General features: G+C 43.9%; 3 protein-coding genes across 6 annotated transcripts in view; 2 read left to right on the forward strand and 1 right to left on the reverse strand.

Moving 5' to 3' along the window:
• Window positions 1-2,120: 2,120 nt before the first annotated feature.
• ZFAND6 (zinc finger AN1-type containing 6) lies at window positions 2,121-40,139 on the forward strand. 4 transcript variants are annotated; one of them, XM_086620640.1, is made up of 7 exons: window positions 2,121-2,142; window positions 4,979-5,071; window positions 27,607-27,776; window positions 28,989-29,100; window positions 31,239-31,339; window positions 38,475-38,588; window positions 39,189-40,139. In XM_086620640.1, exons 3-7 carry the CDS (start codon window positions 27,626-27,628, stop codon window positions 39,335-39,337), a joined length of 627 nt encoding a protein of 208 aa, XP_086476766.1. In that variant the 5' UTR covers window positions 2,121-2,142; window positions 4,979-5,071; window positions 27,607-27,625; the 3' UTR covers window positions 39,338-40,139. The 4 variants fall into 4 exon arrangements, with proteins under 4 accessions (XP_086476766.1, XP_086476765.1, XP_009976936.1 ...); XM_086620639.1 differs by lacking the exon at window positions 4,979-5,071; XM_009978634.2 differs by lacking the exons at window positions 2,121-2,142; window positions 4,979-5,071 and adding an exon at window positions 9,257-9,312.
• Window positions 40,140-43,373: 3,234 nt separating this feature from the next.
• Window positions 43,374-60,081, forward strand: FAH (fumarylacetoacetate hydrolase). Its single transcript, XM_086620484.1, has 14 exons — window positions 43,374-43,454; window positions 45,851-45,961; window positions 46,588-46,709; window positions 47,804-47,853; window positions 49,385-49,475; window positions 49,998-50,095; window positions 50,358-50,410; window positions 51,813-51,912; window positions 52,609-52,739; window positions 53,493-53,568; window positions 54,126-54,172; window positions 55,058-55,159; window positions 56,114-56,231; window positions 59,955-60,081. The coding sequence occupies exons 1-14, from the start codon at window positions 43,374-43,376 to the stop codon at window positions 60,032-60,034; spliced, it is 1,260 nt and encodes a 419-aa protein (XP_086476610.1). The 3' UTR covers window positions 60,035-60,081.
• Window positions 60,082-70,101: 10,020 nt separating this feature from the next.
• Window positions 70,102-70,186, reverse strand: part of CTXND1 (cortexin domain containing 1) — a 180-nt gene continuing 95 nt past the window's right edge. Inside the window, exon 1 of the mRNA XM_086620534.1 lies at window positions 70,102-70,186. This exon is cut by the window's right edge and continues 95 nt beyond it. Coding sequence (XP_086476660.1) covers window positions 70,102-70,186 — 85 coding nt within the window.

Consider the following 70,186-nt stretch of genomic DNA (forward strand, 5'->3'; position numbering starts at 1 on the left):
TACCAAACACACTGATCGTGAATGCTTCAAGAAATCTACTTACTCCAGCATTACTGTAACTGAGTTTTCTCATGTTGGCATGTCAGAAAAGAGACGAGTTTCATACACAACTTGAGGAAGATCGCATCTGAACATTCTGCTGCACCCCTTTGACATTTGATGCCATAACTTAACAGTTGTTCCACCATGTGTTGCGGGTCAATAACTCCTGGCAGGAGGTGTCCGTCTTGTTCACTGTCCACATTTCCCTTTTATTCCCACTGCCGTACTGCCAGCTGTTGTGCTGATTGCTCACAACTGCAAAAGAACCAGTTGGCCTTTTTCTAAACAGACACTATCAATGTTCCACCATACTATTCTGCATCTATATTTCTAATGATGAGATGAAACCTGGCACAAAGAAAGCAGTCCAAGACGAACCAAAGGGAATTTGAGGTTTAAAAAAACAATCATATAAAAAAAAGATGATCATGGAGAGGCTTGGAGGAATGTGATCATCACTCCCCACAGCTCCTCATGATTGCTGCCAATACCATGAAAGCGCTCCAAATAATGTTGTGGGGAATGCTGTGATACCCACATACAATGCAGGTCATCTTCTGCTCATGCAACCTGGCATTTGGAAGACTTATTGCATCAGCGAAGACAGCCAAGAGTGAATAATCTCTACCAAAATAGCTGTAAAGCTATGTTAGCACTTCCATGCTGGTTGCACCAGTATTTTCTGGTGTCAATCCAAGCTCAGATATTCAAAACAAACAAACAAAAAGGGGGCCTTCTTCCCATTAAGAGCTTTTGCCAGGTTTATGGATCTACCTACTAGGCTTACAACATTGGTGATAGTGAGCTCTTACCAATGGAAGATCCCAGCTCAGACTTTATCTTTGCTGAAATCTTTATGTGTCCTCTTGCAATGCCTTCCTTAGGCTAGTCTCGAGTTCCTCTGCTCAAAACAGACCAAAAATTTTAAAATCTGTTCACTGTTCCCCTAGGAAACGGAGACATGTTTTACCCATCCTCAGCTCCTCTGGCTTCCCTTGAGCTTCACAACTGCTCACTTTTTTTCCCTCCTCCAAAACTCCCTGCAAACTCAGCTCACCTGGCAGCTCCTCCAGTCTTGGCCTGCTCCTCTCTGATATTCACAGATAAAATTCCTCTTTTATTTGGCTTGTTTCATCTCTCTGGAATCCTGTCCTCCCTTCCTATCTGCTCTGAGCCACCAAGTCACTCATCATCCTTAAATCTCAGCTTTAGAACCTTCCTTCATGACACAGTTTGCAGCAGCCTGTGAGATGAGGTGAGGCCACGTATAGCAGGTGCAACGAGAAAATGTTCTGTATAAAAATAAGCTGTGGTGTATTGTGTCAGCCCCACCATGGAAAAAAAAGAAAAAGGAGCGTAAACAAGTCATGTGACATCCTGCAGATAACAAGAGATTCAAAACCTGCCGCTGCCTTTCACGGAGGATGTAAAGCGGGTGACGAACAGACCTCCGCAGAGCCGCCCGGAGCCCACCCGAGCGAAACCCGAAATCCTTCATGGATTTGAAACATCCCCCTGGGCAGAGGGGGTGGCAGTGGGCAGCTGCACGGGGTTTTCACAGCAGAATTAATTTATTTGAGGAGGAGGAGAAGGAGGGCAGATGACGACGTGCTGAGAGACCGCGCGGTGCGAGGGGGCGATCTCCTCGGGGTTTGCCCCTCAGCGGCCGCCGCAGGCCGCGGCTCCCAGCCGGAGGGAAACAGTCCCCTAGCGCCGGCCGGGCCCTCCGCCCACCTCAGGGCTCGCCCGCTCAAGCTGCTCGCTTGCCCCCCGCGCTGCCAACCCGCTCCCCGCCCTGCGTTTGCCTCAGGTCATCGTGAGGGGGGAAGCACGGGGCGGGCTGCTGTCCCTTTAAATAGCATTCCGTGGTTCACGTCGCCGCCGTCTCCTTGCGGTAATTAGTCGCGGGTCGTAGCGCCGCCTTCTCCTCCTTGCGGCCTCCCCCCCTCGGATCCGCCAATCAGCGCCCGCCCGCGTCACTCTGAGGGCAACGAAACACGGAGAAAGGGGAAAAAAAAGTTTGGTGAGGAGCGAGCGGGGCCAGGCAGGGCCGGGCGGGCGGCGGCGGGACGCGGCAGGACGCGGCGGGCCCGGAGGCAGGTGAGGAGAGCGCGGCCGGGGTGGGGGCCGGCGGGCGTGCGGGAGGCCCGCGGCCCCTCTGCCCTGCGGGGCGGGCGAGGCGGCGGCCGCCCTCTCGCCCGCGGGGAGCGGCAAGGGGGCTGAGGGGAGGGCTCCCCCCGCCCCGACCCCCGCACCCAGCGGGCCCGGGGCGGCGGCCGGGCCGGGCGGGCCCAGCGCCCCGGCGGTCTTTTTCTCCCTTTTTTGGTCGTTCCTTCCTCCTCCTCCCTCCCCCCCCCCTCCGCCCCCCCGGCGGGCAGCTCCTCGCTGCGTGCGCAGGAGCCATCCCGGGGCAGAGGTGTTTGTACTCGTGTCCTTGGGTGGAAGGGGAGAGGCGGCGTGCCGGCCCGCGGCGGGCCGCCAGCCCTCCGCCGGAGTTATTTTAGTTCGGCCGGGAGAGGCCGGGGACAGAGCCGGCGGGGTTGGCCTCTCCGGCCGGCAGGTCTCCTGGCTGCTGGGGGGATTGGACTGGAACTGGTGGCGGTGCCCGGGGAGGGGGAGGGCTTCCCCGCCGCCTCCGTGCCGGCGCCTGCCCCGGGCCGGGGCTGTTGGTGGCTGCTGCAGTCACTGTGCGAGTGCAGTGTAGCGGTTCTGGCTGGTTTGGGGACAGGAGCACTCGGGAAGCAACATGCAGTTTGTGTTGTGGCACCCTTGCAATTAAACCAAGGGTTTAAGCCTGCACAGTCTGTCATCCTTTTATGGTTTATTGTACGAAAAGTTCTTTTTGTTGTTGCTTTTGTGCTCACTGAGGAACCCTGGGAAATTTAGCAAAACTTACCTCTTTCTAAGCTCTGCAGAAAGCCTGGAGTGATAGATAAGGGGTGTGAACATCCACTTTTCTTTCCACAGGATGTTAGGATAGGGGAATCTCCAAAAATATAAAGCACTCATTATCTTACTGCTAATAAGAACGACAACAACAAAATACAGAACCTTCCACCAAATGTGCTGATGTAATGTGGAGGCATTCGGCAAAGCCGACGGTAGTTACTTCTTCCCCCTGAGTGGACTGACTTAAAGTGCACCGTTGTGTTCTGAAGTCCATTCCCTGGATGTTTGTCCAGACTTGTCCTATAGTAGATGTCCTTGCATAAGAGTTCAGGGGAGTAAAGAGTGTGCTGAGTTTCTTTCATTCTTCTAAGGATCTATGCTCGCATCTTAACTGTGCCAGGCTCTGTACACTGAAGAGAGAATACTGCAGCTTGGTAAGCTGCCCTGTGAACTTAAGGGGAAAAAAATTAGGAAGAAACTGTTCTTTTCCTCCTCCTGCTTCCGAGCAAATGATTTTGTTTATCTGATGTAATCTTAAATTCTGTCATGGAGTGCTAATCCTCTTCTGAACTGTGGATGATGGTAACTCAACAATTGAGGAAGCAAATATGTCAAGTCCTTCCTTAGTCTCTTTCCTGTCTCTCCTTTTAACTTTTATAGCTTTGCTCTTTGAATTCTGCCTGATTTGTTTATCTAGTGCTGAGGTACCTACACCTGTTCTTTATATTAATTATTGCCTAACCTAGAACAAGGGGACTGGCTCTTTTCTGATCTGTCATGTGTTTGTTCAGGCCAAAATAACAGTGTGTTTTGGGAGGATTTTTTTCCTTCTGATAGTGAATATCAAAGTTGATGACATATCAGTGGCATAATTTCTTGGGTTTACTACTTTCCAGATGGAGGAGAGGAAATTCTTCACTAGTGAAGAAGCTATCTCCTGTATTTATTTCATAGGATACCTATTAAAATATTTTTTTCTTACAAAACTGTGAGTCGTGTTAAAATAATAGACGAAAATAAATTTACTTTCAACTAATCATGAATTTATGGCAAAAATTAACTTTATATGTTACATAATACACTTTTAAGAGTGTGATCTAAGAAAGTAAGTTTACATTTCAATTTCTTCTTACTTTATGGTCTCAGATGGCATATTCAAAACCTTATACAAATAGCTTGAAAGAGATAGTGGCAAGTTATCAGAAGAAGAGTAGCATTAACACAAACTACTGAAGAGTTGCTATGGTTACAGATAAAGGTAATCCTGTTTCTGTGAAAGTGTGTCCTTTTGTAACAGCTATATTAATCAGTCTGATTTCTGAGAGAATTGTAAGTATACAAACTTCTGGCTCCATTTTCTTGGCAGCTAATAGCTATGCAGCTATTTATTTATTTATTTTAAAATACTGAATGGGCTATGGCTTGCATTCAAGATACTTGATTTAAGCTACAAAGGGTATTATAGATTACATATAAATGTACTTGGAGCATGCTGAATTCAATGGAAACTAGTGTACTTTTTTTTGCCCAAGAGATATCTGATGTCAAGGAAAAGTCTTTCAAAATGTCTAGGTCCTTTCTCAAGGACTCTGACTGGAGTGAGTTAGGTGGCCATCTATTGCTGGAGTCCTCAGTGGTGCAGCTGTGCAAGATATAATTCCATGTCCTGATTAAAAAAAACACCACACATCAACCAAAACAACAAAAAAAAAACCCTGAAACCAAACCAACCTGTCAACTGCTGAGAGTGTTTGAGACCTGTTAAGGCTGTGCGGCTTTATAGGCTAGGAGATAATGGGGAGGGGGGAGAAGGGTGATTCTCTTAATGGCTTATTCCCTACATAGAAGGGAGCAGTTGGAGTTTAACATGTGGATGAACTTTAATAAGTTCTCAGGGTAGCTAAGCTTTGGGTGGTTTGAGATAACTGCTAAACCTTCCAGGGGAATGTGTTTCTGTCTAGTGATCTGTACTGCTGTCCAGGCAACTAGCCAGTCCTCTCCGATGAGGACCCAGTATTTACCACATGCACTCTCTTGTTGTTTCCAGATTTGATTATTGCAGGGCAGCAGTACATCTTGGATTGAAAGCAGCAACAGAAATCTCAAAGTTCTTCAAGATTACCGAAATCTCATCAGTCTGGTATGTTGCTCTCTCTAGACTCCTGGAATAGCAAGTTAAATTCTTTGCTTGTGAGGGCCTCCTTAGTTACTTCTAAGGATACTGAAATTTCTAGGACCTTGGCTTTTCATCAGCAACTTCATTCTTGGGAAGTAAGATGCTACTGAGAACTATGGAACTATGTATTACTGAGGCTGTGTAGAAGATTGATTTTCATAGTGGTGGTTGTAGCAGGACAAGGAACTTGTGCTCCAGAACCTTCAGACAACATACACTCTGAACATGTTTTCATCTTGCCTATTCAGCCTGGAAATTCCAGGTACTTTTGCAGACTTTTAAAACTAAAGTCAGGTTGGAAAGGAGCTGTTGCTGATTGACTTTCTAGAGACTGCACACTGATGTATTGAAGAACGTATAAGAATGTGAAAAGGAATGTTTCTTTCATCGCCCAAGGATTTTTTTTCCCCGTCCTTACATAGACATGGCCCTCGTGAAGCTTATGTTGTTTAGGTTTGATGAAAAAACGATTAGTAATGTATCAAAATAATTTCTCAAGTGCCAAAGTTCTTAAATTCCTATACTAATGTGCTTTTAAAATTGATATATTTCAAAAAATATCTTATACAGCAAGTTTGAGAAATACTGTTTATAATAAACAGGACTGTAGCATCTGAGGGTGTCAAAGGAATGGGAAGCTAAATACTACTTTTAAAACTGTCTCTAATAATAAAAAAGCTAAAAGTCAGAGCTATAATTGTTTAAAAATAATAAATAAAGAATTCAACACATGCTGAAGTGCTGACATAATTGGCAACCAGAGAGTAAAGTCCTTTTCTACAACGCAGGTTCAGTATGTGTTTGCAGCAGGTCAGTTGCTTTGCTACTTATTAACGTGTACAGAATCCAGGAGGTGTAACGTCTCTTCAAGACTGTGGAAAACAGGTGCAAAGTTGTGAAGAAAGCTCTTGTGAGTCGCACAGATCAGTTGGGAGCTGGGCAGCGAGTAACCATCTCTTCATCTAATCCCTGAACAGCCATCACATGTAGCTTTTTATCGCTACTATTCTGGTCTCTGTTTGAACTGGTGACTTAAAGATGAAAGGCTCTGTTCTTGATCTCTTGAGCTGTCAAGTCCTCCAAACTCACTGTCTTCTTTATGTGTAAGATTACAGAACAAATGGCCTTTTAGCTGTTCCATGATTACAATAGTCAAATGAGAGTCAGGTGCTTTCTCTTGTTACTGTCCTCAGTGCAAAGTTCAGCGGCAGCAAACTGAATCTTTTTTACACTGCTGTCAAAGCTTCCCTGCTTAATGTACTTGCAGCTGCAATCTGCTATTTTAGTATTTTTTTTTCTGCATTGCCACAGATTTTGTGAGAGTAGCAAAGGCCGGAGCCTGGACCTTAAAATGGTGCCTCTGCATTTTCTGTGATATGTGTGTGTGTTTACAGGGAAAGTAGGTGGCTTATGTGCAGAAACTGAGTTTATAAATTAGGCTTTTTTTAATGCCTAGTTTTACTAGGTCTGCTTCAGCATGATATAATACCTGGAATAGCAATTTTTTTTTTAATGTCTGGATTCCCAACATCCACATAGAGATGTCTTTACCCATTGTTTCTAGTCCAGTGAGGTAGGGTCAGCTGTGAACTTGGTTTCGATACCCCACTTCACAGACTTTTTGGGGATCTTTTACTTCTGTGATGATAGCAAATTACTCTTGGGGCATTCTTAGTATGATGGTTTGTTGTTGTGTGGTTTTTTTTTTGTTTTAAATGAGATAAGGTAAGCAAATCTAGAAGGCCACAGTGCTGAATGGCAGAGAATCTGCTTTGCCATTCCCCTTATGCTCTGGGTAAGCCATGCTCTGGCTTATCAGAAGCTGCCAAGCTTCTGCCACATCAGTGACTCAGAGGCAGATGGAAGGGGCTGATGAGCACCAGAGCTGGGCTAAGGGAGTGGGCCAGACTGCACGACTGGGAGGGGAAAGGTGGGGGGGGGGGGGAGGAAAGGGAGTAACCTTCTCCCTTGTAGTGATAAGGAGCTGCTAGTTGCCCGTGTAACAGCAGCATAAGCTGAAGTGTGGGATGTTTGATGATAATTATTTTTCATTGCTGTTGCAGTTACGAGGTAGCTAGACTTCTGTAGCACCTAGAGCTGGAGAGTTTTGGGGTTATGTGCTTGGTTTTATTTCCTCCCCTTTTGAAAGTACCCAAACAATACCTCCGACTTTGGGGTTGTCATGTCCTCTCCTAGCACTGGGCAGTTTGGTTGATAAGATTTGTGACTTTTGCTGCTGTTTTTATGGGCCTAAAGTTAATGTGCTCTAAATTGAAGCTTCCCAGGATTGATTAGTGAGATACTTAAAGGACACTTTACTGGTATGTTTTATTTGCATGAACTCTGTTCTTAGTTTTGATTGCTAAGATAACATTTGATCGAGAAAGTATCATGTAAGTATAGCCTCACAGTTATCCTCAGGGGACCCTATTTACTTCTAGCAGTACTGACTCTTGCAGGGCGCTGAATTCGGGTGTGAGGGTTAAGGTCTGATTCTTTCAGCTTGTATTTTAGGTTCTGTGGGGGAAGTTAAGTAAATCTTGTGAATTTCGTCCTTGTAGTGGTTCATACTTACTAACTTACAACTACACAAATTGCTCCTTTTTAGTCCTGTTTGCATTTGTGGTGCGATAAATTGCTTTAAAATAGAAGGTAACACAAAATGTGCTATTTGACTGTTTTAGAGGAATTAAATGTCCTTCCTGAAGGTGTTTTTTTATGCTCTTTTTGGTTTACATATCACAGCTCAAGGGAGTGCTTAGCTGTAAATATTTTCCTGATGTAGGGTGGTATTTGCAGTAAAGCAGTATGCTAAACTGCCTTGGACTTGATTAATCTGCGTTAGGAAAGTTAAACAGATACCCATTTTGAGGTATGGGTGGTAGGTAAAGAGTGCTGGCTAGAGAAAAGGTGGTAAGAACCAAGGAGAATTTTTCTTCTCTTCCCCTGCACAGTACAAAAACAACCCGAATGTACTTACGCTGACAAGTGCTAAATCTTCCTCTAGCTTAATATTTTTAGTTATTTTACACTAAACACAAGAAAACGTTTCATGTAAGGCAGCCTTGCTAACCAGATAAGTCTTGTGTAACTGATGATACTTGGTGGGTGCAGGACTGACTGTCCTGGCTCTTCCCCGCGTTGCGTGTTTGGAATGGGGCAAGGTTTTTCTCAAACGAGGTGTCGTATCTGCAGTTGTGAAATATTTATTAAGCCTTCTTTTGGTTTTACTCTTCTTGCGCGTTCCAGGCTTTTCACTTGATAGATGGGTAGAGAACTGCATCAGTGTTTACATCGAGGAGAAAAAAAACAACTTTTAATGTAGACGGCAGGTTTTTGCCTAGTGTGAAGAGGAAGCTGTGCTGTGAGAAACGCTGTTGCTTGTCAGAACGCGAACAGGATCTTGCAAATTTGTTCGGTCAAGTGAAGCCTGAATAAGCACAAAAAGTTTGTGGCAGAAGCCATGGTACCTTGTGAGATGGAGACAGCCACTTCCTGCGGAGCTCCTCTTCTGCTGACTCACGCTTTGAATCGGTAGAAGAGTCCGGGACCGGCAACCCCACGCGTTTTTCGGCGGGATTACTAATTTATATGGTGTGCCCGGCCTCCCAGGGTAACTCCGGTCACTCTTACAGCGTGGATGGGCCCCAAACCCCCAGCTAGTTTTACCCCGTAAGCAGAGCGGGCGGCAGTTGTGTAACTGCGGCGGGAGAAGCGTTTCCAGCCCGCTCGGCGCTCTCCTCTCCTCCGCCCTCAACCCGTCCGGCGGGAGCGCGGCGTGCTGCGTAGGGCTGCGCGCCCCTCGGGGGGGGGGCCGGTGCTGCCGGGAGGCTCGGCGGAGGGCGCAGGGGGCGGCCGGAGGGGCTGGCCGCCCGCCCGCCGGAGCTCGCTCGGGGCGACGCGTCGCCAAAGGGTGTCGTTTGTCACGGCCGGGAGCGGGGTCCTGTCCCTTTAAGAACGAGCTCGCCTAGGGTGTTCTAATCTGCTCAACCTAACCTGCTAGCAAGGAAAAGTTCTTTAAATAATGGATACGCCGCTCCGCCAATGGGAGAGCGGAGTCTGGCGGGCGGGGCGGGGCACTCTCTCATCCACCAATAGGAGCGGGGGAGGCGGGGCTCCGCGTCCAGGCTAGGTTGCGCCGAAGTACAGCTTCAAGTGAAGTTAATCTGGGGTGAAGCAAACAGAAAATTGAGGAGATTTTGTTGGTAGGAATTTTCCGGTTCTAATCGCGTCGTGTGGCGTTATTTCACCCTGCGGGGCAGTGGAGTTCATGTGCGTGGGGCTTTTCTTCATTGTTCCGTTTCCTAATGGTGGCAGAATATTCACGTTTATGCAGGGAAGCAGAACAAAAGGGCTCTTCAGGCAGGAAATAAGGTGTTGAGAGGCTCAAACTTGACCGAGTTTCTTTTGTCATCTGGCGGCTTGCACCGGGTGCTTTCGCTTGAGAGGATCGAGTCGTTCCACCTTATTTTACGGAGAAATGTTAATTCTGAAATAGCGAGGATAATGCTGCTGGTTTGGAGTTACACAATGTTACAGGAAGAGAGCTCGATTTTAACTCTAACTTCTCTGATTCTGCTGAGGTTTGAGCTAACTAATTATGACAGCTGCTATGGGATTATTCAGTGATAGCATTTGCTCTAAGTCGTTTGTCTTAAATTGTCTTTTGTTATGTCACTGAAGACTGCTGTGCTGTTGTCTGTATATTCTTGATGAGACGAATGTCTCACAGGGCTCTGGTGTTTAGAACAAAGATATGTAAAAATTATGTAAAACACTGCAATTTTTCTATTTTTTTAAAATCAGTTTTGCAGAGTGTCTGTGTCTGTCAGAGCTCTGATTACAAACAGAGGGGAATTAAGCGTTATTGCCCTGTGTTGCAGCTACTACCCTTCCTGCCAGAAAGAAAAAAAAAAAAGGGGGGGGGAGGATTTTTTCTTTGGAATTGGTCAGAATGTCTTTTGCATCCTGTATTCCCCAATGATAGCAGGCGTATTCTTTGAGGGAAGATTATTTTCAGCTTCTGTACCAGGTTTATCATATATGGTATTTTTAGTGACACTTTCTGCATCTGAAATTTTTTCAGGAACAGGAAAAGTAGGATTTACCATGGGTGGCATGGGATAGGGTGAGAGGGAGGAGAGCAGGAAGTGGTGAGTCAGGAAGCAGGGGGTTTCTAATGAGAATGAAGACTTTCTTTTCATTGCCATCCTTTCTATACCTTTGACAAGCGTGTTAGATGAGGCCACATACAGAACAATGCTTTCAAAACGGTGAATATATTTTCTTACTTTTCTAAATATTTCCTGTTTTTTTTTTTTTTTTTTAAAAACACTTGTGACTGTATGCAGCAGCTCCTGGGAATTGGAAAGAAACACTCACAGCCCTAATACTTGTTGAGTCTAATGAGTTTGATGGGAGATTAGTCAAGATGATAGAAGAATGGATGTGAAAATTGAGCAACAATCTTCCAAATGACAGTGGAAAGCGATTGCTTAGACCTTTACTGAACATAAACAAGTGTGGTTCTTAAAACTGAAACAATGAGGTATATACTTTACATTGAGCCATTTTGTTTTCTCCCCAAATGCTGGATATGGATTACTTTTATATATGTCAGAGTGTCTTGACACACTGGCATCTTGCCATGCTACAGTGGCTTATAGATCTAAATTACTAATTCACTCTTGCTATCTGTTTTTAGCTGTTTATAGCTTTTTAAAAAATATTCTAGAGTGTATTTAAACTCTGAAAATATGCTTTAGAATGAGTAGTGACTATATATGGTCTTTTAGCTGAGAGGTGGGCCAAATCTCATGTGTCAGGGGAGATGTTTAAGACTGGGATATGTAAGTGTTTAAATACTTGGATTTTGATTCATTTCTGAACTTGCAAGTGATGCTAGACCTAGACCGAGTGGCCAGATCAGATGTCTGAGGTGAGGGCATGAAGAATAGTATAGTTTAATGTAATTTCTATAAACTTATATATGATTATGTGTAATAGACTTGCTTAAACAAAAGGAAGCAAACTCAAGTATTTGTGTGCTATTAAATACTATGTTTAGCCAAAAGCTGGTTTTGCTTAGAACAGGAAAAAAGTTGAACACAGGAGGCAACTTGGGTCATAGTGCTTGATGACTGGGTAGCCATTCTTCTCGGGTCCCCTCTGCCCCCTGACTTAGTTAGGAAAGATGTATTATTTGGGAGCAATTTTCCTGTTCTATTCAACACAGAAGTGAAATGCTCAACTCTCTCAGCACATGTATACAGTTCTAATGCAGGCTGTTTGTAGAAAGCAGATCTGCCCTAAAGGATAAACATACCACTTTGCTGGCACAGCTGTACAACTTCTGTATTCAGGCTACAGCAAATGTTTCTTGCTTGCATTCAAAGCCGTCGCTGGCAGGACCCGTGTTGTCCCCACACGACGATTGGTTGTTCCAGCACTACTTGTTCACAAAACCTTCTCCTGCACATGCTCCATCTGTAGATCTTCAACACTGTGAGTGTTTTGTGTGCTGAGGGATTTGTGTGTCTGCTGCTTGTGCCAGGATGGAATCTACGTCTCTGATGAGAATAAGAGATTCTGAAAATGATTGTAGACCTGTGTACGAAACGCAGGGCTGGATTTTATCGCCCCTGTTTGAGGCAAAGGAGATCTGTGCTCTACGGTCCACTGACTGCGTGTGGTATTTCCCAGTGCTGTGAAGGAGGTGATGGGCCCACCATGTGCTGGGATGGTAGCCCCATGCTCTGTTTCTGTTTGATACTACTTAGAGAAGTCTGCGTGCCTCCCATGGGATGATCTTTGTAAAACATGCCCAGAGACATAGTGAGGGCAGTCATCTGTCCTGCAAACAGTGACGTGGGCTTCAGATCCCTGCTTGAGTGCCCTCTGCTACACGCAGGGGTCTTGCCAGCAGAGTGGGCTGTGTGCGCGCTGAAGGCAAAGTCAGCTAGGCTGGCTTAAATTGTTGTAAATTAGTGGCTCCAGCCAACCCAACTGGCTCTTTTCCTCTCCTCTTCTCCTTATTTCCCAAGTGGTTTAGCGATCATTTTTGCTAATTGCTGTGTGCCCAAGGCAGAAGGGAGTAAGGGAGAGGAATAATGTCGCCTTAGAGAGTTTCAGCTATATCCAAAAAGGGCCATCTGCCCATAGTTTGAGGCATGAGGTTAGACCTGTTCACGCGTTTGCTTGCAGTTTCTAGGAAGGACGTGGTGAAGGGGTGAGCTCAGGAGCTGTGGATCGTTTCGGCCGTGCTCTCGTCATGCAGATACGCAAGGACTCCTCACCGAGATAGTTGGCCTCCTGTGGTGTGGAGCTCAGTCTGGGTGGGGCAGATGATCTGGCCAGTGATGTTTACGCTGTAATAAGGTTTTGTGAAAATAAGCAGTTAATTACACATGACCTATAAAGGAATAAAAATAGCTTGGATCTGTTCTTGCTTTAAAAGCCTTTTAACAGAGGCATGAAACGTTTGGGATTTTTAAACCTGCTTATTTTTTTTACCTTTAGAAATATCAGGAACATTAAGTCCTTCTTCCCTGTTCTTGTTGGATGTCTCAGATGTGTCATAAGCTTCTCAGCCCTTAATTGAAGGGGTGGGGTGATATATTTTTAACAGATCCCTTCTTCCAACTGTGTTTATAGGGCTTTTGAGCTAAATAGAGATTAGCAAAAACAAAGCTTTGACAGTGTAAAAATCCTTTTTCCTTGATCAAGTTGTGACTTTTTGCTTGTTTTCCAGTTGTTGACAGAGGTGGTTTTCGTTTGAAAAGTAACTTTTTTAGCTATTAAATTATACATTAAGAGATAAACTGAGTTAAATCCTAACTTGATCCATCTTCTGCTCCATTTAGATCAACTTAAGACAATCTTTTGAGTATTACTTAGACAAGTGAACTCTCACATTTGAGTGTTTCCTAAAAATAGCTCCTTTTTAAGCAGCAGTTTTATTAAATACACAGTTCTTTGTTTAACTGAACGGTTCAGCAGCCTTGAAGAAGCTGAAACTGTCTCTACGCTGAAGACCACCCCTGCTCAGCCATTCTACCCTGTCAGGATGCATTTGTATCACAGCACTCCAACCTTCAGGATATGGTATTTGTCAGTCTGAAACATAATAATCCTGTATCTGGAGAACGAAACTATAAACACTGTGGCTGACTTGGCAGGCCCCAGCAACCACCTGAACAGTTCAACCAGTGCAGGGTTTAAGACAACACTGTGCTGGAATGTCCTGTGATTCATGATGCTAATGCATTTTTATCTATGTGAAGGATTAGGGAAACAAATACAAACTTAATAATCAAATTGGAGTGGGAGCGTGATAGCAGTGTATTTGGGGACTGAAGTGAGGTGCTTTCAGCTTTTCAAAATGTTTTCCATTGGATGTGGGTTTGTTTTTAACAGGGACTTAAGTTTTCACCGTTAGCTTGAACAAAGAAGGGGGCTAGACAGTGTTTGTGTGTGCCATTGAATATAATTGGGCTGATGAAAGCAGAATCTTGCATGTTGAAGGCAGATATTTTCCACTTAAGGTTTTAAATTATATTTGGAGGTGAGAGGCAGGAGAGAACCACTGATAGTACAGGCAAAAATATAGAATTTCTGTACCTAAATTGGACGTACGCCTTTTTTATACAAAAGACTATCTTTGAGTTAGATTGTCAGAAGAAAACATGTTAACAAGTTGTTGATCATACAGGTTTGAGGATGAGGTGGCAGGGGAGATAAGAGGCTGCAGAGAAGAATAAAATTGTTTCTCTGCTACCTCCTATATGAGTTTAAGATGTTTTTCTAGAACAATCATATAGAATCAAGGCCTTTAATGCATTGTAATGTTATCATGTAGCAGAATGTCATTCTGTTGCACAGAAAACCTGGCGTTGGAATCTGCACCCTTATGAAGGTAGGGGTGAAGAAGTGACTGTGTTTTGAGTGTTAAACTGGAATGTTTGGAGAGTGTTCTTCCTGCTCAGTTCCTCCAGAGTCAGGTAAGAAACTTACAAGGTAGCTTTTGTTGCTGATACAGCAGAGTTTTTTTTAAGTGAACTTCATCAGACTACTTATGTAGGGATTATGCTATCCAAATATCCTGCTAGTATGATGTACTGTTGGATATTGGTGTTAAGTCCTTGAGTAAAGTAAGTTTGTAGGTATTAGAGTTAGTTATCAAACAAATGTTATTGTCCTGGTGAAAAGTAACTAGAAAAGTAATTATTTTAGTGTTTTATGATATCAAAACCACTTGATTATTAACTTGCAATAAAGAAAAAAATAAATAAATTGTGGCAATATGGAAGGACTTACCTGAAACGCTTTTTAGGGAAGAGACTTTAGAATTGCTCAATAGGACTGTTTTGAATAGCAGTATATTTTCATGGGATTTGTTTAGAGTAACCTGGGAGAGGAGGAAGGCAGCATTTGTAACAATGTCAAGGTAAGTGTGTGTTGTTAGTTAAATAACAAACAAATTTTCAGTGGAGTGTGACAGACCATGCATGGGCTGAGACTAGTGCTGAGATCAAGGAGTATTTGACTTGTGGACTGGTCTGGCAACTGTGCATGAATTTTTTGGCTTCCTAATAAGTCTAGTGGAACTTGACATAGTGCTTTGATTGTGATTTAAAACTCCTGTGCATAGCAGTGGAGTAATTGACTGGCTTTAATTTTTTTTATTAAACAACAACAAAAAAAATCTAATTTCACACTCTGGTCACTTAGTTGATTGTGTTGCCTTCCTGCGTTTGCTTTTCTCTAACTTCTTGTCTATGAAACTTTTGACGTGTTACCTATGAGCTCTCTTACTGCAAGAATTAGCTTGTTATTCTTCAAAGTCATAATGTGACTGTGACCCATGGTCTTAAGTTTATAACTAGTCATTCTGTATATGAATAAATCCCTGATTAGTTGCTGCCTACTTATCCTTCTGTCTTCTACCTCAGATTCCCTACTGCACAATCCGAATGGTTGAAATATCAGTCTGCTCTGTGGAGGAATACCTCTGTCCTTGCTGCGGCTCTGACACCTTAATTTCTCAGACTGTCAAGGCCTGAGATGAAGAATTTATTGAGACTTCTTTGTATGGCCTGAGAGCTTTATCTGATGAACTTGCGCAGTGTGGCATATACAGCGCAAAATGCGCATTGCAGTGTTGCTGGGTTTACTTAAGCAGCATCAAAGTTGGCTGTTAAAATGGGAAAGTTTTCTCTTGAAACCCAGGGTTATGGGTTATAAAAATTAGGGATTTTTGGTGTGAGGGATACAAATATTCTTCAAAAGTAGCGTGGTTGTTTTTTTTTTGTTGTCATGAAAGGAGTGTGAAACAGAACAGACTTACGGGAGACAGTGTTAGGGCACTGGACTTTTGTTTTTCAGGCTGTAGTGAGGACCTGGTACTTGTGGAATTAGCCTAGTGTAATGCTGCAGTGCCTGTGAATGTGTCTTTAGGCCAAGCTGAAGGGCATTGATCTTGCTATACCTTATACCATAATAAAAGGGAATATATTATGCTCTTTTTCCATTATTTCCAGATAGAAGCCTCATTGGCCGGTGTTTGTGAATAGAAGGCAGTGAACATCATGACAGAAAGCCCCACCTTGCTGACAGTTGGGGTTCAATACCTTGTGAGCAGATTTGGTTCCCTCTTCATCCATTCTAAAGTGTGACACAGACTTTAATATGCCAAGTAAAATAATTGAAGCGAGATCTGGCTTGCTTTTTCTATGTTTGTCATCAACTCCTTTATATCTTGAATTTTCCTTTCTCTAGAAACTGCTGTTACTCTGTCAGGTGTCGATTTGTTCTCTGGCAGAATGCGATCACTATGGCAAGAGGATAAAAAGAGAAGTCAGATGTACTTAAAGAGTTATTGTTCAAAATGCTTCTAAAAATGCAAATTTCTGTTTATGTGGCTTGAGGAAAAAGGGGGAATCCCATGGTACTACTTAACAGCTTGGCCCTTTTGGATATAAGTCCCTCCCTTAAAGCCATTTATGGCTATGTTTTTCTATGTAGAATTGTAGAAAGAACTCTGTACAAAGGTACCATCGTAATAAATGGGGAGACAGTGGCATCAAGCCATACTATTTTTAGGCTATTGTGCTCTTAACTTGCTGATCTAAGTGTTCTGGACAGTAAGTGGGGGAGACATGGTACTAGAAATGCAGGCTGACATAGCTGAATCCTGTCTGGAAGCAGAATGAATAGCAACCTTGGTTATCGGAAAGGCAGTTCACAGAGTTGTACCTGGAGTATTACTAGGTAAAAAGGGTACCCTGGTGATTAAAGCACAATATTTGCAAGGCAGACTTTTACTCGAAAGCTGTCAGCTCTGGCTTTCTTGTCAGTTGAGAAGCTGAAATATGTGCAGTCTGTTCTGTATGGGCTTAGGAAAGAAGTATAAAAAACTCCCCTATTTTCTGTTCCATGATGGCAGTGGGAATAATGCCAGTTGTCCTCAATCAAGTTTCTTCCAATAGTTTTCAAGCTTTTCCTAAACAGTGTAATGACCTCTCCATCTGAGCAAGTGGTGTACTTTTGGAAACCTTCTGAAAGGAGAGTGTGTCTCTGCAAATTTCTGATTGTTGCTTAGCCCCTTATCTATTAATCTGGCTCTGTCTGGGATAGTTAAGGCTGACACAGGGCAACTCTTAGTTTTCACTGTGACCTCTCGGTGATGTATGCGTTTTTTCTTGGTTTGTACTATGAGGGAGGCTATGCCTTAGAGCTCAGTTTTGATACTAACTAGGTAGTTTCACCTTTCTATTGCAGCACACTGTTAACCTTGACTCTTCCGGCACAGAGCTGTAGAGCTGCGCCACAAACCAAATACAAGAACCCATCCAAGCTTTTGAAGAACGAAGTCTTCAAGGTAGATAGTTCCTGGCCCAGCAACACTGTGACAGAAGTATCTAAAGCCCCAAACTACCTGTATCATGAAACCATTGCATTGGTTGCGTGTGAATATGTATTGGATGCATGTATGTTGGTTGCACTTGGCCGTTTACACGCTGCAGTGCTTCAGGAAGTGTAAGGTGACAGTTGAGAGGAGGCTCAGGAAAGATGGAAAACTTCATAGTGTGACCATGGTTTATTCATATCTTCAGTGAAACTTGACAGTATATTAAAGCAGTGGATAAATGTCAATTGCCCAGCATGGTGGCTGCTGATCAACTGTATAATATTTTCCCGTGCTTTGTGCAGGGTGATAGGTTTTGGTATTTAGACATCCAGTAACTTGTTTGGGATTATGCAACCTGGCTTCTTCAGTGATTGAAATAATAATTAAGGAAAGAAAAAACAAAAACAAACCCCCCTAGAATAGCATTAGGATTAAAACAAAGTAGCACCTTTGAGTCCCTTGGCTAAATTTAAGTGCATTGCAAAAGCTGAGGAATGTAGCTTTGCCACAGGGAATATCATACTTACACCTCTCCTGCCGAAAACTTGTCCTTAAATACCCTCTTTGTTTGGTCAGGCTTTAGCTTTAGGTTGAGTTCCCCATCAAACCACAGTAAGGGTATTGTATAATTTTGAACACTTAAATTAGACATAGTGCATAATTCTAAATAGAGCAACACATCATGCATGATAATCACAGTGTTCTTGGAAGTTAAGTTGAATTCAAGATGCCCTAGCCAGAAATGACGGTGATGATTGCTTTATTTATTAACAGCTAGGAACCCTGATATTAGAGCAGGACCTCCCTTAGCATTAGGCCCACGTAGAAGTGTAGCATTATAAGCTAATTAAAATTCTACATCACGCTGTTTACAAAAACAAGTTATAATGTGTTTTGTGCTTACTGTCGGTTCTCCGCAACAGGTGTTTTGTTAACAAGAAGCTGTCTATTTTGGGAACTCATGCTAAAGCGGCTTTTATCTCTTCTGGGTTTGATATGCTTAAAATAAGTGAAACTTATGCTGTGTTGAGAGAAGATTACTTGTTCACTGAAGCTCAAAAGATGCGATTACTGAATATGTCTATTCTTGCAGTAGTTATATAGGTAATCTTGGAAGTGTTTCAGTCCTTCTTACAGATTATTTTTCATCAGTTTGTAAAGCCAAACCTGTTTTAAAATACAGTGTCACAGATAGTTTATGGAATTACCCTCCTTCTTCATTCCTTAAACTTTGGTCTGGTACCTTAAGGGGACATAGAGAATTTTAGAATCTCCTGATTCTAATTTTACACAACCTTTGATTTCTGAAATGGCCAAAGAAAGCAGAATGTAGCCTTGTCTTGTCTGTTTCAGAGTAGCTTTCTTATCTTCTATAAAGCATTTTAAAAGAAGGCATTTCTGTGATCTGTCAGATTTCAAGTAAACTCTAAATTTATAGGACTGTGTAGAAATACGGAGAGCAACTTGAGAATTCCTGCAGTCTTTGTTTTGGGCACCTTAATGCCAAAGTACAGCTAGGAGATAGCACATACTTCTAGAGGGAAGAAAGGGGCTCCTCAAGCAGTATCTGCAACTAGTGCATCTCAATATGCAACTGGTTCAGCTACACATGATGGAAACTCTGGTTTGTGCGAGCTGGTGTAGCAGACTGCTGACAAGCAGTGACTGAGATAGTTTGATTTTTCTGATGGGTGTAACTTCTGAATTTTTATTCCTCTTGAGTAGAGACACCAGAGCAAGTATTACCTAAAAGCGCACTCTTTTAGTAGTTGCATGTTCTATCATGTAACTTTGTGTAAGGTTTCTGTGACAGTCTTGTCATAGCCATCTTCCGAAAACGGACCTGCTGAGCCTGTCTGCCTCTAGCCTTAAATCTTGGGTAATCTGGGTAGCCTAAACCGAATAAGTACAACCTCACATTTTGGGAGAAAAATGCTGTGGTCTTTCTGCTGGCTTGTGTATGGACATACAGGGCTTTGGGTAGGACAGCACAACCAGCGGGGTGCCTTGCCGCTGTCCTCTCTGCGTTCCTCAGATACGCCTCTTGAACTTCTCTCACCATGACTCTGAGATACCAGTACAAAACCAGCTTCCCAAAACATGTGACATGCTCTTTTCTCACCTTCATTTTTCTTGGTCTCTAATTCACTCAGAAATTGTCTTTGTACTGAACAGCTATAGTTACTGCATTGCTCTCAGTGCTTTTAATGTTTAACTAGTTATCTTTATTGAAGGTCCCTCTTGTGTCTCGCTGTAAACAAGCGTGTCCAGCTCCAAGGGTTATTTGCTGCTTTTCCTCTTGAACCCAAGAAGTGACTTTTGTGGTGCGTGTGTTCTATTTTTTTTTTTAAGTTGCGTTCAGGTTGACCTCTCCAAAAAGGCAGCTCTGTCAGCTTAGATTTTCTGAGTGTCGTCACTGAAGAGACAGAAACTTAGAACATGCTAGTGGTGCTCTTTCTGAAAACATCTTTGTACTTCTCTGGGCTGGAGTTTCCTGGATTAACTGGTGTTGCCTGCAAATATATTGTGCTGCTGGAGAATGAGAAGTAAATAAAAGGCTATTAAGTTTTCTAAGTCAGAGAAAGAAATGATGTTTCTTTGAATTTCACAAAGTTTGGATACTGTCATATGCAAGGGCCTAATTCTAGTGATGCTGCAATGTTAGTCTTGAGCAACTAAGAAGTCCAAATGTAGCTGCTTAAATGTACTAACAATGATAATCCTTGGTATCTTGAGTTATATTCTGCTCAAATCGATATACATGATAAATGGGAGGAAAATTCCTGAAGGCTTTTATAGAGTGCTGCATTTAGTCTTCCAGGTGCTGCAGCAGTTACCGTATGCTCCAGCACAAAGTAATGGTCATTCCTGCAAAAACCCCACCATCACGCGGTGAAAGCTGGTAACTCTATGTGGCAGCTTTCTGGAATTCCAACACTTCATGAAACTCCTTTTGTCTGTACTCTGCCTCTTTGAAATCCCATGTAAACAAAATGTGATTCTTCCTACTAGTCAAAAAATATACCTTTTACATTGCTTGTTGTTTGCTCGTTTTTTAAGGATTAATCTTCAGAAGAGTAGTGAACTTGCTGGAATTGCCCCTTTTTTTTGGTATGCTGACTATACTAAAAAGTTTGGAAACTAAGTAAGGAAAAACTGGCTTATACTTCTGGTTTTTGTTTGTAGACTTTCAAGTGGTCACTGCAAGTAACTTGATATATTTACATGAGGTGAATGAGAGTTTCTGAGGTATCCTATTTTACAGCAGTTAATCTTTGGTTCTAGTAATCCTTACTTTGCAAAGGTTGAGTGTGGCCACAAGTAGTAATTACAGTTTCAAAGTAACATCTATTAATAGCGTATGCAGACAAGCATAGAAAGCTGAATCCTTATTATCCGTGATCTTCTTGATACCAGCATAGAATCCGTGCGTCTTTGTTCTTGCTTAGTGAGAGTGAAGAGGTTGTAGTGAAATATTCTCTTGTTCCTGGTGTAACCTTGAGTACGGGAGCAGGCAGCTGTAGTTAGCACTCTACACACTTCAACACTAGAGGCTTTGTCTGTACCAAGTGTTCCTGGCTTGTGTAGTGATGTAACACTGGTAGTGTGATATTCTGGCTCAGATTAGTTACGAAAGTTGCTGATGTTCCTTCCCTTCCTAAGACCTGAACTCTCTCTTTTCTGTCCATCTGCCGCTTCTGAGATGGCGTTTTGTCATGTGTGGCTTGTTTTTTTTTCCCCACCACTGTGATTCATTCACAGTCTTTCTGCCCTCTTAAATCCAGGATTGATACTGTACAGGGAATGTAGCTTTCTTGAGGGTCTAAACTTTGTTTATGTTTTAATTCTTATATTATTCTTTAATTCTTAAACTTACTGACTACTTAGGATTAGAAGTGAAGAAAATATTTCTGTAACTCTTTCCTTCTTTTTGTAAAGTTTCTGCTAGGAGTGTCTAATAAGTGCTTAATTTTAGCCTAAAATAGGTCTATGCATGAAACAAAAATAAAAAGCTGTTAAACAGGAATAGACTGGAACATAACTAGGTATTGGATGACTTGTCAAGTGAGTTGAGAGAACATCTTATGTAAGGCTTCGGTCACTAGTTTCAATATTTTGTTTTCAGTATTAAGTCTTGTAAATTCTGCTTTAGTAGTTCAAATTGCAACTTAAAGCTGTATTTACTTGTGAGCAGGAAGAAAACTGGAGGCCTGCTGGAAAGAATTGAAAGCTTTAAAATGCATGGACTCTCTTGGTGCTGAGGAAGCTGGATAACTCCTGTGTTTTGAAAAATGCAGCAGCTGTGTGTTCTGCTGCTACAGGAACAAAGAGGTCACTGCCCTGACAGATTGGCTTGCATAGTTGATCCTTAAGCGTATTCATTTTTTTTTAACTCAAAGCATTCTGATGAAACTTGGTCAGAGTGTAACTACACATGTAGCTATGCTGGGAAATCTGAACCAGCTGTAGTGTCGTAGCCAGGGTGAGCTGTAGATGAAATGACATGTCTGACTGCAACCAGCAAGCTGCGCTGAGCTCTAATGACTGAGGCCCCTATTCAGATCTGCTAGTTCTTGGCTCTGCAGCAAGTTGCTGGGACATGGTAATGCCTTAAAGCAGCTACAAATGACTGCTCAGTGAATGTAAATTGGGGCCTTTTGGGAGAGAGCAACAGAGTAAAAAGAAAACAGGACCATTCTGTAACTTGCTATTAATTTGTGAGTCTAGTGCTTTATACCCTGAACAGTGTCCTGCTTCCCACAGGACACCTGAGCAGCAGTGTCTCTGCAAATTCTGCTATGAAGCAGTTGCTTGAAACCAGCCACTGTTTTCATAGCTTCTGCAGCAAGATTCAACAGAGCTCTGCTGTGAGGCCTTTATTTGCCTTTATTTGTTTTGATAAGCCTGTAGAGGAATGCATTTCCTATTTATTTTTTTGTACCAACATGCCTTTTCATATGGTGATACAGATGATATCAGATATCTGTACCAGTATGTAGAATGAAATGTATTTGTGTCTACACAACTTCATATCTTGCTTTTATTTGTGCCTGGGATGAAGCTTTATATGTTTAAGCAACACAAATTACCATTTTTGCAGTTTCTTCCTTGCTTCATTAGCACGAAGAGAAAATTACTATTAGCACTGGTGCTACTTAAATCAATGCTGAACTGCTTCACTATAAAAGTGATTGTGATAGAGGAGGGAATATTTTAATCACTTGTTAAAAATTAGATTCATCCTTTGAGGTGAGTGTCAGCTGAAATCTGTCAGCGTGTTGATCTCTGACAGTGAAGAGTAGCTTACACTAAACGTTCTGCTTGCTCTTTGAGAAGCACTTTCAAAGCTGGCATCAGTATGGTTCAGACTGCGGCCGGTTTGGAACTGCAGCTGTAGCAGAGTGCTGTTTGGGTGGTCTCTTCTGCTTCAGCATTAGTATTTGGGAGGGATCCTTCCCATACTGGTCATGAATTTCAGGAGTTTTTGCAGAACACAAGACTGTACTTCAGCTGGAGTAGTGGATGTGAGAATCTGTTCGCTTTGCCTGCTGCAACTTGAAGTATGAGGACAACTAGAATTCAAGAGACCTTTTTCTTTGTGGAAGACAGATGAAGAGAAGACTGGCTTCTATATGGGATTTTTTTTTCTTGTTGAGAGGGAGGGGAAAAAAGATTATTCCTAAACCTTGTGCGTTTAATCCTGCTAAATGCTTCTCTCTCTGATCTTCCTGATTAACATTTGAAGCCTATAAAGCTAGGCTATCAGTTACTTGAAACATGTAGCATATAAACATTTTAATTAAAAGGAAAAGAAGAAGGGAGAAGGGAAAAAGACCTGTATCATGGTGCCTGCTCTGTGGGGAAGGGACATACACAAAGATTTTGTTACTCGTTTTGCAGAGTATTGGAAGAGGCAACTATTTTCCCATAGAACCTGATGTCCAAAAAAACTTACCGTGCTTTAGTGTTTCTACAGCTTCAGCTCTGTATGTTTTGTAGTCGGGAATATCCTTTATATGATTGATTGTGATTTTTGCTTGGTACAGAGAGAAGTTTGCTCTCTGAAGATGTGCACTGAGCAGCAGTAAGCAGGCCTTAGAGATCCATGAAGTTGTCTGCTTACGGCAGGAGTAACAGGAATGGGTAGACTTTAAGCACCAAATTTGTAGGGGAGAAGGACTTAACTCTGCAGGGCTGTGTGCTGCCATGCTTCTACTGGCAATAAGTATTGTTGAGAAGAAAATTATCAAAGGTAACTTTGGTTTAAGCTTAGCAGTTTTTAGCTAATACAAAAAGATGCTGTTTATTCCATAATCTTCAATGAAGTGGATGTTCTGGGGTTGTGTTGAGGGGAATTGTTTAAGATTCTTGCCGTTCCCTCTAGTATGCTTCCTTCTTGTTAGAGCTTGTACAACAGGTTATACAACTATACTGTAAAGCAAAGCAGGGAACATGCTTACAATATTGTAAAGAGTTTAGTTGTTTTTTTCTATAAGATGAATCAATTCTGCATTCAGAGTAACAGGATAACCCCATGAACTTTGCAAGTACAGCTTGAGGGGAACAGGCAGAGCCCAGAGGTATTTCCAGCAGCTTTACAAGCTCCGTGTTTGTTTTTTGACACCTCAAATGGAGTGGGACATACATGTGGCCAGGTTGATCCCAAGACCTTGCTGTCACTTCAGCTATGAAGTTGCTTCAAGTTTTGTACTGAAGCCAAGCTAAGAGGCCGGTTTTGAGACTATGGATAGGATGTACACTTGAGATGAATTTCACAGCAGGCTTGATGCGCATCAAGGGCTAGCTGCCCCTAAAAAGTCGTCCTGTTTTTAGCCTTGTCGCTTCCTTTGTACTCTGTCAGTTCTCTAGAGTTGATCTTCTGTCAGATCAGCAAGCTCTCCAGTCTACCAGAATAAATATTCCCCCTTTTCTGTCACATGGATGAGCTGATCTGACCTGAGGAGGGGGTGGGGGTGCGCAGCAGGGACCGGGGCTGTGGGAGCAGTGCTTCCAAGGCTGCAGTGACAGCCCACCGTTACTGGCTTATGTGATGGGCTCGGTGATACTGTGGAGCCTCCTGCATGGGTAATTATGATTAGTTTTGAAACAAAAATCATCTGAAGATGAGCCAAGAACTGGGATGAGGGGAGGTCTTCCCTCCCCTCCAAAACATCTGTTCAGCGATCTCTTGCTGTCCATGTTTGCTGAGATGGGGACAGAGTCTGACTGCTCCGCTTGTGGCTGTTTGACTCCTGCCCAAACGGTGAGGAAAGTTCCTAAGGCACAGTGCTGTGTCGTCTTGGCTCTTGCCTTCGTGCAGTAGTGGATGTGTACAGGAGAGACATGTCTGAGGTGCAGCGGCAGGAACTGCCAGCGCTTGGACCTCTATTCCCTTATTTTTTTAGTGCCTGTTTTTCACTAGTGGTTCTCCTGATGCTTTAAGCCTGCTCTGCTGCTGAAACAGCACGTGTCTTCAGCTAGACCCTCTCTTGTGCCCAAACAGCACATGTGACAAACAGACTCGGAAACCAGTCTGTGTTAAAACTAATTGGCAGAAGATCGAGTGGTTGGTTTTCCAAGTTTGATCACTCCCTTGATTCATTTCAGTGCATGTGAGTGCTGAGAGGGAAGGAACAGCATGGGGAGAGGGAGTGAGGAGCTGGGGAGCAAGAGCTTATTCTACTGGTTTGGTGTTTTGTGGCTTTAGTGTTCAGATAGATCAGTTCAACCATCTCAGCAGCTTACAGGCTGCTAAAATGTGTGGTGTCCCTCCTGGTCACATGCCATCCATCGCATCAGTTCCAGAGTTTTTCCCCTATGTGTTGTGCTTTTCTCTTTTTTTGTGTGTGAAGTGATTGAGCTCACTGAACTGTCAGAAAACTTTCTATGGTGGTGATGGCCCTTTTTTCCTGGTGGTTTTTTTTTTTTTGATGGCTCAGGGAACTAACTGGGTCAGTGAGGGTCCAGTTGAGCACTGGAGCTGATGTGGGGGGTTGTATGCAATTAGCCCCTTCTGAATGCAAAAACAAGCTATTGTGTTGGTTCAACTTCTTTCTCATTTGACTTCATAACATTGCATCAGTTTGATCCTATCTCTTCTCCATTTTATTCTCTAAAGATTAGCAAGCAATGAAGGATCTTCCGCTTCCTGTGGCTTTTATTAAAACTCTACAGAAGAATCCCTGGCACTTCCCCTTGGAGATTTAAGTGTTCGGGAGCCTCATGCCAGTGGCTTGTGCTTTGGCTGGTGGCAGGATCCACTGGTTAATGAACTTGGGAACTGGCTTAGCTGGAACTCGGTCCAGCTTTTCTTGTTTTTCTTCTGGGCATCTTTGTGCACCTTTCACAATTTGTTATGCTGTGATTGCATTAGCACCTGATCCCTTCAGCAACAGTTGTGTTGGGGAATAAGAAAATTAGCAGTAACTGGTGCTGTTATTGAGTTCCTGTGTGCTGCTTTAAGCTAACTATTGAACAGAAAGGCAATCATGGTAAACTTTGAAAGTTAGCATGGTAGGGTTCTTTTGATGTGCTGTTGTCTAAAATTAAAAGGATTAATACTTGTATTGTGACATTGAATCTCTATTAGCCCTTGAAATATTCTGTCCAAAGTGTTTTTTTATTAGTCTTTCAATCTTAAACGTTCTGTGTCATGAGTGACTCGTGTAAGGTTTCATCTTTAAATTGGTGTGAGTTACCAAAGCACAGAAAACTTGTCTTCATTTACACCCTCCTGAAATGGCTTTGCTGAATGTTGGGCCCGACATAAGGATTGAATTCCCACATGGCTACTTGCGGTTTCATTCAGAAGGGCTGTCTGGAGAAAGGCAGGAATGAAAGTGCTCTTTCAGCTACAAGTACAGTACTTCAGCAAAATCAAATTTAGCTGTTGTTTGAGGTCAATGGGGGCTTTGTATGTAGAAAGCAAATGCTTCTGTATTGGGGTGGGGAGCACAGTCAAACAGCTGAAATAAGCTTAATTGCAGGTTGAAGCCGAATAAGATACTATCAGAGATTTTTTTTTGTCTTCCTGCCTGTACATCTTCCTTGTCTTATATCTGGAGTACTTTCTCATCCTTAGAGTACAGTACCTTGTAGCTGTGAACAGAAGACATGGCTGTCATTCCTGTGTTGCTGTTAGCTTTGCAACCCAGAGATTTGTTTTTGAGGTGTCAATTTCATATGCTTTGGGGAAATAAAATCAAAATGCAATGAATGTGGGTGTGAGAGGAGATGAAGATACTTGTCTAAAAACAAAATAATGGGAAACTTTGTTTGCATTTGGCTTAAAATACATCTTATGTAAAAGGAAATCTTTTTACCCTGGTGTACTTCTTGCTGTGGTTTGATCTAGTTTTGTGACTTCACAATTGGTGAAGTATTCAAATATCTTGAAACCTCTTCTCCTCTGGATTTTCTTTCAAAAGCTTTGCTTTTGAAATATATACTGATGTTACTTGAAATATTTTTTTTTTTTCAGTAATACTGCTTGGTTTTGGTTTGACTTGCAAGAATTAAAATTATCCGTGCTTCAGCCTAATTTTTAATCAGGAAGTATAAAATGGTAGACCTAAGTTGATCTTGAATTAAATAATTGGTACCTGGAGATACTTAATTTCTTAATGAGAAGAGATTTTTTTTTTTCCTTTCAAAACTGATACAAAAAAGGGCAAGACTGTATTAATGGGGGGGGGGGGGGGTGGCAAAAAATGGAAAATTAACTTTATCTTACTGAGTGACAGGTGTCAATAACTGATTTACAAGTTAGACCATTTGAGAATAGTTAGGAGGCTCAGAACACTGTTGAAAATGGTCATTTGTTGTGCATTTCTTGTATTAAGGTTTACAGATCTTTGCAAGCCAGGGACAAAAAAAATGCAAGTTGTACAGTGTTTATGAAAACTAAATCTAAGGATGTTATATGTGCTTCCCTGGTATTTTTCTTATTTCTCACTTTTAGTATGTTTTCACACAAAATTTGATATATAGGAAGTATGTGTACCTAGTCTAATATTTTTGACTGAAAGAGTGGTTTTCTTTTTGCATGTCAAAAATCATAATACGGGTTTTGTGGTAAGTAGTTATGTTGTCGTTCACTAATGACGTGGTGACTAAACACTAACTTGCAAATTCATGTGACTATTGTTAATTATAATGATTATGCAGTAAATAAGCATGTGTTACCATGCTTGTCTTTCATTTTATATTTCTCATTCAGTGTCAGGTGTTCAAGTTTCAAGAAGAGTTTGGCATAGGTGTCCCCCTCCCCTGCCTTCTCTTAACTTACTGCTAGAAGCAGTAATACTTCTAATGTTTTCTAAAATTACTTTTATTTGTGGACTATATGTTGACCTTAAAATGGTGGGGCCAGAAGGGTCTGTATGTATGGGTCATGCGAAGCATGCACATGACTGTATTTGTATTATTTGACAGACTTTACAGATGTTTTAGGAAAGGGCATCGAGTTACCCATAGGGTGTCTTTCCTAGATCTTTTTGAGCTACAGGAAACCCCAGATTTTCAAATGTTAGCTGTAAAAGAAGAGTTTTCTCAGGCTACTAAAATAGTGACTTGTATGTATCAATTTCAGGTTTATAGAAGAAGGGAAAATGGCTCAAGAAACTAACCGTAGCCAAGTGCCTATGCTTTGTTCCACTGGTTGCGGATTTTATGGGAATCCTCGTACAAATGGCATGTGTTCAGTGTGCTACAAAGAACATCTTCAAAGGCAGAACAGTAATGGTAGAATTAGCCCTCCTGGTAAGTAAGGCTAACATATGTTTGTGTGAACAACTGAGAGTGACACAGGAGACAGGAACTTGCGTCTCGATCATGTACAAATACTACAAGTGTAGGAGTATCAGCGCAAACCACTTTATTCAAGTGTCTTACCTTATGGAACGAGCTTGGGTGAAATGCTCATAATAGTGCTGTGATTAATCTGCTCTGAAGTAGACTGTTGCTAATACCTTTTGTATTGATCTGAGTGCTTCCAATTCAAAGATATAAAAATGCAGAAAATATTATACCGACATGTTTTTCCTGAAATTACTGACAGTAGAGATAACATTCAGCTTGGGCAATGTTTGTGAAAAGCATTTAAAATACAGGTATTTAATTTCTGCAGCCTGATACCGAAGGATTAACCTGTAGGCGTTTTTTAAGAATAGTTTCTTCTAACTTCCAGTAGAGATACTTTTTGTTCTTTTTGGTCCAGTGCCCCATGTACTTACTGTCTTTCTTACAAAGCAGATTTCCCATTGAAATAACTACTGTCTTCCTACATTCACTCTATAGAAAAAGGTAGAGAGCTTTCCTCCTTTAAAGTAATGGTAGTGCCCTCAGGAAGAGGAACCCTTTCTCTGCTCTATTCGCACCGATGTCTTCAACTTCAGCATGTTCTGCTGGTGGAAGGAGAGTAGGGAGTACTTCCCTGGAGCTTCTGAAATGTCTCTTCTGGCTTGACTGGATACTGACAGGAGGGAGTCTCATGGTGCACTCTTGAAGACTTCCCTCCTTGACTTAGTATTAAACTTGACTTCTAAAATTGGAGCAATAGCTTCCATTGAAATCTGGGGATCTAGGTTCTAAACTTCAAAACAGATTCTAAGTTGGCATTAGGATGCTACGCTACTGTTTCTCACAGACCCATCTTGGTTTTTTAAACAGAACCCAAGCTTTTGTCAGAATACTGCAGTTTATGCTGAGAAAGCTGTTTGTGGATGTAGCAGAAAATAGTTACTATTTTAAAGCCCCAACTTCAAGATTTTCTAATTTCTGGGGGGCTGGAAAACGATCAAAATATGGCCAAACATAATTACTTTTTTGTAAAATTATGTTTCATTACGATATAGGTTGAGATTCAATTACTTTCCTGACTAGTGTCATGGGGTTGAAGAATAATTGCATTTTATAACTCTTGTAATCCCAGGAAGTAGTGTAACACATTTTACATTAGTGTCTTCCTTCCAGCAACTCCTGTCAGTAGTATAACTGAGTCCTTACCGGTTCAGTGCACAGAAGGCAGCGCCCAGGAAACTCAGTCAACTTTAGACTCTACATCGACTCCATCTATGCAGCCAAGGTAACCTGTTTCTGTCTGTCGTTTGGTGTTTTTATGTAAAAATCTGTATCAAGATGATTAAATGAAGCATACTGATACTGTGTAATTAAATGATAGGACCTGGATTAGGAAAACGTGTAAGATAACTGCTAACTTCAAAGCATGGGATCTAACAGTAAATAGCAGCTGATCTGTTAGCTACATCTTGCATTCAAATGCAAATTCGTCTTTAGAATTTAGCCTCAAATAGGAGCATTGCCAGCTTCGTGCTATTCTACAGAGATTTGTCTGGCTAGTCGTCTGACTCCACAACGTGCAGTTAGTTGTACGTTTATCAAAGGGGAGAGCTCTTTCCATCTTAGAAATTTGAGGATTTTGTAAAATGGCAGAAAGCTGTTTACTAGAGCTCTCATAAATAAATGTATGATAATGTGTTCACAAACTAGTTGCTTTGCAGAAAGTGGAGTGTACTGGAACAGAGGAGAGAGATCTGAATCTTAGAACAAGTTGTGCTACTGAACTGACTTCTTATTAAATAAGTAATTTCCAACTGGATTATTCAAGGAGACATAATGTCCTCTTGTAAATCACTCAGACTCGCTAAGTGCTCTCCATTTGTAAAAGCTAAATATTTGTTTACGTTTAGTGACTGCATTTTGGTTTAGAATGACACAACCAACAGTGACTTAAGTGCTTCAGAAATTTTTTGAGTGAGAAGTGTTAGTGTGTTATATTATGGAAGCTAACTCGCAGTAATATTCCTTCCAACTTTCCTTTAAAAATCAGAATGTAGTAAAACACAGGCCGAGGATGACTTCGTCATTTATTGTTGGCTAATTCTGTTCAGGCTGTGTTTTCTGCTCCTTGGCTTTTTATAGGAGGTGTTACCTCAGGCTTGGATCCTACATATGGCTAGGTGCCATGCTTGATGCTATATTTGGTCTTTCCATTCTGGGATCTCTAATTTGAGTAGAAAATAGATATCTTACTTTGATACAGCTCTTCTGGTATGTGTTTCTTTAACCAAAAAAATTCATCCAGGTCAATGCACAGAGGTGAACCAATTACAGTGCCTTTGGGTTGTTTTCTCACACAACCTTTACAATACCATGAAAGAGAAAAAAGTGTCTCTTTGATCACCAGCTTGATTACTGCTTACAGGAGAAATGAGTGGATGTTGCTCTTAGACTTGCACTTCAAAAAATTGGTGTTGCTTGTTATTTTTTCCAAAATAAAAGCAGGGATTCAGATTCAGACTGGTAATATCTGAGTTATGATACTCTGAGGAAACGTGTAGTAAATTAACAATGCCCATTTGTAGGTGGCCAAACCTGCAGTTCAAGTCCTATGTGCTGTTCTTGGCGATTAAAATTGCGGCTCCAGTGCCCTGGTTGTGTCATGGACTGCTGGAAGGGCTTTGCTGGTTCATGGGCTGCTGGATAATCCAACTCCTTGGATTCAGAGTGAATCCTTAAGTGGCAAGGGAGAAATACATTAGGCAAATGGGGTAGTGTTACCTCTCACTTGGGACTTCAGCTCTGTCTTGTTCCATAGTGGAGCTGCTGGATGAGCAGTTTGGCTGTGAGTGGCTGCCAGTACTGAATCTGACTCCCATAACTGTCCAGGGTGTTCATCTGTGAGTTTCCAGCCATGCTGTGATTTTAGCAGTATGGCTGACAGTCGGGAAGTTTTTCCAGCACCACTTTGCACTGCGAAAATCTAATGGGTTCTGTGTACAGCTGCAGATGCTGTATTACTGGAAACCTTGACATGCTGCAATTTTCTTGTTCGTATCACTAGAACACCAAAAGTAGCTCCTCTACAATTATCTCACTGACTTATGTTACAAAAATCCTTGCATATTGAATGTTGCTTCTGTGTGCAAGGATGGTATGCCAAACTACCCCAAAATGTTTTTTTCCCTTTTTATAATTGAACTGGTTTATTGCATTCAATATGAATGCAAAAATGTTTTAACTTTTTCATCATTTCAGATTGTCCAGTATTGTTAGACACTGATGTTTTTAAATGGTTACAGAAACAACTCAAAGTGAAAAGCTTTGGCATGCTCTTTCAGCAAGATGGACTCTAATGTATTTTTCAGGAATGTTCTATAGAACATGGACATAAAAATCATAACTTTTTTTTTTGCCCCCCAGCCCTGTGTCAAGTCAGTCACTTTTAACAGAATCTGTAGCATCATCCCAACCGGATAGTACGGCTGTGGACAAAACAGTACCTGAGACAGAAGATTTGCAAGGTTGGTGCCTAGTTTTCAGAGACAGAACTTAGAAATAATGTTTTTAAAATTTTCACTGCTCTTAATATACTCCTGTTGAAGAGATGGCTTATTCTCAAACCCAAATATTCTGTGAAATGAGAAGGCAAAATAAGGATAAACTTTCTTAAAAGGCAAGTCTTAAACTGAAAACATTCATGTTTAACTGGAGATTTTGGAGTCTGCCATAACAAGTGTGTTAATTGGGGTTGGAAATGCACATCATAAATCAGTCTACTGTTCTGTCTTTATGCCACAGTTATTACATGTAAGTAGAGTTTGGAGTATCTGTTACTTCTCAGAGTAGTCATTTGCAGCAGATAGCACAGAAGTTTAAGAGCATGTTTGTGATAGAGGGTGTTACGACATAGCTGTTACAAGAACAGTGTTAGTGTCTTGTATAAACATGAAACCTGTAAAAGAACCTTCCACCTATGAACTGGAATGGTGTAATGTTTTGACGCACAGAAACTCACTTTATCAAGTATAAAGTTACCAAACCACAGACTCTGGTTGCTTGAAGGAAAACGGCTGGGTGGGTGACTTTTAACAATATTGGCCTAAAATCCTTATTGCTGGTACAATGTAAAGGTTTTTTCTTTGATTTTTTTTTTCTTTTTATGTGCAGGCTTGCAGAGAGCTTAAAACTAAAGAGTTTTTAGTAGTGTTTCTTAGGAAAATGCAAAAATGCCAGATAGTATACAAAATTTGCTTAGACTTGTAATCCATAGACATTATAAAATGTATTTAAAGGTAAGTCAGTAAGTATTCTGCCTTCTGCTGACACAGCTAAGGTTTTAGTGGGTAGAGTTATGTTTCTGTAGACTAGTCTAAACATAGGAGTCTTGGTTTTCCACAGATGCAATGTGTAATTCCGCTTAAGCTAAATATAATTTTTTTCATTGTACCTCAGATGTCAAAGTTCTGCTTTTCAGATACTTTTCCAAACCTGAGCTCGCATTTTTTTGAGTGGAATACAAGAGTTGTCATTCAGCTGCTGTGCTGAGTAAGGCCACATCCTTGGTCACACAGTAGCTGGAAAACTCGAGAGGGGAGGTTTCAATGCTAATGCCGTTTTGTACTAGCCTTTGAGATGTCAGTTATTAGAAACATGTTTACTCTTAAAAAGATATATTCCAGACGTGTTCCGATACCTGTTATTCAGTTTGCTTTCTGGAGCCAAGAACTCTTTGTTGCTTCAGGTTTGACAACGCACATAAGCTATGCTCTTAATACCAGTCAACGATGTCTGGCCTTAGCCAGCTTGAGAGAAGAGCAAATCCTGAAAAGGCTCATACTTAAGTTCCGTATATTGGGACAGCAGAGGTAGGTTTGCAAGTTAGACTTTTAGTTGATACACCTTTGAGTAATACAGATAAGGCTCTACTTTCATCCCTGTTCTGCAGTATGGGGAACCGGGATGTGCTCCATGCCAGCTGTAACCCCGCTCCCATGCAGGTACATCCCTTTCTGGGAACCTCAGAAGTAAAACACCTCAGTCAGGCACATCAACATTGCACTGCACGCTTACTCTGATACAGGTGTGACATGTATTGGAGAATATAAAGGCAACTTCTGTAAGCTGATCTTCCTAATACCCTGTCTTTTTTTTTTTTCTTCTTTGTGTTAGTCTCATGATTCTTGGTCTTCTATCCAGTGCCTGAATTAGTCTCTCTGTTGACAGAGACTTATCTTACTTGCTTGGCTTAGCTGTGAGTTGAAACTCTAGGTTTGCAGCAGCTATTGTTGTTTCACCAGGAGGTAGGGGGAGTGCTTTATTTTAAAATAATCTTTGATGCTTGTACTGTGAGGTGACTTGGGTCTGTGGAAAGACTTTTTCCAGCAAGTTTTCAGAGGAATGTCGCTGCTCTTACCCATTTAGATAAATTTATGCTCCTTTTAATTCTCCACCTCCAAAGATAATTCTCCCTATGAAAATACAGGTTTCTCAACTGGAAGCTTTGATTTCAGGGACATATTCACATTTTACCGTGTATATTTCAAGGATCAGCCGATATCAGATGTTTAGAGTATTTCTCTGTGTATTTTTTTTGTACCGTAGTGATTTCTAAACTAAGAACACCACCATGTAATTGCAGTTCTAAATTACAATCCCTATTTATAACTTACTGTGGCAGGGTCAGCCTCATTTTCTGAAGAATTGCTTCTGTTCTATACCTTAACTGAAAATTATAGGAAATACAGTGTTTCTAGTTTAAATGTATTTTGCTTTGAAAGTGTAAGTTTGTAAAGCAAGCAGCTTATAATGGATACTAAGGGCATTTCATTGAATTGTCACAACTGTGCATCCTAAAGTTTTTTGATTTGTCCTTTCACATCCCCTTCCTCCCCAGTCATTCAGAACTTGAATTTTAGGCTGCTGACAAGAATGTAATAGAAACGTGTGAGTTGAAGTTATTTAGTATTGTCTGGCTTTGTAGCATTTAAAAAAGAAAAAAGTCATAGAACTGTGGGAATTGGGCCCAGACTGAAGAGCTTATAGTGCTACTTCTGTTGATGTAGGGGAAGAAAAAAAGAAATTGTCTGCTTTGATCATTTGTTCAGTATTTATTGTGATAAAAATGTTGCTTTGTTGGAATGTCTGTTCTGGAGCAAATTCTTTTATGCTACTTGTATGTCTAATGTAGTTGTACATAGTTGAGATCTCCTTAACTTGCTGTGTTACAAAATTTACTGGGCTACAGTAACAATGAATGAAAGATTGGGTGAATAGTTAGGCTTTCTTACATTACTATTATTATTTTTAAAACCAGACAGATAAATGGGACTTGAGCTGTGTGCTCACAGTCCTTGCTATTTGCAGACAAGCTAAAACTACAAAGGGATAAAAATCCCAAAGAGCAGTTCGCATTTGTTTGTCTTCATTGAATTTATGCATTGCAAAAGAAATAGAAGAAAACTATAGAATATGTTAAATCTAGATTTTACATTTAGTGACTGTGTCATGATGCTTGCAGGTACTAAACTGCAAAAAGCACAGACAGATAGTGGCTAATAGATATTATTTTTTTAAAGTTTAATGTTCTGAAATATAATGAACTTATCACTAACAATGACGTAAAATGAAACACATTAAGATACAATACAATTTGGAGCATCTCTCCAACCCAGTTGAGGTTGCCTCATGAACTGTTGTACCTCTTGGTCAACATTATAGCCCTGTTAGGATTAGCCAGTCAGGATTCCTTATTTCTTAGCCAGGGGATCAACAGGGCTGCCTCCTGGCAAGCCTGCGAGCAGGTAAAGCAGCACTTCACTTCTCTAGATTAATGAGTTTAAAACCATCCAGGTTACAATTCATGCTTTATATTTCAGGGAAGTTTTTTTAAGGTAAATGAATCTTGTCAGGGAAGGCAAGAGCCCTCCCCCCTGTTACAGTATGGCCTCTTACAACTCAAAAACATAGGGCTAAAAGTATAAATTGCATTAACAGGTGAGCTTTTAGCCTCTTTGAGGCTGAAAACTTCGGAGAACCAGAAGAGCCTCTCTGATTTTTCAAACTTGTTGCTGAATTGGAAAGGTCCATATATTAGCATTGCGAAATGCAATCGGTTGTTTAATATGGCGTGGTTAGTATTTTGCAAAATGAAAGTACTAGCTAAGATTTAACTAACTGGCTAAAAGGTGCATGGCTGTTCTTTTCAATGAAGTCACCTGGCTTTGCGCTCATCTAGGGTTTTTGTGAGGTAAACCAGTTCAAAAAGTCAGTAATTGCAGACTAATTTTTGTTTTAATATACTTAAAAAAAAAAAATGAAGTTGCTACAGAATTTTACATGGAAATAACCAGGACCTAAAGTGAATGCTCTTGAACTAATGGCATCGACTTCAGTGGACCTTATCAGGGCTAGCTTAGTACACAGAACTGGAAAGGAATTCATGAATACTTAGATTTTCGTGACAGTACCAGGGGCTCAGAGTTAGAGTATGAGTATGATACAAATGTAGAAAATAATGTGGGGTTTACTGGATGAATGCTCCCAGGAGAGAGAGGAAACAGTTCTACATCTTTCTTGTGAATAAGTTTTGTAGGTTAAGTGTGCTTTTACTTAATTTCTTTAATTTGCCTCTTCCTAACACTGAAACAGTGTACTTTAGGCTGATTACTTCAGCTTAGTGTCAATATGTTAGGAAGTGGGGATCTTCTGCTTAGGATTAACTTCACATTTCATTCCTATGGAGCAGTGAGTAGTCTTCTTCCTAGGTCTGGTCAAATGCACTGAAGAGGTAAAAGTAGCTGTTAATACTCTTCCTGCAGGAATGAGGAACCCTTTTTCATTTGAGAAGCTCTGCCTGGTAATACAGGGGCAGTAAATTCAAAACATCCAGCGTAGGGAGAGAGGAGAGAACAGATGACGTGTCAGAAGTCTTGCAGCAAGTGCGGAATTCCGTGTTGTGCCTGCAGGGATGCAAGGACTGGAGTCTGCTTTGCCTCACAGGTGCTGTTTTCATCGTGGTCGGAGTACGCTGAAGTTCAGGCAGGGTTGGTGCAAGCAAAGCAGTAGCAAAAGCTCCTGCTTTTAGGAGGAGATCCAGACTCTGCTTGTTTTGATCAGCTAAGCACATGCTTTGTAAAACAGGGAACTTCTGTTGGCCAGCCCAACCTGTCAGCTCCAGAAAACTGAGTGTCTGTTCATGCTTTATTCCTTTTTGGTTACTTGGCAGCTTGTACGGGTGTTGCCAGTGCTTCTGTTCTCCGGCTAAAATCTGAGCTGGGGCTGGAGGAAGGGAGGAAATCGGTTCAGGCAAAGCAGGCAGCAGGATCCTGGAATCCAGACTAAGTACAGCAGCTGGGAGTGGCGACAACATGTTTCCCGTGAGCTCCAAGCTGGGTGGTATTGCATTTTACCTGGCTTTTTTCTATTGCTTTCATCACAGCTAGCTTACAGATGGAGCGCTAAACATTGGTACTTTGTCATCTAAAGGTGGCTTAGTGGTTGGGCTATTCATGATTATCATAGGGGATCTTGAGTCAAATCTCTGGCTTCTATGCAAAAGCAGACAGATCTAAAATTTATGGTTATTACAGTAGACAAAGTGACTTGTGGCAGCATGCTTAGTAGAATCTTCTCACTCAGTTCTATAGCGAGCAGCAGCCCTTAAATATTTTTAAACCTTTTTAATGTGAGTGCCATACACACAAAGGAAATTTAAGTATGTATGTATTAGAGAGCCTCGTTATGCAGGAGACAGTGCCAGTTTTTCCTAAATTTGGCTAATAGTTACAGAGCCTTTTAGTAAAACTTACATTGAAGTAACTGGGTTTTGCTACAACAGGAAATGCAAACTTGAGAATGTTCGCTGCTAAAGGCTAATTCATGGCATGAAGCTTTCTTAATGAATTAATAAACACTGCGATGTCTGTTCTGTGTAACACTACAAGAGTTCATTTGAGTAACTGTTACCACTTCTGATACTTATCTCGCATCTTTTAATCCTTACTGCTTTTGATTCTTATCTTGCAAACCTTTGGATATTACCTGTGCACTCAGAAATTTGCCTTTTAACAGCCATTTAAAGCCCTCGAACCTTTTTTTGCAAACTATCAATTCTTATGAATTTCAGGACAAAGAAAAGCTCTGCTTGCAACATAGGCAATGATTTTTTTTTTTTTAAGGATTCAATAAACCATGTGTAAATCTATCTTTGCTAGATTAACCTTTGGAATACACTGTCCACGCAGGCAGTCTTTGCTGGTGGTCGGGTATTTTGCTACCCATTAATGTTGCTTGGTAGAGGCTGCAATGTTTTGATACACTACAGAAGTGGAAAGTACCTTTTAAAAAAACAAACAAACCAAACACAACAACAACCAAAAAAAACCACAACCCACCGATAACCAAACAAACCCAAAACATCAGAACAGAAGCACAGGGAAAAAAACCACCAGAATTGTCATGCAGAATATCAGTCAGCTGGCATAGAACTAGCACAGAACTGCATCTGACAGTCTCTGCCTGACAAAAATCCAGCTGCACAGAGATGCCTGCAGCTTTTTCCCTGACAAATGTCTGGGCTTGCTGTTGTATTCTGTTCTTTACAGCACTGGTTCTAGCTCTGCTTCCATTGACACTCCTCCCAGCTGGAGCTTGCTTTCGTTCTTTGCCTCTTTGCTGCAAATACTCCTAGCTTCTGTATACTCTCCTTACTCACTGGAGACTTGTCCTGCTGTGATCTAGCAATGGCTGGTAGGCAGAGGCTGGCTTTTAGCCCTTCTTGAAATGAAGTTGGGTTTTTTGGTTTCTATTTCTGTTTTGTAATGTAAGGAATGTGCAAATACTTGAGGAAAACCAGCCAATTTCTATTTTTGCCTGGGTCAGGCAAATACTACCATTACGTGTTTATATTCTCCCATACAACCTGTAACCTGTGTCTTTCAGATGTGAGAGAATACTAAAGTAGGTTGAAAGCTGTCTTAGCAAAAGTGTCTTCTAAAATGAGATGTTTACCTGCTTCCTTCCGGGTTTCAGGATAGTGTGCTTCCTCCCTGTAAGTCTGTATCTTGAGCTTATGGTGTCTCACTCCAGGGAGTGACTAGCCCTGTGTAGGCTTTTTCCAGGTGTGCAAGAGCAGCTACTGTCAACAGTGGTAGAGATTGTTCTGAAATACTGCATTTTGGGTGGCCTCAGTATTGCAGCCTTCAGCAAAAATAATACTGATTCAGTATTTGAAAGAGTGTTTTACTCAACTGATTCTGATAAATAAAGTGCTTCTTACAAGTAGATTTTAGGAACTGGACTAATAACACTGATGGGGAAACACTTGGTATTGGCTTCTCTTCCCAGTCTGACAGCACTGAATCTTACTCTTAAACCTAATTTTTAATTATTCTGCTTCTTTATGGGGATTTTGTGCTATGAACTTTGAGCCTTCAGTGAATTCTCTAATGAAATTAGATTGAAGGTCTAGAAGGAAGGAGTTCTAGTACTGCTACTGAGAGTCTCTTGCAGTTCAAACATGGAAGCTGCAGCAAAATGGTTAACCCTGGAACCTAAACTTACAACATGGGCTTCAGATTATCATATGACTCAAGCAGAGAAAGGGGAGAGACACAAATGGGTTTTTTCCATTGTTCTTACTAACTTTTTTGGTGTTAGCTTCAGTGTCAGAGAACGCAGAGCCTACACCTGAAGAACAAGACAAGTCACTTGACAAACCAAAACAGAAAAAGAATCGTTGTTTCATGTGCAGGAAGAAGGTTGGACTTACTGGTAAGAAATTCTCATTTCACTTTTCTTGGAGAGACGTGTTTATGCTTTGAACCGTTGAAAGGTTCCTTTAAAGGGGAAAACAGGGCATGGTCATGTTGATGTTGTTGATTTGAAAACTTGGCCAAAGGTGCTTTCAGCTTGGCTCTTACTAGATTTAGTCATTCATACATTATTTTGTTTTTCAGCTTCCCGTCTTTAAGTGAAATTCATAATTCCAAATACTTGCCTTCGGAAGTCTGCTTAGCTGAGGAGTTGGATGGTAGTTTGCTGCTGTTCACTAACCAACTTTGCAGTGGTTCAGTGCAAGGGCCTAGGAAAACTTCAGTTCTATGGGGTGAAGATTCATAAAGAGCAGGGGGTCTCTAGGAGTGTGTCTCGTGCTAGTGTGTTGTGTGGTAGGAAGGAATGGTCAAGTCAAATCTTACTGTAATTGCTTAAAAATGTGTTGTTTGTGATTCTTATGCTTTCTGCAGCACAGACTGTGGCTGATTGACACTGGTGACTGAGATTTATTGCTAGTGAGTGAACCCATTCAGGATTTAAAACAAACCAGTATAATGAAGAATGTTGAAATGTCTAAGTTAATATTTCTGTCCGCAGGGTTTGAGTGTCGGTGTGGAAACGTTTACTGTGGTATGCACCGTTATTCAGATGTACACAGTTGCTCTTACAATTACAAAGCTGATGCTGCTGAGAAAATCAGAAAAGAGAATCCTGTAGTTGTTGGGGAAAAGATCCAGAAGATCTGAACTGCTGCTTCTGCTGGAATACAAAATCCTCTGACCATCTGCAGATTAAATTGACTTGAGCTTTTTTCCTTAGTCATCAGGAATGTAGAGCAGTGTATCTTGCCTAGACCTTTTAATCATGCATGTCATCAGATGAATAGATTTTTTGTTTTTGTTTTTTTGTTTTGAAAATGACTGAACATTTATTTTCATTGCAGTTTTCTGTGGCTGAAGACTTAAGTAAACTTTACAAGTATTATCCTTTAAGATCATTTTAATTTTAGTTGAGTGCAGAGGGCTTTTATAACAAACATGGAGAAAATATTGGAGGGCTGTGCTTTTCCAGGATAAAACATGCATGCGTTAACTTTGCAGTTTATTTTCTTGTTGTATATAGCTTTTCTCTGCAGCACAATTTCCTTTTTTTGATAATGCCTTGTATGGCACAACTAGTTATCAGTAACTGAATGTATTTTAATCATTATGGCTGCTTCTGTTTTTTTTCCCATTAACGAGAGGTTATACATGTTGCATATTAGCTTGTTTGCACCCTCTACCTATTTATGTATGAATCATTTGTAATGAGAGTGTGTGCTGAGATTGTCTGCGTGGTTGTTTTTGGTTGTTTTTTTTTTTTAAATTGGTTTTTGTTTTTGTATGTGTGGGGGGAAGGCTGTATGCACTTCATTGACTGCAGGTTTTATTGGGATTACATCCATCAGTCTGTCTGTACACAAATATGAAGAATGATCTGAAGTACCTGTGCTGTATTTATGTTTATCCACGTCTTAACTTTGATTAAATAAAATTTAAAAAAATCGAAGCCCCTGTGGCTGTCACTGGCATCTGTAATTTGTATTTCTCTTGCTTTATTTTCATGGGGACCTTCCATTGGTGGTTCCTTTACTTACAGTGTATTTATTCACAGACACTGTGTATATCCCAATGCCAGCTAACTTCTGATTTTTATTTTTTTTACCTTTTCACCTGTAACTATCAGAGAGACTACCGCTTCCAGAAACATTCTACCTTGTGTGTTGATGCGTTCTGCCCAGGAGGTTCTCCGTGCTTCGTGTGCAGCATGCCACTCGTGCAGGAGTTGGGGGTCATTCATGACAATGTACTTAAGTTGAGGGCAGACCTACAGGTAAAACCCATGTGGCCAGTGACTAGGCTGTGGATCCACGCGTGTGATTCTGGTTCTAGGAAATACAGCTGTGAGGTGTGTGATCCAGTATCCGACAGAGCACTGCACCGTCTTCCTTGAAGTTATGTTAAGTGAGAGAATAATTCTCAGTGGACAGTTTCTCCACTGAGATGTCTGTACTTCTGAGGTTTGAAATCCGTAGGCTTCAGCATTGGACACTGCCACAACTGCCTGCTCCTTCACAGATCTGCAGGCTTGTAAGTGATCCCCGTTTGAGGGTAGGAGGATTTATTCTTTTATTGTCCTGTGAGGGTGCTCAGGAACTTTCTTTTAATTAAGACTGCCTGTCTTGTTGGAGCAGAGCTTGTGCCTCAACCAGCCAACCACCCTGATCATCCATATAACTTAAATGTTGAGTGGTTTATGTACTACCATGGTAACTTTAGCCAGTGCTGCTTATCACCAAACTTAACGGTACATTAAAGGAGAACTAATTCTTCTCCAGATGGTGCTGATCTGCAGTTGAAATTTCACTTGGTGACTTGCTGCTGCTTTCAAGCGTTTGTGAAATAAATGAGATTGCATGGCTTTATTTAAAATGTTAAATTTTTAATCAAAGCTGGCTACATGCTTTAAAATTCTGAATGCTCTTTAAAAGCTATGGCTGGCAATTAGTAGATAAAGCACTGCATTTAGCATATAAACACTGTGCAGCAGAAGGAGCTTTTTCTCTGGTAGCTGTGGAAAGTAATCTGCAAGACCCAGTAATAAATGAAGTATCTTGTGCTTGCAAAAATGGCTTAACCACAATCTATGAAGCGCATGGGTTTTATAGTAAAGGTGGGAATAAGTAACTGGCAAGTTTTGGTAATGGTCGGCCTTTTTATGAGTCAAAGATCCCTGTTTCCTCAGAGCATTTGCTGAACTTCCTCTTACGCAGCACAGAGCAGGGAAGGGCAGCGGCACCTTCTCTTTTATGGGGGTTTCTCAGTTTGCTTTCCTCTTTCTGCTACTTCCCTGTTCTCGAATCCTTCTCTTCTCAGTTTGACTCCTCCCTCTTCCCGATTTCTGGTCTTTCTCTTCCTTTTCCTGAAGGTGTCCTTTTTCTCTCCCTTGCGTGCCCTCCCCTCCAGTCTGCCTGTCACTGCTGCGCCAAGCGGGAGGAGACGCTGCATTTCACAGCGAGGGGGGAAACAAGTCATGCTGGTGTTTTCTGGTGTCTGACACTGAAAGAAGAAAAGGGACAAGAAAAGCAGCCGCCTTTGGAATTCACGTACTTCTGGCCCTCGGTGGTACGGTAGGAAACGTGACTGTGCCAAGAGGAGACTCGCCGCGCTACGCCGTGGCAGCACCGACAGTGACGCGGATCGGCATCCGGCAATTCTGCTTCCACGCGTGTTACTCAGAGCAGCCTAATAAACCTCCTTTGGCCTGGCTCGTGTGTATTTTTGAGTTAAGAATATTGAAAGAGTGTATGGTCCTGATTGTGAGCTTGTGTTTAGAAACCCACCTTTCCCTGGCACTTGAGAATTGTGTTGTCATCTTTGTTTGCTTTGGCATTGGCTCTGTGTTGTTACGGTGGTTGATCTTCTCAATCTGGGTAACTAGTGAAGCTCTATATTTTGTGTCATCAGCTTGAGGTTAGCAGATGAACATTTTAATTAATACCAGCACATTCACAGCACTGCACAACACTTGAGTAAATCTGTCTTCTCAAGATGCACAGTGTGTATTTGAAACGTGCTTTCAAGATGTTTATTTCATTTTTGGAATAAGCAGGTTATGCACTGGAGTCCTACAACCTTGGCATGAAACCTCTTTTAAAAAAAATAATTAAAAATGAATTAAAAACACTTCCAACGATCGGTGGAATGGAGTGGTACCTTAAGTACAGGAATTAGAGGAGATTTTACAGGAGTCCATGCTCAGGGCTGTATTATTTAAATATAGACCCTTCCTTTCAAAAAGCACCGTGTGAGCTTGTGTCCTCAGGAGTGCAGAGCTGTCACAGATGGGCTGTTGTCAATAGCATTGTGTCATCTTACACCCAATATCTGGCTCTACAGCTTGCTGCGTTTCTTCTAATGAGTCTTCTCTGCCAAAGAAAAAAATTTGAGTAAGAAATCAGTTCTTTGGCTTGGCAGTCACAAGCAACTAACCATTTTTATTGAAAAGGAGCGGTTGTTGCTATTCAGTTCTAATTTCATAGATATTCCCTCATTGGTTTCTGCTTTTTCTTGCATACGGGTGAATCTTCTCCTGCAGGTGGAGGGAAGCAGAAGGACCAGCCTCCCCTCCCACCTCTCCATGCCTGGTTGCAGACATACTCTGGTTGTAAGCTGCTGGAGCTACTTGGAGAAAAAGGAAGGACTCGCGTGTGGCATTACCCGAAACTGAAAAGCTCACAAAATGTGGTTTCAGGTGAGAGTTGAGCAATTCCACAGGGGATGCTGAGCTGCTGGAAGAACCACTGGGGTTGGGGTAGGTGGCATAATCATTCCACCATCCCTCTGGCACATCAGTGATGCCTCAGAAAGTAGCTGAGCGGGGGTACCACTGGTCTCGGAGCGGTCTGGTGTCAGAGGTGTCTGGTTGGGGCCCCTGCCCCGCGATGTACCCATTAAATCCCAGTGTGCGGAGCGGAGGAGTCTGTGCCTCACCTCGGCGGGAACAGCGACCAGCTGCTGACTCAGGCCGACCTCTGGCACCTGTTCCTGGCTGCTGGGTTGGGGGGGTGGGGAGTGGGATGGAGGCAGATCTGCCATTGGTTTGGGACGGAGGGTGGGATTTCGTGCTCCTGTGTGCTGGGTTACGACATCGGGAGACGATCGTCCTCCTGGGAAGGTGCGGAGCCGCCCAGGGGAGTGGTGGGGGCTCAGGACCGTCAGTGGGGGCTGCGGGGTGCTCGGCATGTCCTTCATCCGGGTGGACAAGGACTCAGATTTCCCACTCCAAAATCTCCCCTATGGGGTTTTCTCCACTACGGAGGAGGTGAGTAACAGCAGACTTTGAGCCAGGGCGTTGCAGTGGCTCAGAGGCTGGGAGTAAGCGAAGAAATTCCCGGCGACCTGGGAGCAGGGAAAACTGCCCTGGTTGGGATCGGGCACAGCCCGATCTTGCGGCAAAACTGTGGCTGCTGCATTGGCTTTTTTCTTAATGTGGTTATTCTGGTGGCAGCCTCTTTAAGGTGGCACAAAAGAAATTAAAAGTGTTGATACTTACAAGTACTTTGGCTAATACATACCCTCACTTGTGTGTGGTTTTGACTGTTTTTGTGAAATCATTAAATCTGCCTTTCGCTCTCTGAGTAGAGGCACGGTTTGCACTGACTTTTTTTTTTAAACTCAATCCCGCATTTTCTCTGTGACTGAGTGTAATCCCACTGTCACCCTTCAGAAGCCACATTAAATATTTATTTCACCTACCGTTAATTCTGCAGCATCCAGCCCCTCTAGCCCGAATGTCGCCACCTGCTCCGTTAAGATCCTGCTGTGGGCGAGCGAGTTCGGTGGCTGCAGAAGCATTGAACCAGGGCACGAAACGTGCTTTTCGTTTGTCTTTGCACCTGACCTGTTGTGTTTTATTTGGCGTACGTTTGTGCAACGATGCAGTGAAAGTGTAAAAGTGCATTAGGTTTGAAGCTGTGCCCAAAGGCTACGGATTGAGCCGGCTTCGGGCCTCATGTTTTATGATCATGTAAGAAAGCACAATTCAACCTTTCTTCCAAGGATATAGCTCCCAGTTCCCATGTTGGTGAGAACTGAGTGCAGCTAGGCTGAACCTCCCACCTCTGTGTACTGACACGACAGAGCCCCGGAGCTGTGCCCTCCTGGAGAAGGGAAAACTAGCCAAGAGCCACATCTCGGAAGGAAAAAGTGGAGGATTTATTTATCATTGCTCATGGAAACTTCATGATTATCTCTCGGTTTCTGCTGTCTCGGCTTATCCATGCAGGTTTTAAAAAGAAGAATTTGAACTGGAAGATTGTGTTTTCTGATCTGGTATTTTCCAAAGATAAAACCAAGACGGTTCATTTAATCTCATCCTAGATGTGTGCGTTGTTATCTAGCAAGTTTGGATTATTTTTCTGGCTTCTCCAGTAACTGTTCTCTGCAGAAAATATCTTCACTCAGGCCTTATGAAAAGGCAGGCAAGGACTTACGGAAATTATTTAGGGAAATAATGTTCTAAGAGTGGCCCAATGATTTAATGATTTCACGCTAAAGCAGTTGATGTCATTCCTGACTGTCCCAGTTACAAATTAACCTGACATGACCTTTAGAGTTTTCTGCAGGAATGTTTGCTGAATAAATACGTATTATCACGTTTGGAATCTTGTTTAGAAATTAAAGGTTAAAAAATAAGTTTAATAGCGTGGAATGTCATGGATGGCTGTTCCCTTTTGGTAAGCTCGTTTTCATAACGACTGTGACTAGTTTGTCTTTATTTGCCTAAAGACACAAATGATTGAAATTTGTCTTTGAACGCAGCAGCACTTTTACAACCCCCCGTACAGCTGCGGCAGAGCCACAGCGGGATCATCCGTGCCGCTCCCCCGCCGTCGCCGCCAGCTCCGCACGCGCTTGGCGCTGGCCCCGCGAGTGCCGTGGCGGGTGAACGGGCTCTTTGTGCCTTAGGTTGCATCTGCCCGGCGAATGCAGCCACGGCCTCCCGTAGATGTGGGAAGCTGTTCCTGTAGCCAGGATCTAGACTGGGGTTTGCGTGGAAGCTGGGGGCTCCTCGCATGGCGTGAGGATGGGTTGCGTAGGGCAGCCTCATTCGACATGCTACGGAAATAACGTGGCTGAGCGAGATGGTCGGCGTTCCCAGTATCATCCGGAGTGCCCTTCATCTTCTGGGGAGGAACGGTGGTGCAGAAACACCTATTTCTCTCTCCAGTTACATGATTAGAGGGATGAGATCATTCCTGCTCGTAGCGTGTCTGTGCTTCAGTTCCCTGCCCGTAGGAGGAGGAATAACATTTTCCTGCTTCACAGTGTATGTATTTCGGATGTATGGGCTTATTCTGAAATGCTTGTCAATAGCGAGGAGTGGGAGAATACTTCTGGGGGAAAGGGAGCAGGGAAAGAAACCTCTACTTGTTGTCCTGTCCTTTCCCCAAAAGATGGGGATGAAGAGAAGGCTCTCTCCTACCCCTCAAAGTCTGTGGGAAGTCTGTGATGATGCTCTGCCTCTAGGTCATAGCATTTTTGAGCAGCCAGTCTCATCCACAAGCTTTTAGTGGGCAATTGCTGTGGTGTCAGACCCTCGTCCCTGATGGGTTAAACCCTCTGTGATCACGGTCTTCCCCCATGCTCTCTGTGGAGGATTTTTGGACACAAGCACAAACTCTCCTTCTCCTCTCCTTCCCTCTCTCTACTGTGCAGCCCAGGCACAGGCTCGGGGTAGCAATTGGAGACCAGATTTTGGATCTCAGCGTCATTAAACATCTGTTCACTGGACCAGCTCTTGCCAAACATCAGCATGTCTTTGACCAGGTATTTATCATAGCATCTGTTGTTCTAATTTTCACACGCATTTTAGAAATATCTGTAAGTTTTTAGGGTCTTTTGGTGAGGTCACAAACACAAACTGGAAATGTGTTGTCAGGCGGGCTCTGCTAACAGGGAAAACTCATCACACCTGTGATAGCAAGGAGAGCAGAGGCACTGGGGGTCCGAAGGACATTTTTTCTGCAAGTTTCATCAGACTTTGGCAATGCAGGGATCTGACATGAAGCCTAAACATTGCTTCAATTCTGCTTGTGCCTGCAATGCTTCATGGCAAGGAATTGGAGGGGATTTTAATGATGGGGCAGGGCTGCCTTAAGGGTAAAGGGAAATACAAGTGACCTCAGGCAGTTGAGATATCAAAGGTGCTGAGGCTTGAAGCAGTGCCTTAGGATGGGCACGTTGTGAACACGCCTGTGGCGGGAGGACGGGAGCACGGGCAGGTGTGAACATGGAGGACAGAGCCACCATCATGTAACCCTGGCTCACGGGCGTTCCGCCCCGGGGTGAAAGTGCAGAACATCTTCCATGCAGGAAAATGCAAAGCACAAACTTTAAGCAAAAATATGGTTTTTTTTTCATCTGCTCCCCCAACTCTCTGTGTCGCCCATCAGCCTACCCTGAACGCCTTCATGGGGCTGGGCCGGGCGGCGTGGACAGAGGCCAGAGCTTTTCTGCAGAAGCTGCTGTCAGCCGGCGAGCCAGCCCTGCGGGACGACGCGGAGCTGCGGAGAAGGTGTGGTGACCTCTCAGCTGTGCCCTGTGTCACCTGGATCACTCGGTGATCCGGGGCACCAAAATCAAAGGTCTGAATGTGGCCACCTGCTGCCTACATGGGAATTACCTGGGGTTTGGGCATACTGAGAGCTTCCCTCAGCTATGTCTCTGATTAATCCTTTAACTGCCCATGGATCGGGGTGTCACCCTCTGCTCTGGGCCATGCCCAGACCTGCCACCCCTCTGCCAAGGGCCGAGCGGCGCCAGGCTGGCTCTCTGGCCACATCCCCACCTCCACAGCCTGCGATGAAAATGTGTCTGCAAGGGTCTCCACTCCACTCTCCCACCTCCCCCAGCACTGCCCTGCCTGTCCCGCCTGGAGCATCCTTTAGTGTGGGGAGACCCCTCCAATTGCTCCTTTCAGAAATAGAAACTTTACTAAAACCAACCCTGTTGGCACAAATTGGCTTCAGATACAGGGCGGCGCACCAGTGTAGGGGCGGGAGGGGAGGGCTGTGCTGTGCTCCAGCCTGTGCTGATGGAAAACCTGCGTGTCCATCAGTCACGCACCTTCTTCTTTGCCCGGAGTGATGCTTTAAACGCTGTGACCACCTGCCCCGGCAGCAAGCAGGAGCTGTTCCTCCCTGTCCTGCTGCGGTGATTTAGGCAAACGTGTGCAGGAGAGGGGTTGAACCGCTGCTTGACCCAGGGACCTTCCCTGAGCCGGCTGGGCAGCCCGAATCAGGTATCCTGAGAGCCATGTCTCATAAAATCACCGTTTTCACGCAGCAGAGGCAGTGGTGACCAGCTCAGACGTGTCCATGGGCATTGGGCGTTTCTCTATGCCCTTTGGGAAACCAGCTGACTCGCAGCAAGTGTGCCTCCCTTCCCACTCGCACCCCGACGGATGCTCCTGTCCGTCCTAATCATCCCAGTAACAGCAGCTTGTGCAGTCGTCTTAGATTTTCTGCAATTTGTTTTTGCTGCAAGGCTTTGCAAAATAAATTAAGGAAGGAGCTAGGAGAGAGAGTCAGTCCCTTACATGCTTATAAACCACTTAAGGGTGAGAGCTGCAAGCTTTCTGAGAGCTGAAGTCATCATTTTTCATTTCAGAGCGTTTGTACCTCAGGCTTCTGCGATGATGCACCTGCCAGCCCACATCGGTGAGTCTCCTGCAGCTGAGGGCTGCTCGGTGCTGCCCTTTGCTCCTACCTGGAGAAGCTGCTTTATTTCCAGCTTGCTCAGGCAGAGAGATCACAGCTGTGACAGGGAACGGGTTTTGCAGGAGCTAGAAGTAGATTGTTGTACGTAATGAAAGGTAGGTGCTGTCTGTGGCACAAGAATAAAACCCTGGGGAAGCTCAATAGCAGCCAGAAAATTCCTGGATGCAATTTTCGCTAAATCAGGGTTGTCTGGTGCCACATAACTCTTGTCATCAGATTGGCATCACCAAAGGCCTTTGTGACTACAACTAGGGGAGAAACACTTGTTCAGTTTCCAACATTTTCCCCATTTGCCATCAGAAAATAATTCAGACCTTCCCAAGTCTGCAAGGCAGATACTCCGGCATGGCCTCATGAACAAGCATGAGTCTCCACGCCCAGACTATTGCTCTGCATGCCAAACCTTACCTCCACTGCCACGGGGCCGTGGACAGTTTTGGAGTTAGTGTGTCCATACAGATATATAAACATTTTCCTGTTTTTAAGAGAAATGTATATTTGTACCGAAACTAACTTGATCAAAATCACTCAAGGGATGTGACCTTCACAGGAGCAGGGATGTGAACTGGCCTGTTTCCCAGCCAAGCCCTGTTCCCATGGGGCTTTTGGCTCCCAGGGGCCACAGCTCTGGTTTGGGACAAAATCTAGCCTGGCCCAAAGGTGTGATACCTCCCTGAAAATAGTTTTGGGTTGAGTATGTCTCATCAAAAAACCTGTTGTCTCCTAGCACTCATGAGTGCTATGAATGACAGTGGTGCCCTGGCAGGATGATGCTGGCTGCATCATGCAGCTACAAGTTATTTGGGTTTGTAGTGATAAGATGAGGGGCAATGGGTTTAAGCTGAAAGAGAGGAGATGTAGATTAGATCTAAGAAAGAAAATTTTTTACAATGAGGGTGGTGAGGCACTGGAGCAGGTTGCTGAGAGGAGTTGTGGATGCCCCATCCCTGGAGGTGTCCAAGGCCAGGCTGGGTGAGGCTTTGAGCAACCTGGTGTAGTGGAAGGTGTCCCTGTCCGTGGCAGGGGGCTTGGAACTAGATGATCTTTGAGGTCCCTTCCAACCCAAACCATTCCAGCGCGGTGGACGCGCTGTGCCGGGGCTGCCGGCAGGGGGCAGCAGAGCCCGCGGTACCGGCCGCGCCGCCGCCCGGGCAGCGCCGGCGGGAGCGGCGGGGCCAGGGTGGGCTCCGCGCCCTTGCGCTCTTATCCCCCCTTCTCTGCCAGAGGCTTCGAAAAAAAATAAAAGCCCGTTTCGCACGCGAAATTTCCGGGCGAATGTTAACCGCCGCCTTTGCGCTGTTAATTGCATCCCCGCGCTGATACTGAACGTCGCTCCGTGCCCCCGCGCAGCGCTCTCGCGGTCTCCTCTTCTGCCCTTCTCCTCGCCAGCAGCGTGCGATGTGCTTTAGCCCCAGCGGGTGAGGGGCTTTCCTGCCGCTGATCCCGATTTTATGGGTTTGTTTTCTCGCAGGAGATTACACTGACTTCTATTCTTCGCGCCAACATGCCACAAACGTTGGGATCATGTTTAGGGGGAAGGAGAACGCTTTGATGCCTAACTGGTGGGTAGTTCAGGTTTTTCTGTGGTGTGGCATTATTTTGCACGCTCATCTGTACGTATATGTGATTCTTTTAAAAGATTCGAGTAGTCTTTCAGGAAAATACTGATTTCAGTTCATAGCAGATGAGGATCTGTACTGTTAAGAATTCGATACCAGATCCAAAAAACACATTTCGCCAGCCTTAGCCGAGGCTGCACTGTGTTTTGTTGCATCAGCTGCACCAATTACGCTGCAGCCCTCTGTTCAAAACAGATTTGCCTAAGAAATTGTTTTTTGCTGAGTGATGAGAAAGCAGGGTTTAAGCTCCAAGGAATTAAGTGCAGAAGTGCATTGACTGCTACATGGCTTTGGATTAGAGTTCGCTCACGTCTCTATATCAGAGCAAGTAGGGTGCCAATGTCCGTGCCCATCTGTGCATAGCTCTCTCCTCGTCCCTTGCACCCCCATGGTGCTTCCACCCCAAAAAGCTGCTCGGATGGTGATTGCACAGCTAACCCACGCTCTCTGATGCTATTTCACAAGGCTGCACTTACCCGTCGGTTATCACGGCCGGGCATCGTCCGTTGTGGTGTCTGGGACGCCCATCCAGAGACCTGTGGGGCAAATGAGACCTGACAATGGTGAGTCTGTGGTAGGCTTTTCATGTGGCTTCTTATTTTTTTTTATTTTCTGTTTTTCCTCCACATCATAGAGTAGTGGAGGGGAAGGGTCTGGTACACCTTGTTTAAAACCCAGCCTGGGGTCACGGCACGAGAAAGCTGTGAGTTAAGTCCATCTTGTGTTTGCATGCCAGGCAGCAGCAGCTGCTCTGGTTCCTCTGGCTGTTACGTTTATTTCCCTACCTGCCTCCCTGTCGTAAAATACTCTTTCTTCTACCCACAGATAAACCTCCAGTGTTTGGTGCTTGTAAGCGTCTGGATATTGAGTTAGAAATGGTAAGATGGGGCTTTTTTCCCCTTATTACTCAAAAAACGTGTAAATAGAAACAGGGAAGAAAAGGTAGGTTTAGCTTCTGCTAAAATGAAGGTCTCCTAAGGTCCATTCCCATGTTTCCCTCTGAGCAAACTGTGCAGCAGGCAATAAAGATTTCTCTGGAGGAAACCTTCCCTTCTGATGAATTGCAGGGCGCGTTAGCTCCTTGAGTGGTTTGCTAACACCACTTTCAGGCTGGAAGCAGCTTGTCTGGCCAAATCTGAGCCCCAGTACAGCAGTCTGGAAGAACGTAGACATAATTCTTTTTATTGGATGCCGATAAACTGGTTAGGAGTTACCTCGGTGCTGCAGCCAGGATCTTTTAATGGGTGCTGGGGATTTTGGAAGCACAGGTTGTCTGCACCTTCAGTCTAGGGCAGGCGAAGCCGTTGAGCTCTTGGGAGGGCAATTCAAAGTCCTCATCCTTCTAGCTGGAAAGATGAAACCTGTGCTGTGGGTCTTGTAACAAAGCATCCTTGGAAGATGCATCTTCTCATTGCTTAGTGTGGTTCAGAAGGGGAGAGTTTTATAGGATTGTTGATTGTGATTTATATGATTGTTGATTGTGACTTATATGATTTATTTAATTGTATTGATTTATTCCCCATGTCTCCCCTTTAAAAAAAAGTGGAAGTAGTCTAATATTAGGGAAAATGGTACTTAAAAATGAACAGAAAGCCTCCAGTGCTGTATGCGTTCAGATGAGCGCTGTAAAGCGGGAGGCAGTCCCATAAAGTGGGGAACACGAAGCGCTGCCGTACCTCTGCTTTGCAGCCTGAGTTTTACCACTGGCTGCTGCAAGAGCAGCTTTAGACTGATGAAGGCTTTGGAAGAAAAAACTTCCATATCATTGGCAGAAAGAGACAACTGAGATTCCCTGTAGATTTCTCTGCCAAGTGCTCGGGCTGTACATTTCCTAAGGGAGCAAGTGCAGGGAACCATGATCTCTTTTACTTAGTAGCCACACTTCTCCACCTGCCTCCTCTTCCCCACTGTCATGACAGGCTCCAGCCGCGTTCAGCATCCCCTTGGATGACTTTAAACGCTTTCCTGTTTGCTGTCTGCAGCAAACAGAGTCCCTTTAGTGGGCAAACCTGTTCTGCATCGGGACCGTTTTGGCTCCTGTGTTTTGACAACGTCATGCCCTTACTTAATGCCTGTCTCTTAGCAACACAGTGCTCTTAAGTACTTCAAGCCTGCTAGCTTCATGGAGGGGAAGAAAGAGAGAGTAGGCCGTGAGTTTTGTCTAATTGTGTATGGGAAATGAGGCAAAAATCCCATCCTGCCCAGCCTCTGTTGCTTGTGTGTGTAAAGATTTTTAGCTTCAAAAACTTCCTCAATCAACGTTTCGCTTTTCAATTGCAGGCCTTCTTTGTAGGTCCTGGAAACAAGTATGGGGAACCGATTCCGATCAGCAGAGCCCAGGAGCACATCTTTGGGATGGTCCTTATGAATGACTGGAGCGGTAATTGGTGCTGCGGGAGTCTGCCTGGAGAGGGGGTTACTGCGTCACCAGAGACCTCAGATAGTGATAAATCATATATTTTAATAGTAGAATAGTGATCATTGATACCACTGAGTACAGTTGAAAGGGATGAAAATGAAACGCTGCCTGCATTTCTCAGGCTCTATCTCAATCCGTCTGCGATCAATCAGTAGAACCAGAAATTGCTGCCTAATGAAGATTTATTTACTTATGAAAGAGCTAATATCAGTCTACTTTCTTCAGGGCAGGGGTGGAGCTGCCCTAAGGATGGTGATTCCAGCAGAGGATTGATCTCAGTGTCAGGAGTAGGAAAAGGGTTTGGCAATCACAAATCCCTCAGTCTCTGCATAGATTTAACTAGTTGAAATTTGCCCTATGATTGGCATGGACCGTTAACTGGGCATAAAAGCTTAAACTAAACTGGAGAGAAAAATACTGGTTATATGGGGATGGCCTGACTTGTTTTAATTATTGCTGATTTTTCTTCCTAATTAGCTTGTCTAAGAAAATTGGTTTGAGAGTCTGAAAGGGATGGATTTAAATCAGGATTTGGGTACAATGGCTAGAAAAGGGTGGTGATAACATTTCCAGTCCATGTTACTCTTTCACAGGCGTGATGGCTGTGCAATTCCCAGGACATGTTTAACAGTGCTGCTTTGAATGTTCTCTTCCTAGCCCGTGACATCCAGAAATGGGAATACGTTCCTCTGGGTCCCTTCCTGAGCAAGAGCTTTGGCACAACCATCTCTCCTTGGGTGGTCACCATGGAAGCTCTCATGCCATTCGTGTTACCAAACCCTGTCCAGGTTAGTGAGAGAAGGGTTGAAACAAAGCAAAAGCAGTGCTAGAAAAATCTCAGCTGCACTGGTAGGTCCCATCACTGAAATCGCTGAGCTGTACCACTGCCAAGCACTTTCTTCATCAGAGTTTGTAAGTGTGATCCTGCTTCCAAACATAGGAAAACACCCTGGGCCCTCTGAGTTCAAATGCTGATTGATGTCACTGGTGCTGGCACATGGAGCCCAGAGCTGTCATCCTGCTCCCTCGAGCGGGGCAGAAAAATCGTCTCCTTCAAAAGATCTGGAAAATAAACCAATCAGAGTTTCTTGCTAGCGTTTGGTAGCACTTAGCATCCAGCAAGAGAGAGTGGACTCAAGCCAAAATGCTTTGTTCAAGCATTTCCAGTCGTCTGCGTTACGTAGAGTTTTAGTTAAAATGGGAAAAGATAATGAAGAGTCTTGCAGTGAACTCACTGTCTTCTCTGTGCAGGCACAGAGCAAAGGTGTGCTGGCACTGTGTTTGTTTAGGATTAACAGCCACAGAGGGCTTTAGGATCCCATGTGCAAAAAAGAGAATCGGATTGTCTGGATATCACATCTGCTCAGAAGGATCTTTAAAAGTGTGTGCACGAGAGCAAGAAAGCAATAATCTGAGCAGTAGCAACAGTGAAGTAAATGGGGTGTGCAGCACGGTCTGGTTCGGCAAAAAGTCACTGGGATGGCTCGTGGAATTTTTCCGTTCTGTTTGTTTAGACTGTGGTGCCTTTCGTATGCTTTTAGGATCCCAAGCCGCTGCCCTACCTTCAGGATAAAGAACCCTACACTTTCGACATCAAGCTCTTTGTTGCTATTAAAGGTACAGTAACGCTGAGTGGGGTGGAAAGTGGAAAGTGCCGATTAGGGAATGTAGAACCACCATGTATTTCAGACAATTTTCTCTTGGCTCTGTGGTCCTCCTTTTCTATCTTTGCCCAGAGTGTCAAAGCTCTTCATGCTCCCCGTTGGCCGTGCAACAATGTGTCAAGGGTGGAATGCCGCCCAGATGATCACCCTATGATGAGGAGGTCTGCCTGCATGGGCAGATGTAAGCAGGGCATGGAAAGAGCAGGTGTATGTGAGATTCAGATGTTAACCCAGCTCAGGCCCCCAGCTGGTGGCCCTGCTGACCAGTAGGTCCAGGTGTTGCTCCTTTGGTAGAGCAGAGAGGAAACGGGCACCTTGATACTACCCCAGCACCATCCACACACTTGTTCTCTGTGAAATGCTGGAATAGAAAATGTTATTACTTGTTTCCTGCAGGGGATTACAATGATGAAAGAAGTCTCCATCCATCTGTAAAATCAAAAGACTCCAACATCATTCATCCAACACAAACAAATTGCTTCCCTGTTTCTTGTTTTTTATTTTCCACAGGAGAAGGGATGAGTACGCCAACCACTATATGCAGATCCAATTTCAAGGTAAGACTCCAGTATCTTTGGTTTGTTTGAAATCTTGCTGATGCCATCAGCTCCAGCCTTAGGCAATTTCAAACGCTGACTTTTGCATTAGCTGAAGATCAGACCCTGTGCGTGTGTGCGGAAGAGATGGAGGGAGAAGAGTGGAGGGTGCTGATATAGTCCATCCCTTGCGAGATGGAAGCACCTGAATGCCGGAGCCCTGAAGAAGGGGGCAGCTCTTTCCGCTGCTCGGCTTAGCGTGCTCAGGGCGTTGCAAGTTGTAAGCGGTGGGAGCGGAGGACGCGCAGGCAAAGGGAATCGAGGTGCAATACGGCTTTGCAGTTGCAGCGTGGTGGCTCTGCCTCCACGGGATGATTGAAGGCAGGAGGTGTATGTACCAGCTGCAGGATTTCTCAATTTTATACTCACATTTGGTTCTTTGCATGGTAATTACCTTAATCAGTAAATCAGTAGTCAGCAAATCAGTAATAAGGAGATTTTTCTATAAAGCCATTAAAATACTAGACTTGATCATGGGTCGGCAGTGCTGGCCTTAAAGAAGAAGAAGAAGAGGAGAAATGGCATCCAGCTGAAAAAAGAGAGATTTTAAGGGACTAGATTGCATGTGAGAGTACATGCTTTATATACATATAGCAGCTCCTGGCCATCATTTAGAAAGCAATCAGCTTTGTCAGAGAGCAATTGTCTCTACTGAGAATGCAGCATGAAGTAACTGTGGAGGTTGCTTTTAGGCTGCTGAAGGTTCCTGATTAAATAAGGAAACTTTTCTTTAGGGACAATCATGCCAGCATCATCCCAGTAATGCAATACGTTCTGCATAGCCTAATTGCATGGCACAGAGGTTTGTCCTTCAGTGCTTTAGCTTCCTCTTCCTCCTTCCTCCAGCACATGTACTGGACCATGAAACAGCAGCTGGCTCATCATTCCATCAATGGGTGCAACCTCAGACCTGGAGATCTCCTGGCCTCCGGCACAATCAGTGGACCCGTGAGTGTTTAAATAATGACAGTCACTGAGAACTGGCCAGCAATCCAAAACGGACTGAGCGGGGCTTTGAGTCTGAGTCCTGTTTGACTTGAGCAGCCATGGAAGTATCTGCAGTTCTTTCCCAGGCACTTTGGGCTGATGCTTTCATAGCCCCGAAATCACACTGAGAAGTGGTGGGGTTTTTGTTGTTAGTGGGTTTTGGTTTTTCATCTCTCCTGTACTCCTTTCCTTAAGAACTATTTTACTACAGATGCCAATTAATTTCTGTGCAGAAGCATCCACATGGCCCACTTAATGTAAAAAGGTGCATGGGTATAACTTGTAATTTCTCTAATACTACATGTTTGGAGCTAACTTCACAAGCTATTATTCCCCTTGAACTGCCATATGGACAGTTGTTGCAATATATGGGTAACTCGCACTTTCAGAAACATTAAATATAAATCCTGTTTATGCTTTCTGAAAGACAGCCTTTGGCAAGTCGTTTCCAAGTTGGGATAACTATACTTCCATTTCAAGCATTTCTGAAACACTTTTTGCTTTCTTCAAACTATTGTACTGTGGATGGACATTAAAGGCTTACAAATATTCACCAGCTTTGCTCTTCTGAAGAGCAAAGTGTAAATAAAAATCCAAAACGTGACTACGTGAAAGCTCTGGATTTGTAGAAGTGCCCTCGATTTGTTTCCATTCTTGCTGTAGCAGACCCAAACTACTTTCACAGGGTTTAGAACTACGTTAAACACACCAGATAACGGCTGTAAGCATGACTGTATAGCAAGCAGTTGAAATGCAAAGGCAGGAAAACAAGGCAATGTATCAGTGAATTAAATCAACAGCAAAACTCTGTTCTACAGAGTGAACGTTCTTGTGTGTCTCCTTCCAGCAGCAAGTAGCTTAACAGCAGGACAGATACTAAAAAGTTGTTTATTTGTTTATGAACTCTTGCTGCAGGAGCCAGAGAGCTTCGGCTCCATGCTGGAGCTGTCCTGGAACGGAACAAAAGAAATCCCTCTTGGCAGTGGACAGTCTCGTAAATTCCTGCAGGATGGAGACGAAATCATTTTGACAGGTAATGGCTGAACAACTGCTCTTACACCGCACCAAGGACATGTTTCCGTAGATTGATGGCAGCAGTGCAGGCTCCTGGCAGGGAGGTGGGCTGTTCTGTACGTACTTGCCATGCAAGCACAGTTGTTTCCATCCTACCTGTCAGGAGGCAAAAGCAGGGAGATAGAAATTCCCCTGCAATAGATGCTTTCTGGATCAGGTTATTTGCTTTGCTGAGTACTTCACAATCTTCCTGTGACTGTGCAGGAGGGCAAAGGGGTTGCTGGAGGTGGGTTTGCCTCTGTGGGTGAAAATACCCTGGGGCTAGAAGCAGTTGATGGATTGTTGCCACCACGGTCCAAGTTTGCACGTGGAGAGGAGCTTGGCAAGTGCTCAAGAAAGTTATTTTGCAAATGGTATTTAATTTGTAACATGGGCTATTCAATGAGGTGTGTTGCAAATCAAATATATGGGAAACAGCATGAAGCCTCCTAGAACAGCTGATCAGCTCCCCTCTGAAAAGGGCTGTGCTTGAGAGCTGTTTCATGCTGGGCCATGGTTTTAATTTTCACCTTGATAGACTAGGGATTTTATGAATTTAAATCTACCGTGGTGATTTGTGATCTAAGTCCCACTTGTACTTCTTTTTAATCCAAAGACTAGAGTGAAACAAATCTATTTTTTCCTTTCCTCTCACCTTGTCAATCCCCTTAAGGCTTTGAGGTGGCCAATATTTGGCAAGAACAGCCATAGGAAACTTTTGATTCAAGCCTGCATATGTCTTTGCTACATCGCCTCCTGACTTTTTAGAGAATATCTTGTGGGACATTGTGCATCATCAGATGAGACCCAGACAGTGCCACACCTGACTCTGAGCAACTCCATCGTGCTGATGCCATCAGAGACAGTCTGCACAGAGAACAAAATGGCTCAAGCGGTGACAAAACACTGACACATGTGACTTAGGGCAGAGAAAACGGGAGTGACTAGTGCCTTTGCATGGCCCGAAGGACATGATGATGTGAAGCTCATATGTGTTCACATACCTGTGCCTGCTTAATCCAACCAGGATTTGGAGGATTTTTGCCAAAAGAGTCTAAAATTTCTTTTTTTTTTTTTTTTTGAAAGCTTTTTAACAAAATGCAAGAACTTTTCTTTCATGAAAGAAAAAAAAAAAGGAAGTATTCCAGTCTCCCAGTGATGGGTCTATAAGCGGTTTTGGCAGTGCTGTAGCCAGAGCCCCAGTGCCTTCTGTCTGGCAGCCTGTGAAAATCATGTTTCAGCTTTGAAAATCATGTTTCTGTGAGGTGCTGCCAGTTTTGCAGAGGAAGATTCTGAGGCAACTGGAGACTGAGATGTGGGGGAGAGAGCCACAGATGATGAAACTGAGGACTCCTCGATACCACTGACATCCTTCAGCCTCTCAACAACCCAGCTACCACTCATGCTGCAATTTGTAGGGTTCTGACGTGGCTCTCCATCGACTCTCTGTACGTTCAGTGCAGAGAGACATTCCTGCAGCAGTTCAGAGTACCACGTTGCCCTACAGAAGTACAGGTCTCTCTCCAGTAACTATGCCAGGAGCCCTAAGTTAGGGTACAGTTCAGGATTATGAATGTCCCTTTGGAGTTGCGTGCTGACATCCTTATTGGCAATGAGCACCTCGCAGTTTGTTTGCTGCTGGCCACCTAGACAGCACCCATGTTGTTCTTCATGCCCAGAACAAGCTGCTGCCACTTAAATAAATATTTTAAATCCTGAATCTTTTACCTTTAAAGATGGCATGATGGCATTGTTGTTAACCTGGATGAAGGCACCATAGACCCAGTGGGACAGCCTTACGCTAATCGTTCTGCTGGGCTGTTTTAAACTAGCAACGGTCTGTGATCGTAGTGATCAGGGCATCGCGCCGTTTATGAGAGCCAGGTGCTGCTGGAGCTGTCTGCTGGGGCAGTTGGGATTCTGCTCCTATTCAGTGATGTACAGCAGGTCCAGTGCCTTAAGGCACCCTTGGGGCAGGGCTGCTGCTATCGTGTCCTCTCCCGAGGCTGTGCCACTAGCTCTTGCCAAGTCCCCAACCCGTCATTTCTACTCTCCCATTTCAACTTTGTGTTCTCACTCCCCCTGCGGGAGCTATTTCAGAGCCCTAACACAGAAAATGAGATAAATATATTTTTCGGAAGAAGCGCGTCTCGGGGAGGGGGCGTTGCGAGGGAAGGTTTGCTGATGGGGAGCTGCAGCCAGCTGCAGAAATCTGTCCGTAGCTCCTTGGCACTGTGCTCAGGCCGGTGCTGCTGGCAGCACAGAGCTTGCTTTGTTAAATGCTTGGTACTGCTGCTCCTTGGTGCTGCTCTAAATCGTAGCTGACAGCGGGGATAACTAAACTGGACTGAAATATTAAGCTGGCGCTCAAAGGAAAGCTGGCGATGAAACCTAATGAGACAAATGGAAACTGAGCTGGGCCTTAAAGCAAGTGTCTTGCCCAAGTATTGCTTGTGAATGAGGATTACCCAGCAGATACTGGGATGGGGTCTGTGGGTGTGCTGTTACGCAAGCGCTTGTAGACACTGCTGTCCTTGGACAAGCTTCATTTCAGCTTGGCTGGGTGAGCTGCGCTGTGGGTTAGAGCTGGCAGGGTCTGTCCTTGTGCTGCAGGAACTTTGGCTGCCCGGCAGCATGAGCCCACCCAAACCTTCCTTGTTGGAGGTTTCCACTGGTCTGTACTAGGGGTGGGAATTAGAGTCTGCTCTGTTCAGCTCCCTCTTGGCTTCTTGAAGGCAGCTGTTTTTTATCACATGCAGAGAGGATGATACATTCCATTATTTTAGGGAAATCCATCTCTTACTCTGGAATCAGTCCTTAAAATACAGCATATGCCACTTGTGTCCTTTCTTTGATCAGCTGTTGTTAGCAGAGAGCTACAGCAGGTCTCCTCAGCTGTTTGGTCCCAGAATAGTCTTCCCAGATGGGCCAGGAGCCCCTGGCTGTGTCCCCTCCCCTCCTTCGTCTGCAGCTTTGCTCACGGATGGTGTTTCCAGAGCAGCTCGGCTGGCCCGTGGCAGCAAGAGACGCTGCGGCATCTCTCTCCTAATGTCATCTCTCCCATCACGCAGGAGTAGGGAGAGATTGAATTGTCCTGTAGCTGGAGATGTTGTCACAGGCCGGTAACTTCAGCAGCAGTCAGCAGACCTTCAACGTCTGTTTATATAACAGAGGATAAATGAATGTTTTGAGTCAGACGCTGAGTTTCTCATGGAACCAAACTCCCTGATTTTAGCGAACGAAACAGATTCTGCGAGGGCAGGTCCTGCTGTTTGGGGGGGTTAATGATCATCTTTCTGGCTATAAGCAGATGTCCCCAGAGCAGTTCTAATGCTGCAGAAAGAATCCAGATTTACTTCATTAATTGCAAGGCTGGGCCAGGCAGTGAATCAGCTTGCTGGTTAGATTGATGATGCTGCAGGTTGGGTTTGAAAACAGAAATATCGCACATCTTGTTTGTGCTTTGATCATGTTCACTGAACTTGCATATTGCTGCGTTTAATGTTTTGTGCTGCTTTTTTCTTTTTTAATATTTCTGGGCTACTTGAACTTCCAGGTGTTCTTTCTTTTTTTTAACCCCTCATTGCATTTTTGAAATGTTTCCACTTGGTTTTGGTCTCTTTATGCCTTTATTCACTTTTATTCCCGGTAAAACCCTGCTGTCCTTACGGAACAAGCTATCTGTTTTTTTTTCTGGCCCTAGGTTACTGCCAGGGCAACGGCTTCCGCGTGGGATTCGGCCAGTGCTCAGGAAAAATCCTTCCAGCCCTGTCGGATCCATGATGACTGGAGTAATGGAACATCCGAGGAGGATGATCTTTCTCCCTGCCTCTAACAGTCACGCTACTTTATTCGGATTTACTATTTTTATAAGAGTGATTGGAATCTTACTATTTTTAATTATCAATAAATACCTTAAAGATGAGTGTGGCTCTCTGGTGCAATAAGAAAAGGATTTCAATGCTGGCTTAAAATTCCTGGAGTAAGAATAAGATGATTAAAATGGAAAGTGAGATTCTTAACTCTTCTACTGTATTAACAGTTCTAATACAGGAGCAGACGGTTTGACCCTGTTCCTCCTGCCCTTACACAAGCAGAGGCAACTCCCCGTGCTCCAGAAGAAGGTCAACGCCAGCCCTAAGCTGGGAGTCTGTGTGGGGGCACCCCTCAAAAGAGCATGGAGATACCTCGTGCATCTCGCCCTGGGTTTAGAGAAGGGAATTCCCCATTTCTCTCCCCCTGTACACCAGGGAAGGAGAACTTTGTGGCTGGAGCGATCCCCAGGCACTTGCTGGTGGCAGTTGCGCCTTGTCACCTCACAGGGGCCGGGGTGAGAGGACATGGAGGAGGCAGACCCCCGTCCTGCCCTCCTGAAAGACATCTCTTGCCATGGCATCCCCTTGCAGCAGGCAGCAAACAAAGCCACATGCCACTTTTCTCAAGTGTAAAGGGCATCTGCCGTCTCCCGCTGGTCTACAAATCAATTTAACGCTATGGCCAAGTGCCAAATCACATCAATTAGAGGATATTACTGACTGAAGGAGCTCAGGAGACCGGATAATGAACTCTGGTACAGTGTAAGGGGAACTTGTTAAATATTTGCTTGGTCCTCAAAGTGGAGAGCCTGATGAGCCTGCCGGCTTCGTGCAGCGGCAGCAGGATGAGCGTAAGCTGCTGCTTTTCCGTGGCTGCCCTGTTGCTCCTCCCAAGGTGTGCTGGGTAGTTTTGCTGGTGTGGGCCATGCTGGTGTTTGATGTCACCCTGGGGAGCACCCAGTGCTCGTCAGGAATGTGACCCTCTTGGCCGCACAGGAAAGAAAAATGAATTCAAAATAAAGATTAATGAAAAAACGTGGCAGTACAGATAAATCACTGCTAATGGGGCATGTTCACTGAAACGGGCTCTCTTCCAGTGTGCAATAATAATAGTCCCTCTAAAGAATGACACTTGGAGGATCATCCCCAAATCAATTTGAATTTTTAGCCCAAGACATTCTGCTATCACCAGAAGGGATGACCTGGCCAGGAAAACAGTGGCTCGTTGTTTATCAACCACAAGTTGACACTTTCCCTCTTGGCTTTAGAAATAACTCATGCTGTTCCTCTGATCTCAGCTTGGCTTCACTCCTGGCGGCAGCAGGAGGACCCAGAAAGCATTTATCAAGTGGAGAAATGTCTCAGAAGCAACATCTATGTTCCACCTTACCATATTTTATGTGTTGGAAACATAATGTCTGAGGAGAGGGGTGCACCCACAGAGAGACCAGAGCTGATGGAGGTGTTGGGGCAGCATGTCATTGGTCATGGGTTTTGTCCTTGATGCGAGACATTTTGCAGCCAAGAAGGACCATGGCACTTTCTGGGTGTAGGAATACTTACTAGAAACTGTCACATCCATAGTGCTCTTGTCTAGCTTTGTGCAGGGTAAAGGGGAGTCCTGGACACGAGCAACGGGTTCCTCTCCCAAAGAGCCAACCTGACTCTGCAATTGCTGCCAAAAAGTGGAAACTGGGCTCCTTGCTTGGACAGGCAGGAAGATCAGTGGTGCTGAGAGCCCTGCTGCAAACCAAACCTTGGCAGGAGGGAGACACCCAGCCACAAATGCCTCCAAGTCGGGTCTTGACCCAGAGCCAGGCTGCCACCCACAGCCCCAGCATCAAGAGAGGAGGGTGGCTTTGCATCTGCTGTGGCCACGATTTCCATCCCAGGACCACAAACCCCAGTGTCTGGCCAAATAGCCCTGCACCCTGCTGGGGATGGGTGGGAGGTGGTAAGGTCACCCCTGTGACCCCAAGGTAACAGAGCTGAGCTTATCTAGCCTGGGGACATCTGGAGAACTCTCAAGTTCCCAGAAGGTGGAGATTTTCTGGAAAAGAGCTCCAATACAGCTCTGAGAGCAGGTTTCAGAGGTGAGCTGGAGAAAGTCCAAAACCTTGCTCAGGACAGAGCTCAGAGACGTCTGCTGCCTGGATGGAGGCCAAAAAGCCAGGAGGTGCTCAAAAAGGAGAGAAACATTTTTTTTTTATGCCCAAAGCCATTTTCTTTCCACCCCCAGTAAAAGGTACTGGGCCCTTAGCAGAAGGAGGGTACATAGTTGGGCTGCCCTCACCTGACACAGTGAGCCTGGAGCCACCAGCACTGCTGGTGCCCATCCCTGCCAGGGTACCCTGTGTCCCGGGGCGAGTGAAAGGTACATCTGCACTGCAGTGTGCCGTGCTGTCCTTAAAATAGCATCGCTTTTGCCCAAGACCAGCAGCACTTGCTGCCAGGAGAGGCAGCAGCCTCCAACACATGTTTTGGGAAACACCCAGGTGATCTGGGCACCTTCCTCCTGCTCCACCTGAACGAGGCAGCTGTCACCACTTTGCACCCTTGGCCTTTAAATTGAAGCTCATGGAGCTTTCTTCTGGTTTTGGGGAAGGTGTCTACAGAGTAGGGCTGAGGTTGAACAGGGATAAAAAGAGGAAGCTCTTAGAGCAGCTTCAGCTTAGGTGCTCTCAGTTCAGCATGGAGACCTGGTGCTTAAAAATGTTTATTTTTTGAAGTGCTATTTCAATGGATTTGATTCTCTCTACAAAGAGCTTCCCCTCTACTTTTGGAAGCTTTTGCTGCAATTAGGTTTGAGAATGACTCTGCTTCTAGAGGTTATTAATTTTAATTTGATTTAAATGTGTTTTCCTTAGTTTACTTATATCCTGTCTTCCAGCAAAAATGAAAAAGGAAAAAAACCCACCAATTTAAGAGCTCCTTTTCCTCTACCCTGTTATAGCACCAGGTTTGTGACCTGGATGTAGGAGAAGAAATTCTTTCTTGGATTTTCAGAGGAAAAATAAAACCTTTCTGCTACGTCAGCCACACGGGACACCTCATTCAGAGTCATGCAATGTTGTGCGCAAAGAGAGACGCTGCTTTCCTGACCAGAAGAAAGGGAAATGTGCCTCTAAATGGAAACTATGGCTCTTACGCTTGCCTGGAGCATCCTTCTTGCTGGCTGCGTGCTTCAAGCTTGACGGAGGTTGACGGTTCCCAGCAGCGACCCGTGCTGGAGCGCAGCGATCCTGGGCGTGAGTACTGCCGAGATGTCAGATGAAGGGCCTTGGGGGGGATGTGGGGAATGCTTCCGTGTCATCCTGCCTTATCACGGGATGGTCGTACATGCACTGAATTATACTGCCTGGTAATATTTCATCTGGTTTTGTTATTTTGCTGGTGAGAAAACTCAGGGCGGCATCTGTTTGATACTGTTTGAGATGCATTTTCTTACAGATCAAAGCATCACCTGGTTGGTGTGTAATGAAAAAGCTGGGTGTAACTTATAATAGTGCTGTTGTATAATTAAGTGTCAAAAGAAAAGCATGGAATAAAACCCTAAAGCGTACTTCAGAATTTAAAGGAAACTATGGATTTTCTATGTGAAATGCTGGCATTCTTCACTAAAAACAGTTTTCTGTAGAGATTCTAATTAGAAATGGATGTGATATCATGGAAAAAAAGATCAGTTTTGATGAAAATGTTCAGGTCAGCAATATTCGTAATTCCTTCATTAACTAGGCAGTAATAACTCAAAGTAAAACGCTATTTCAGTAGCCGTTCAGGGTCAAGGTAGTGACTCTGTTAAGAGGAACAGAGATGGTGGGTGATATTCACGTTGGCTTTGGGTCTCAGCAGTAAGGCAGGAGACCATTCCTCAGGCTCGATTGCTGCTTCTGCTCAGGATGCCCACACAGTCACTGCTTAGCGAGGAAGAAAGAGATCATTTCTGGAATTTTAAAATTGATTGAAGGCTTTGGAAGTACGTGAGGGACATGCTGAAGTACTGGCCCTGTGTTGCCCCACACAAACCTGCTGTGAGCTGTTCATCCTTTTCGTGTCCTCTTGTTCCTAAGATCATCTTCGTGTCAATGCTTTCTCTGTTGCACAGGTTTGGTTTTCCATGAAGTTTTAATTACAGACCTGTGCTTTCTAATTTTTACTTCCTTTGCTCCGTATTGTCTGATTGGCAGCGATAACAGTGCTGGGGTGGACATAATCAATGTTTAAGGGAAATGCTGGAGCAGTAGAAGTCCCTGGTGTCAGCTGAGCACCCTTTGGGTCAATTAGTAAGATCGACACCTTTGTTAGTGAACATGGAGGGACTGGTGGGGAGCTGCAGGCGTGGGGAGAGATTCTTGTCCCCCTCCTCGTGGTGTGCCGGATGCAGGGCAGACAGGCATCAGGGCTCAGGACCTGCAGCTGGCAGCTCTGCTGCCCTGCGAGCGAGAGATGCCCTGGAGATGCCCTGTCCCAGGACTCTGTTCCAGGGGTGGCTCTGGGCTTTGCCTTGGAGGCTGGTGGTGAGCCTAGCTCTGCTGCCCGCTCACCCCCACCAGGCACTTTGTTTGCTCTGTAGAGGCAATGCAGCCACTGCTTGAGAAATCCAATTAGTCTTAAATATAAAATATGTTCCAAAAATTTTTGCTTTCCTTACAGCTTCAGCACACTTAATGCAATTTTAATACATTTTTGATTGATTTTCCTCCAGGAGCTGCCTCACTGAGCCCGAATACAAAACATGGAGTGTTTTAACTAAGAAGTGTACCATTCCACATTTCCCAATGCCATTGTGGATTGAGTTGAACCCCGAGAATAAGCGCAACCAGGAATCTTAAATTGTGCATTGCTTTAAAAATGTATGTGTGAGCAGTGTTTTCCTCCTGCTTACCAAGAAGGGGTAGTGGCCAAAGGGTATCAACCATTTTTAATGAAAACAGTTTTTAAAAAAGAAAAAAGTGCAAACGTAAAAGAATGTTGACTGAAATAAAGAATTCTCATTGTGGCATTAAGACATGGTTAAAATTGGACATTTTATACCCTTTATTTAGATCAAGTCACCTGAGATGTAAAACCATGAGGCAGCTCAGACAGGTGGCTTGAAGCCTGACAAACCTGAGTTGATGAGGTCAGAGACAGAGAGGGTAAGGAAGGGGGAGAAGCTGAATTTAAATTTTCCAGCCTGCATTTGGCAGGATTTTCCCACCTCGCGGGCCCCTCAGCCGAAGCCGTTGCAATGGTGCTGGTGCAGACCCAGCACCGCTGCGGACCGGCAGCGAGCTGGGTGCGGGGCAGGAGAGTGGGTGCGTGGGTGTCACCACACAGTGCCAGGCTGACCTCAGGTGTGAAGCTGCAGGGGTGGCTGCTCCATTGGGCTGGCAGTGACACTCAGCCTGTGTGCAGGTCACGGTGTCACTTCTGCCCTTGGATCTCGCCAGGTGGAGAAGCTGAAGGCTCCGTTATTGCTGAGAGCTAATGGGGGATGGCACATGAGCTGCAGGTAGCACAGGGGGCAGATGCCAGTCTGACTCTGTGGAAGTTTAATTTGGGGCTGTGTTGAGAAGTCACTGCCCTCATCTCTCATATGCTCATTCTGTTTTCTGGGGCACTGGCTGCTAAACTGAACCTGTTAGATATGCGAAGTCTGCTGTCTTCACCACCATCCCTGTGTGTGCCATGAGAGTCTGAGCAGAATGTTTTCTCCATCAAAGTCCTGAGTTGACTTCTGAGCTCTAGTAGTGCCAGTTGAGGTTACCCACTGAGACCTGTAATGACCCAGTGAGCTGGGGACACCTTTGGATGGCACAGGCTGCCGCAGTGTCACTTGCGTGGTTCCCTGGCTACCATCAGTCCCTGTTTCCTTCAGAAAAACCTTTATGCTCACAGTTCTCCAGTGTGCCTCCCCCAGTTCAGCCACTGCTGGCTTCGGTTCAGGTGTGCTTTTATATTAGCCATAGTAGCTGCTCTGAAACCAGCGTAAAAACTCCAGCCTCTGCTTCTGACTAGCATGGTTAATGGTTTATCAGTGGGGTTCTGCCTTTGTGGCAAAATGGGTTTCAGGCACAAAGGTCCTTGTGCCAAAGGACTCGCTGCAGTGACACGCATGTCTATAAAGAGCTCGGCTTTCAGGCAATGGGATCTTTTTTTCAAGAGGAAAGAATTAGCAATTTGTCTCTTCATCTTTTCCAAGAGGAGGAGTTCCCTGGGTGCTTTTTACTCAGCATATCCCATACTCTGTAGCTTCTTCAAAGAGACCCCGCAGATGCTCCATGCCCTTCATTTCCAGTTGCTAGCAGGAAGGATTCCAGTCTCAGCAGCCCTGTTTCTTTTGGTATGTGATTTGTTACCGATAACGAATTGCTGAAATACAGCGTGCTGCAGTCCCCCGCTGAACTGCAGCTCTGCTCTGGTCGGTGCTTTTCCTGACCGAGGAAGTAACCCAAAATAGCCCCTTTGGAGCTTTGGAGGGGCTGACCTCCCAGCAGAGCCACAGGAACACCTGGAGCTCCACCAGCTCTGTCCTGAGGGTCTGTAGTAGTGTTGCTACGCAGGGAGCAGTTCTCTGCTCTCATCCTCCAAGAAAGGCTGTCAGGAATTAATATCTTTCTTGAAAATCATGTTGTTGTGTTGTAGGGGATTTCTAAGAGATCCTGGCAACTGGAAGTGAGCCACAACAGAGACAACAAGGCGGCTTTCCATGTTGAAGCTGTTTATTGCATTAGATAAATACATTTGCAACAAGTTTGAATTATTTCCTCTGAGTGCAATTGCTGGTAGTATGGCATAATGGCTAAAAAAAGAAACAAAACTAGCAGAGGCACTTGTTGCATGCAGCTGAAATTACTACCAAGCCCCGCGACGCAGCCCCTGCTACAACAGACCTTCCCTTGCCCGTGAGCGCAGCTTTGCCGACCGGGCTCGTGGGCTTGGCGTCGGGCGGGAGCTGGAGGGACGCACCATGGCTGGGCAAGTCCCGACTCTGAATGCAAGGAGGATAAAATTCCTGCTTTTGGCATGATATTTAGTATTGCTCTTTGTTGAAGAGTGGTGAGGTGTTGTGATTGTAACCCGTTGGGGAAGGCAGAAAGTAGAACCTGTTTACAGTACCTATATAAAAATAATCGCATTGACTTCTCCACAGTCATGTGAAAAGGTTGGACATGAATATGTAGGTGCTTATGGAGACCTTTTTTGTCAACAGAAGGATGGGCTTGACAGGCTGTGCCAGGAAGATAAGTACCTTTTTATCAGAAGGTAGAGCTACCCACAGGGATCTTTCCTTTATGATCTTCAGGAAAAATCCATAAAATGGTTTGTACAGCTGGACAGTGGGAAAAGAAGTGGCAAACGTTCTTGCAAAGCAAACTTGTTAATTTGCTTCCCCAACATTCGTAACCCTTTGTTCTCACACAGGCTGTGCTCCTGCGAGGGCTGTGCGTTGGTGTCCCTGTCCTGCACAGGACACAGCACGTGGCTGACCCTGGTCTCCGCGTGGTCAGGCAGCCTGCTCAGAGGCTTAAACTTAAGCACGTATGTAAGTCCTTAGCTGACCAGGGGCTTATCAGTCACGCGTGACAAAGTCAGAGTTCTGCATGCAGATAAGCGTTGAGTGGAGTGTTGGCCTCGGGAGGAGTGATGACAAGCTCTGGTCCTGCTCTGCATCAGCTGTGAATGCAGCCGGTAATCTGCAAAGCAAAAGTGTCTCTAGCTTGGAAATAGATTTATTTTGGGTTTATTCTAAGTAGCTCCACTAGTATCAAGGTAGGATATGAGACCTAGTGATAAAAACTAGGTTTTAAACTTTAGCCCAGGGAACAGAAGCAGTCTCCTTTGAGCTAGGGCATCCTTTCCCATGGTACAGACAGACATACTCAGGAATAAGAGAGACCAATGTGTTTGCTCAAAGCATGGTGAACATTAACATTCGTGCTTGAAGAAGTCCCGATACTGGTGATTATCTGGCTAGGAGAAACTGAGGCTAAATAACAGCCTGCTGAGCAATCTGCAGTGGGTAACTGAAGCAGTGGAGGTCTCTTGGTAGAGAACAGCAGGATTAAAGCCAATCCTCAAATCTCCTGCCTCTTGAACAGGATCTCCTACAACAGAGATGAGCAAAAATTGTACAGTGCAGAAGATCCATGCAAAAATCTCCGCATGCCTCATAGCCTGCTATTTTGGGAACTTTGTAATCAGTGCTTAGCACCTTAGATCCAGACTGTCCTCAGAAATCAGTGGAATATGTAACAAAGTCAGGTGCCATTTGGCATGACTCAAAATACTACAATCTTATTGAGAGAGTACATGGAGGTCTGGACAAGTCCTCTGCCCGGGGAGAATTTCCCTCACTATACTGAGATTCAGACCTTTTCTGTTAGTTTCACAAGGAAGAGTTGTAAATCAAAACCTTATTTCTGTGACCCTATCTAAGGCTCTCCAAGTGCTTTCTGGTATTATGAGACAGTCAAAACAATGCAAGACAAGTTAATATTGTTGTACCCATTTCACCCATGAGTAGACTGAGGCATGTGAAGAAGTGACTTGTGTGGTTGTCAAACAAATCTGTCAGAGCTGAGAACAGTAGCCTACAAAGTCTACGTCCTACTTCCTCACCCCAACCTTTGGTTCCACCTTTCTCACCCACTGTGCATCTCCTATGGCGAGAACTTAGAGGTCAGGATGTTAAGGAAAAGCAGAAATAGCAAAATGCCCTTCTTGCAGATTTATGCTTTGAGATCTTGTCTGCTCATAATGCTTGTTGTGATCGCAGTACCTATTCTGTGTTGCTTCAGTACCTCCTTACAATCCCTTAAGCCAAACATGTAGTCACTAAAAAAGGCAGCTGTGAGCAAACCTTAGGGGGAATAGAGGACATGGGAATCCCTCAATCCCCACTGTTCAAACAGGAAATAACACATTCCTAAAGCTCCCCTGTTCACTTAAGCCTTCTTGCATAATGGCTGTCTTAATGAATCTAGAGAAGGATATGTACAGCTATTCATCTTACAAATTTGTGGGAAAATCTTTCTTTTAAGGGTGCTGAATTTCTCCGAGGTAGAATGCATATTACTGTAACTGTTATGCTGAGGAGTGAGTCTGAGTGACAAAGCCAGGAGTAATATCTCCTTGTTTGTCTTTGTAATTCTATTTGTGTCTCACCCCACTGAAGTGCACCTGAAACAAAAGATGGATGAGGCTGCATGTGGAATCACTCTTTGAAAATCACAGCAAGTTCTATGTAGTCGAAACCAGCAGTTTCCAAGCTCTGCTCCATGGACTTCTGGTGGCTACTAAGCTCCTTGTAAGTGGTCTGACACATCTGGCTAATCCATGGACCTGTGGTAGATGATAAATTGCCTAGTGTTTGCATGAGTAGGATAGAGCGAGGTGGTGCTAGAGGACAGCAGTAGTCTATGACCTCCCTGGGAACCATAGTCTGAGTGCTTCTGTGTCCTCATCACTGGAAATATGACTGCAGTGTGGTAGGGAGTGTGTATGCAGAAACAAGTGGGTCGAGAATAAGGAAACCTGCTCATGTGACCCTACTTACCCAGGGGTGCTTTAGCACTTTTAATTGGTCACACTCTGGAATACAAAATTATAAAATCTGGGCCTTTTTTCAAAACAGAAATATAATGACTGAAGAAGATGTTTGAAGCAATCTATTTCCAGGAAAGACAAAATGTTCTTGTTGCTTTTTCAAATTCTGATTGTTACCCTGGATTTGTGGCAGATACTGAGGGGAGGGCAAACTGTGCTAGACCAAGAGTTACGTTAGGAAAAGTCTGGAGAGTCTTGTGCTACTTGAGTTACAATGATAACTGTTTTCAGTAAAATAAGGGTTGCTGCATAGTATTAAACTGTGCTGCCAGAATGGCTTGCTGATATCCTGACCTGTTGAGCGAGAATCGTTTACGCTATGTGCTCTTAGAGATATTGCCGTTGCGCTGCGTATCTGAAAATGGCTGTTTGTGTATTAGCCTTCCCGGTGGGAAAAGGCCTCCTGGATCGCAGCGTTTTCCGGCTCCATCTAGTGAAATCCTTTCAGTCATCTAGATGCTGCTCCTCCCATGTAGACGTAGGGATGGCACTGTAAGGGTCCATGATGACTTTTGCACAGCGAATAATC

Source organism: Tauraco erythrolophus, chromosome 14 (genome assembly GCF_009769465.1).
Source record: "Tauraco erythrolophus isolate bTauEry1 chromosome 14, bTauEry1.pri, whole genome shotgun sequence".
Taxonomy (NCBI): Eukaryota; Metazoa; Chordata; class Aves; order Musophagiformes; family Musophagidae; genus Tauraco; species Tauraco erythrolophus.

Bases quoted from the DNA above. Each gene is read 5' to 3' on its own strand.
- FAH (XM_086620484.1), top strand. From the start codon at position 43,374: ATGTCCTTCATCCGGGTGGACAAGGACTCAGATTTCCCACTCCAAAAT. The intron at 53,569-54,125 runs GTACAGTAACGC...TATTTTCCACAG, and splicing joins GCTCTTTGTTGCTATTAAAG to GAGAAGGGATGAGTACGCCA. The intron at 54,173-55,057 runs GTAAGACTCCAG...TCCTTCCTCCAG, and splicing joins TATGCAGATCCAATTTCAAG to CACATGTACTGGACCATGAA.
- ZFAND6 (XM_086620638.1), top strand. The intron at 31,340-38,474 runs GTTGGTGCCTAG...TTTTGGTGTTAG, and splicing joins TGAGACAGAAGATTTGCAAG to CTTCAGTGTCAGAGAACGCA. The intron at 38,589-39,188 runs GTAAGAAATTCT...TTCTGTCCGCAG, and splicing joins GAAGAAGGTTGGACTTACTG to GGTTTGAGTGTCGGTGTGGA.